Genomic DNA, 72,089 nt, shown 5'->3' with positions numbered 1-72,089 from the left:
AACATTAATATTCTCTCAATTGTGATTATAAATTCAATTTTTTCACTGGACAATTAATTTTATATAATTATTATTTCCTGCAGGTGAGTTATACAGGGTGTCCGGTCATAAGTGTGATTAAAATTATTTGTCAAGCTACATTATAATGGTGATAGAATGACGCCTATTCGAGGATCCCAACTCAAACGGTAGGGAATAAAAGACAAATTACGATTTTTTTAAATAATGGTAGTTTTGGTGGAAACACTTATATTAATATGTGAGAAAGACATGTATTGTTAAAATAAAGGTAATTTTTTAAGTTCCCACAACATTTACAATAAGAATAATTCATAAATATTGGTGTATTGAATTAGATTCTTAAGCTTCATAGTTAAAGTTACAATTTTTAACGTAGACAAAAATTTAATAAATATTAAAATGTTGCGGGGTTGTAAGTTTGTAAATTTGTAAATATGAATACTCATAAGGTTAACATGAAAATCTCCAGAGCCACTGGGGCTGAGCCTAAAAGGATTTTTGAGATAAGAATGTGTCTATCTTAATCGGGAATGTGAGCTATCATCACACCAAATTTCAGCCCAATCCGTTTTAATGTTTTTAAGGGACTGACCTAACCAAATTTTTATCCCTGAACCATCCCCGTCCGAGTAAATAAGCATCTATTATTCACGTATTTGCGCCTATTTCTTGAGATTTTACACAGGACACTATATTTGGAACCTCACAGCACCCAACCTCTAAACGTTTTATTCGAAGAACAATTCTGTTTTTTTGTTATTTTTACGACTAAAAAGCAGATTTTTGATATATTATATTTCGTTTATCATTTTAGCCACACTAATAGTTCTTTTGATTCTCTGCGATCCTATGTGAGATGAATGTGCGAGAGACGTTCCACTAACTGGAGGTGAAGGTTCACATCTGCATCTACTTTACCGTATCATCTACAGCAGTAATCCCATACCTGGCATTGCTGTTGGGTCTGTGTCTAACAGACTGTAACTAACTCAATTATATCATCACCATAGCGAGATACTCCGTATATTATGATAGGTATTACTTTAAGTAGCCTTAAAAAAGTAAAAATATATCTTACTATACTAAACCCATATTTGCCAAGTATTTAGAATAATCTAAATCAACTAAATAAATATCAAAATTACGTTAAAAATCTTGTTTCAGTGAGGAAATATTTTTTGCTTCAATATTATGAACTTTTATTTTTCTCAACAATTACGTTTTGAAACATAATTAAAAAGATGAATGTCTTACAGTTTTATTTGGCCAAGAAAGTTTTAATTAATACTTAATTGCAATTTTAATTATTAAATTGATAGCGTTTGACCACAACGAATCAATAAAAGGTGTTACTAACCATCATTAATAAATTTCCAACAAGAGTTAGTGCATATCCAAACCATAAAACCGCACCAAACAAACGGACCGTCCTGACCACATCATCTGTATGTCTGAACTGTTTTCGCAAAACTCTCAATTGTTGAAACTAAAGTATAAAGGAACTTGCATGATTTGCATTCTGGTTTAAACTTTGAACTTGAATACATAATAGAACATCTCGAACAGTAAGATTATAAATAAAATTTGCATTTCTTGAATGTAATAAATGTAATGTATAAAATATAAGTTTTTGGTGGTTACCAAGTTGCAATAAAGTATAGAGCACTGAGGGGGGACAATTTGTCACAAGTTAACCTAAATGAAAATCATCTGAGCTTAAACAGCATTATCGCATTCCATATCGACACCTAAATGTGTAATAGATAGCTTTCATAAGTTTTTGATCAAACTATCTCAGTACAACCACAGTTTATAATCCATAAACTCTTTTTCTCCAAACTCAACCATCCTTTCTTCTTAATACTATTTCCATCAGCATTTGGGACGAAGATTAATCAAACGCAAATTTGGGCTATTACCTAGTCTCCAACATAAAACCTTATACTATGAATACATTCCGGCAATCTATATTTTCATTGTAACGTTCGGATCTGTTGAAGATGTCTCAATCTGTATACGTTACGCTATATAATTAAGGGGCTAGAACTTACAGGCTACGTTGTTCCTCATTACATGAATATACCTTACACATCAGATTGCTGTCGACTTTTGAACGATAATGTTTAGAGTATAAATTACACAAATATCAATAGTTGCAATTTTCTTAAACCGTGAAAAATGTTACATAAATGTAATCTTTTAACTTGTCCTTATATGTGAGACCAGTTAGACCCAAACTGTGAATTATTTCAGATATGAGGGAAATCAACTTCACATTTTTGACCATATTATTGATAAATCTATCAAAATTTTAATTTATAATCTATCAGGCACTTTATTAGAATATGTTAGTACAATTTTTTAAGTATACTTTAATACTTAACTAGAGGTCGTCCAGTGGTCGAAACTCGACCAAAAATATCTAATGTACCACAGACTTCTCTATTTTCACCCCACGCTGTAAATAAAACATGTGATTGGAGTTTCTTCCATTTTTTTTTATTTTCTGTTTATATTTCGTTGTTATTTCGTCACCAGCATGGCAACCCATAAGATCCATGTTATTTTTTTCAAAACTTTTAAACTAATTGTTTGTGTTTATTTTTGAGCCTATTTAAACTTATATCTTTCCAAAAGTATGGATGGATTTCCCTGCGATGCGCACGAGATGAGAAAAAAGGTTTTAAAAAACATTCTTGCCTATAAATATACCTATATATAGATACTTTTTAGTGAAATGGCGACCATAAGATGAGTGTAGGATGAGTGGCGCGTAGTGCCTAAGGCCGACATATTCCTTAGACGTTCAACGAAAATTTAAACAAATATTAACTCCATCGAAACTACATGACTATGTATTTCTTCCAATTTAATAAGTCGCACCACCTCCTTTCTCTGAATTTCCACTCCGATATCCTGAGCATTGTAAGATCTGTATGAATAAGAATACTAACATTGCACGCCTTTGTTGCTTTAACAATGTTTGACTTTCTTTGTATGAGCTTTTATAATTCTCTTGGTTTGCTTATTGTATATTCTAAAGCTTCTAGCTAAGCCCAATAAGAACATTTTTTCAAAACCTGGTTATACACTAGTTAGTTCTTATACCAAGATATGGATTATTTGATCTTCAGTGATTTATTACCAAAAATTAATTATGACAATACTACTTAATTTAAATACAACTTTTAAATTTAGTATACCTAATCTAAATACAACTTTTGAATGAGTTTTTCAATTTTCCACCATTAAGTAATTTATTTTTAAGAGCAATAGTTGATTCAGCTAATTTTTATGTATTTGTGTAAGTAACTAAATGGTTATGGAAATAAATATAGCTAAACACCTGATAAGAAAAAGAAATTGCATTACTTTCAAGAGCCACAAAGTATACTAAGTGATGTAGTAAGAAGCAGCTGTCAAAAGCTTTCATCTACACTTAGCAAAGTACGATGTTTAACATTACTATTTACGTTACTAATTTAAATAACGTATCATATTTTAGAAAGTTTCTCGTACATTTTCCTTTGTATAAGTAAAACCTGAATTTGAAGCAACAAATTTCATATTATCTTTAGTTCCTATGCAATCATAATTCTTCAATATAGCTGTAATTACAAATCCATAACAGTTCAAAACTACTGATTTTTAACATGTTATTAAAACTTATTATTACTTATTATTAATTGGGTACTAAGTTTTTCAATCGTCTGATTTTTCGCTATGTATATTAGCCTTATTATTCTATTTTTTATAGTTATTAAAACTATATTTTATCTTATAAAAAGAAAAAGTTATTATCTTACAGTTACCTAACAAAGCGCGCTTCTTGTACTGATAATAGCATCTAAAGTAGCTAATTGCTGCATTTATTTATGTTTGCCACACTCTTTTTACTTTTGCCTCACTCATTTTTTTCGTACTCCAGTATTCCAACCAAACAACACAAAACAGAGTGCTTTTATTAGGCACGTAATACGTGTACGCTTGAAAATAAGTTGGCAACACTTATTTTCAGTAACACTGTTACTGAAAGATACTACAACGACGATCAGCTGGTGCAGCGTTTCCCATTTCGTTTACTTGGATTTAACCTAACCTAAAAACTTGTTGTATAGTGTTTAAAAGACTAATGATTTATATTCTTTATAGTAATTCGCTTGCGGCTCGCGCGTAAACATTTCTCTCACGTGCAGCGAGTGCCACTCCGCACACTAGTAAAACACAAATAACTATTGTGTAACTAGTGTGCGAAGTTGCACTTTGCGCTCGCTTTCAAAATCATATTTTTCCTACAATTACTATTAGGCCAGTCAAATCCGACAATAAAATCGCAAAGCGTGATGTATTGCTGCATTTTTAATATGTTGTTGGGACCAGTTAGGGTAACTCAAAACCAAGTTTGCAGCTTCGAGATCCCTGTGCTCCCTGCGTAATAAGTAAAATATTAAAAAATTAATGTAATTTTTTTAGTTTTTGGTCTATAACTTATTAATAGTGCATTTTTTATAATACTACTCAAATGTAACAATTAAAGTACATAAAATTTCCAACAATTTAAGCATAGTTCCATTTTTGAGTGTCGAATAGTTATTAAGCAATGATTTTTTAAATATTACAAATTTTTAAAAGTAATTACCATAATTTACATTTTTCCTGGGTTGGACCCACATAAATTGTGTAGTACCCATATTATGGCAGAACTCTTAAAAACTGCTTTTGTAGTAAATTTTATTGGCTTTTGTTTTATCACAAAGCCAAGTCTGTACCTTCTACACTTTTCTGAAAACTATACATATAATAATTTATTAATATTACGATTTTTTTTTATTTAATGAGTTGAAATAATATCCCCCAACCATTAGGTGATAAAACGAAATGAGGAAAAACATATTTAAGGTTATATTTGAAGATAAATTATGACAAAACATTATATAGTTAGTATTTTGGCTTTTTGGACACTGAAGGCAAGGTATTAGAAATGTTTCCTGATTCAAACTCATCGGGTAAAGACATATTATCGTCAGGGTCATCTTCATCCTCTTCAATATGGTAGACTCCCCCTTATCCGCACACGTTTTAACCGGACATCAGTTTAACCGGACTTCACTCGGCGGAAATGACATCTATTTTTTTATCCCCACCGCAGAAAATGATCAAATATATCGGTATCGGCACTAAGCCTTACCGTACCACCTATGGTAATAGCAACTTCCTATCAGTAAGTAAAAAAGAAGAATATATGTTATTTAGGGTTTTATTTATATTAGACTTGTTTTCTTTATGTTAATTTTTAGATATAGTTTTTGACGCCATATCAACTGATTGCTGATGTACTTTTCCCGCAGCATCTTTTCCGAGAGCCTGAAAGACAACCTCCTTTTGTTGTGTCAACCTTGTTCACTGGTTACAAGGACAAGGACGTCACTTGCAGGATTTTGATTAAAACAAATGGAAAAATTACTTTGTTAAGTTAAAATGGCAAAAGATAAGCTGCATTTTTGATCTGCTACTTATATATATATATATAGGGTGAATATTGTTGATTTTGTACTGTATTGAAATCGGTCCCGGGCCCAGGTCTTACCATGAGTACTACGGTAATAGCTTATTCCCTATATCGAAAATTCGCTAAAACCTTATAATTTTGTTTATTTAGATGTCGAAAAAATATCATTATTTATACACAGCCGGGACTGACTTATATTTTTGACATGTAAATGTGTGTGTATGTCCATCAGCACATTAAATAGAGTAAAATAGAGTATGATCGTACTAAAGGGAACAGGTTTTATGGGATTAAAATAGGTTTCCCCATTCTCACCCAAAAAATTCCTCCTAGGAAGCTGGAGAAAAGTGCCTAATTGCTTTGCATGGTGGCAACACATTCCACAATGAATTATAAAACCTTCGATTCCGCCTGTTTGTAAAGGCAGCAGCCAGCGCTAAGGTAAACTTATAACGCTTGCCCACCACCTAAGATGCAGCTTCCTTCCACTCATTTCGAGCATACCACCAAGTGCAAAAATGGTTAGGGATTGAAAAGGATCCCACAGAGTGGGGTTGGTCAAATAGCACAGCAGGATTGGTTCCAGTGACAACCTCATGCAGTCAAGCTCCATCCAACCTTCTGAAACTAATTTCATGTAGGTGCAAAAAGGGATGCACGAGTGCTTGCACATGTCGGAAGGCCGGGCTAAGGGTTCACCATTACGTACTCCTTGCTCTGCTAAGAATTGCCAAAATGTCATTACCATTACAGTATTGAAGAGGATGAAGATGATCCTGACGATAATATGTCTTTACCCGATGAGTTTGAATCAGGAAACATTTCTAATACCTTGCCTTCAGTGTCCAAAAAGCCAAAATACTAACTATAGAATGTTTTGTCATAATTTATCTTAAAATATAACCTTAAATATGTTTTTCCTCATTTCGTTTTATCACCTAATGGTTGGGGGATATTATTTCAACTCATTAAATAAAAAAATCGTGATATTAATAAATTATTTTTTGTATAGTTTTCAGAAAAGTGTTTGAAGGTACAGACTTGGCTTTGTGATAAAACAAAAGCCAAAAAAATTTACCACAAAAGCAGTTTTTATGAGTTCTGCCATAATATGGGTATTACCCAATTTGTGTGGGTCCAACCCAGAAAAAATATAAATTATGGTAATTACTTTAAAACAATTTTAATATTTAAAAAATCATTGCTCAAAAACTATTCGACACTCAAAAATGGAACTATGCTTAAATTGTTGGAAATTTTATGTACTTTAATTGTTACATTTGAGTAGTATTATAAAAAATGCACTACTAATAAGTTATAGACCAAAAACTAAAAAAAATTACATACATTTTTTTATATTTTACTTATTACGCAGGGAGCACAGGGATCTCGAAGCTGCAAACTTGGTTTTGAGTTACCCTAACTGGTCCCAACAACATATTAAAAATGCATCACGCTTTGCGATTTTAGTCTCTTTTAATGTACGATTTGACTGGCCTATATAAAGCGTATAAATAATTAATCTTTCTTCACTATACAAAACGTTTTTAGTTTAGTTTAAATCCAAGCGTTGAACGAAATGGGAAACGCTAAACCAGTCGTAATATCTAATCGTAGTCGTATTATAGTATATTTCGTACCTAGGGCCGAAAATGAGGTTTTGCCGGCTCGAGATAGTTTTTAAGTTCGAGACGAAGTCGAGAACTTAAATCGATCAAGAGCTGCAAAACCATTTCGGTCCGTGGTACGAACGCTATTTTTCACCATACTATACTCCATTACCACTATTCACCACCATAATAATGCACACTGATAGTCAACACAACTACAACTTTAAGGTTATGTGAAGAAATAATTTGAGGAATCAACAAAAATAAAAATTAATAGTTGCTAGGCAACGGTGAGAATAACACAATTCTATTGCTATGCTATGGATTTTGATTGTGTATTTAAAATGCATTCATGTTTTAAGTAAGTAAGCGGACAGCTGATTTTGCGGCCCCGGCCTGTAAAAACCTGCTCTGTCCCCAAATTACCACTACAGCTGGCATGGCCAGCAAAACGTAACTTTCAGCCACCAATTAACGTATGTAATACAGCCAAAAACATCATAGTGTGGTGAAAAATTATTTTCAAGCGTACTCTTCTTACGTGCCTAATAAAATTATTCTGTTTTGTCTTGTCTGGCTGGAATACTGGAGATCAGTAAAAGTAAGTAAATGCAACAATTAGCTATTTTGTGTGCTATATTCAGTGCAAGAAAGCCCAATTTGTCAGGTAACTGTAGGAAAATTATATTTGTTTGCTTTATGATGGATGTTACTTTATCGATTTTTTTGCTTAAAATATACAGTATACTGCAGTAAATTAAATTTAAGGTATAACAATAATTTAAAATTTAAATTTTAGTGTAGTTTATTGAAGAGATGTGTTATATATGTAATATATGTGTCCGACAACCAATGCTAGCATAAAATAGCACTAGTTTCTATTTGTATTTGTATATCGGTTTGTTACGGATGAATGCATAACATACTGAACAAACAACCGTTAACAAACATAACAAATGAACTGAGCTGAAATTCACAAAGGTAGAACATGAATCCGGCCAACACATAAACATTCTGGTCTATTAACGCTCGGGCTACGCTCTGTAGACTTCTAAAGTAAGAAAAACAGTAAACCTTTTACATTCACACTATTATATAAACAACCGATGGCATCCGTGTTACTGAATTGCGTTAAAACTTCCAAACCGACGAAAGCTTATAAAAATATAGCTACCATAATCATGAATATTTTGAAAATATACACGCTTCAATACCAATCGAGGGCTCATCACCATTGACTTTCACATTTCTGTGGTGGAACTTTAAAAAGTAAATAGTTATTGTTTTCCATGGCTTAAATGAAAAAAGTCACAATAAATACGTTTGCTTTGACATTCTATGTAAACAAGCAGAGCTGACAAATGCATGCACTGTCAATTTCACGGAGCTGAAATCACATAAAATATAGCATTTTTCACAACCATGTGGTAGGTTCATTTATTTTAGAGATTAATTATAAGACATAGGTAAAGTGTTATAACCGTTGCTAAACCAACCTAAGTTCTGTCCCAAAGTTTTCAATGTTTAGCTTTTGTAAAGTAATTTTCCAATATTTTTTTGAAAAAGTATTTAAATTATAATCTTTACATTTTTTTTAGAGTTTTTTTTACAATTTTAAACTACTTAATGCTACAGCTTTAATGTGTTTTGATTGGGTATTAAAATAGAGATGTTTGCCAAAAAAAGAGCTTGATATAAATTTCAAAGTAAACAATTAATACGATTGCGATTTGCCACTATATGAGACATACTGTAAAAGTAGATTTAAAAACACAAAAATCACTCTGGCCCCATTGCGGAGCACGGGCAAAGCAACTAGTTTTCATTAAGTTGTTAATTTTTGCCCTGTCATGCAGCTGATAGAACCAAACAAAAGATAATGTGATCAAAGCATGTGGCAAAATGAAGCCCACTCAAGCATTCATGACCTGAATTGGCGTAGTTATAACAATCATACACCGTGACGTAGATGACTATGACGTAGTCTTATCAGTAGGATTACCTAAGTATTACGCCAGTAGGCTATGTAAATATGAAACAGTCTATGTTAATAATGTATTTTTGTATATTTCTACTTACAAAAACGGGATTGGAGTGTATTTTAAAATATATTTTAAACGTACTCAACCACTAAATGGAAAAGTAACATTTTTATAACAAAAGGCTGACATCTATGATTCGCTCTTATATCCGGTTAAGACTAGCCAACCGAATAAAAAGCCGGACCAAATACAATAGAACCGTGATGTGACGTCATTTATATAAGATATTGCTTCACATTGTATGAAATACTTGAGAAAGGCCACTGTTATTGTTCAAATAGTTCTGATTATAAGAGAAATATTTTATTGTTGTCCTCCATAGAAAGATGGAAATTATGTTAAACGTTAATCGAAACAATATTGTAACAATGTCTTTGAAAACATAAAAAATGCTTATGTAACAAATAATGATACTCTCTTTTTAGTCTATAAAATATGTGTGTGGTAAATCTTTCTCTAAATGCACCCTGTATCATATTGCATCATTGCATTATTGTATTATATATCACGCCGACTAACATATTAATACAGTACTATATAACATATTAATATTATATATTTTAACATACTCGTTTATACATAATATGTGATTGTAATGAAAATTTGTATGTTTCTGACCACTTAATACAGAGATAGTTTTATTGTTGATTAGTTATATAATATTTTTGCCAACAATCATTTTCTAATATAACACTAGATTTGATATCTATTGTCCTTTAGCGTTATAACATGAGAGCAAAGTATAGCTTATAAAACATACTCTGGGAGGAAATAAGGGAATATTTTTTAAGTAAAATGTTTAGGGCGCTAGAAAGTCACCAACTTGTAATATTTACAGTACTAGTATTAAATGACTATGCACTATTCAGTTAATAATGTTAAGGAATGAACACAGTTTCTGTAATGGGAAACTTTAACAATTTACAATACACTGAAACACCTAATCAATAGTAGTAAATACTTAAAGGAAATTATTTAATGCATGTGTTATTCTTGTCTTATTGTCTTATTATAGATCGCAAACTTACATTATCAGTTACCATGTATTACCAAAAATGTAAATGTGAGGTCTGTATGATGTTTTCATGTCATTAAACCGATGGATCAATGCCAATACATCTATGTAGTATAGTCGTAGAGATCTAGGTGTTGCCAACATAGCCATGGAAATTAGTAATGCGTAAACAACTTATATGCATATAAAAGTGTTGTGTATCCATGTCGTTGAACAGATGGATCGTTGTCATTAACCATCTAACAAGATTAATTTTGCGATTACAATTTTCAATTAGAATTTATTTGCTTTAAATATGACAAACTGCATGGAAAATGTTTGAAAATAAACTAAAATTAATAGTTATCACTTCTTTTGAACTAACATAATTTTATAATTGTATTCTATGATAAAACTATGTTATGATTCTTTAGTTTTTTTTTGCCGATAAAATATTGATATATGCCGCAGTGGCGTTCATCGTTCTTAGAATTGTTTAATTTTTACCTTTCACTGTTGTAACTAGAAAATATATTCATAATTGTATTTCAATATTAAAATTATCTCAATTAAATCATCTAAAATAGCTTGTACTTGAATATACATTCAGTATTAATTTATAGGTATATGACGATTGGTTCTCCAACCATTGTCAAATCGTGGCCCGGGTGAAAATCTGACGGGGATCGGACCATCCAAAGCGAAATAGGTTACGAACCCAGATGTCGTTGACATTAGGTTACCGGCTAATTTAAGGTGTTAGTTTTTTTCCTTTACAGAAAACACTGTCATTTTAAATATAAGTACTTGGCTAATTTGAAATTTACGTATGTGAAATTCATTCAAGATAACTACGAAAGTTTGCAAATAGGTGTGACTTATGTTGTACGAAGGATAAAACTATTTTACGTTGAGTTGAATTGAAATCTAATATTGTATACAATGACAAGAATTGCAATTCTCATCGCTTCATCTGAACATAAACTATCAGTCAACTGTATAGCTCCTACAACATATCATATATATCATACATGATATTGTAGGTACATATCATACCTACAATATCGTATTACCTTGCTCATATCGTATTAGTACATTCCTAGGCATTGTTGCAGTGCTTATGCATTAGCGTTATTAAATTCCATTCCGAAATGTATTAAGGACCATTTTAACCTCTTTGAAAAGTGTAAATAGATTTATAATGTTGAGTGGCGAGCTTGAAATAGATGAAACTATGCTTTATTTACATATCTTTTGTATAAGTATTACAACATTTCCAGATTTTAAACCAGTCCATATTTCTCAAAACAAGCTCACATTTTCCAACTTGGTCTAGAATTTAAAAAATGGGGGGGCTTAATACAGTTCCATTCAAGAAGATAAAAATGAATATATCTAAGAAGATAAAATTGTCGTCCAACATCTCGCATTTAATGTATTTTCTTTTACTCGCTATTAATGGGTGGCCTGTTTCATATAGTTATTTTTATCATCCGTTTTATATTCGTAAAAGTTTGAGTTTCTTTTTTTAAAATCCCAATCTCATTCAAAGCTCCCAAATCTCAATTCCCAAAGCTCCAAAATTTGACCTTCGAGGTAAAAGACTACGATTAAGGGCAACAGTTACAGTCTTCCACCATCTTGTTTGTTACAGTCGTTAAAATATCTTGGTTTACAGTCTGGTTTCCAAAATATTTAGTATGCCAAGTTTCACCTCTTTTTTACATCTTTGGATAAATTTATGTTTAAACTATATACATTACATTCACCTATATATATATATTTTAAGTGTTGTAAGTCCCCGCCTTAATGCAAGCCTGTAGCTTAACTATAAGCACTATGCTAGTGTCAAGTTCGTGCATATTGCCTTTCTTGATGTCACTTACGATCAAAAGAACGGAAAGACTGCGAGTTCGAACCTGAGAAAAGCGAGTGACTTTTCTTAGTTCAAAACTACAGGTGCTCTTTATCATTTTGCTTTAACAATGATCCTGACTAAGGAAACAGCTGATCAATCAGTAACAAAGCTACACAGATCATCACACTCTGCTCCGCATAAACTACATCATTCAGCTTTAAATACGAAAAGTGATCAGTTTAGCAGGTAAATGAGTGGTAACTATTAAACTTTATGAATCTGGATACTAGTAGGCATTATTCCTATGTAGTATACGATATTCTTGGGTTTTTATTTTTTGTTTATTTATTCAACAAACCGTAACACTCAATACAGTGAATGTAGATTGTAAACAAATTATGTTACAGGCCTGAAAGTATTATTTGTTTATTGCTTGTAAAGAACTGTCCAAAACGTTAGTGTTATTAGTATAGGATTCGGGACAGTTACGTAATTTATTCGAGATATGGATTTATTAATAAATCTCTTTTCTTCGAACTTTCCGGCTGAATGTATAACCATTGAAAAATAGTAATATATCAACGAATCTCTTTCTTTACTTCAGTGAATTAAAGGCCAAATTTGGATTCTTGTTATACTCACTTGAACATTTTCTCAGAAATCGTCTCTTGGAAAGCAGATACATCTTGAAGAAATCAGATCTGCTTTTATAACAATCCCTCATTGTTTGAGAACATATTGATATTTGTGATAGCGTTTTTAGTGGAGCTTACAACTTTTCCAACTCAGGTAAAACAACGTCTCAAAAGTGTTTTTTATTTTAAAATGCTGTTTTCGAAATATTTAGTATAGGTAAAAATGTGAAAGATTTTCTGTCCATAGGAACAAAATTTGAACTTAAAGGGATTTTTAGTTGTAACCCTTTCGTAAAATCAACATGAATGATATTTTATAATCCAATTGTTTTTAAATTTAATAGTGAGTATTGCATACTAAATTTCAGGCCTCAGCTAGTCTCGAAGTTGGAGAACTACGCAAACAAAGTTAAACAAATAACTTTGTGGATTAAGCATATTCTGTACAATACGTATAATGTGGTCCAGATTAGGAAAGTTTACTCTTTCCATTCCATACGAAATGTATTTCAAAATAGACAGCAAAACGTTAATTTGATTATAAAAGGTATAATGTTACCTGGATCTGCCAGAGTAATCCAAAGGCTGTCTGTGGAGACTACGCGTTTCGAAGCATTAATAGCTTCATCATCAGTTCTTCAAGAACACTTCAAGAACACACAGGTCTTGAAGACCTGATGATGAAGCTATTAATGCTTCGAAACGCGTAGTCTCCACAGACAGCCTTTGGATTACTCTGGCAGATCCAGGTAACATTATACCTTTTATAATCTAAAAACAGTAATCCTGAGACAAGAAACAACATGAAACGTTAATTATTTAATTTTTTTATTTTAATCTTGTATTTATTCCAATTTAGTAATAGCACGACAAGATTAATTCTTTTATTTCAAGTTATTAAGTTATTAAAAATCATTCAGAACCTGAATCACGTTTTATAATAACAAAATTATTTGACTCTACCATTATACACGTATTTAAAAAAAATTATGTTTTCGGCGGGTTACTTTGCATATTTCCTGCAGTATGTATCCCATACATTATCCATTGTTGTTTGAAATTTTAACAAAATAAGTTGAGCTTATTTATTTGTTATTTAATTCATTATGCATCTAAATAACGTTAACGCCTATAGCCTACAGGATAATTTCGGGAGCTAATTTACAAATATGTTCTCATATGTGTTACTTAGCTTAAAGAATGGTGCATTATGACGAGAAATTAAATTCATTATACAAACTACAAGTGTCTTAGCGATGTTCACTCAAATCTCGACCTTAGCTTCTCCTTAGTCCTTATACTCGAGATTGTGGCGAAGCGAAAATAGTTACTTTAGGTTTTATACCATCTAAATAAAAAACTAATTGTAACTGCTCCATATGATCATGATCCCTATGTCTGTATCCAAAATTCACACGATTCTATGCGATTAAAAATGGCTATACAATAAGTGTTGTATGTAAATGATATGTATGATGATGTTGGTGATTTCAATCTATGGTACTTAAAAATGCTGCATAACAGTCTGCAACAATTAACTAGGTGGCGTTCGCAGATGCATCCACAAAATTGAGCGGAGTCATCAGGGGTTCATATTATATTGTTTTTCTCATACTGTAGTAAAAACAGTCGTCATTGATGCATGCGTTCCGGGTCTAAAGTAGCATTTTTACTCTCAGGGAAATAAAATTCATATTTAACCTCTATGGAGTAAAACTCAGCTGTTGTCAACTCAGTTGTAAATTTATATTGTAAAGGATTGAATATGTATCGAAATATGTAACGATTCGTGCTTCATAATCATTTTAACCAGTCTCTTCCCATAGCATTTTAGGATTGCAGATACATTGTAATTGCCAAAGACAGTTCCCACACTCTGCACTGCAAGCCTTACTACTTCCTTCACCATCTCCTACGTCATAGACCTGTTTACTTCCCTTCCCATAGCATTTAAGTATTAGATACATTTATCTAACTGCCCAAACGGTTCCCTCACTCTGCACTGCCAGCCGTTACTACTTCCTTCACCACTTCCTACGTCGTAAGGCCTGCTTCCTTCCCTTCTCATAGCATTTTAAGATTGAAGATACATTAATCTAACTGCCACAGACGGTTCTCACAATATGTCCATACTTCATTACTTCCTAAGCCACTTCCTACATCGTGGACCTGTTTTCATCACTTTCCATAGCATTTTGGTATTTTAGATACGTTAATCTAATTGTCACAAACATTGCCCACACTCCGCACTGCTAGCCTTTACTACTTCTTTCACCATTCTCTATGTCGTGGGCATGCTTCCATCCCTTCTCATAGCATTTCAGCATTGCAGATACATTAATCTAACTGCTACAAACTGTTTCCAGTTCCCACACTCCACACTGCTCACCGTACTACTTCCTTCATCTCTTCTTACGTCGCAGACCTTTTTCCCTCTCTTCCCATAGAATTTTAAGATTGTAGATACCAGGATACCTTAATCTAATCGTCATAAATTGTTCCCACACTCCGGACAACTCGCCTTTACTACTTCCCTCACCACTTTCTACGTCACGGACCTGTTTCCCTCCCTTTCTATAGCATGCAAGGATTGCAGATACCTTAATCTAATCGTCATAAACAGTTCCCACAATCCGAAAAACTCGCCTTTACTGCTTCCTTCATCACTTCCTACGTCACGGACCTGTTTACCTCCCTTCCCATAGCATTTTAGGATTGCAAATACCTTAATCTAATGGTCATAAACAGATCCCATACCCCGAACATCTCGCATTTACTACTTCCTTCCCCACTTCGCACATCGCGGACCTGTTTTCCTCCCTTTCAATAGCATTTTAGGATTGTAGATACCATAATCTAATAGTCATAAACAGTTTCCACACTCCGGACAGCTCGCCTTGACTATTTCCTTCACCACCTCCTACGTCACGGACCCGTTTTCCTTTCTTCCCATAGAATTTTAGGAATGAATATACCTAAATCTAATCGTCATAAACAGTTTCCACACTCCGGACAGCTCACCTTGACTACTTCCTTCACCACTTCCTACGTCGTGGACCCGTTTTCCTCCCTGCCCATAGAATTTTAGGAATGCAGATACCATAATCTAATCGTCATAAACAGTTTCCACACTCCGGACAGCTCACCTTGACTACTTCCTTCACCACTTCCTACGTCGTGGACCCGTTTTCCTCCCTGCCCATAGAATTTTAGGAATGCAGATACCATAATCTAATCGTCATAAACAGTTCCCACACTGCGGACAGCTCGCCTTGACTACTTCCTTCACCACTTCCTACGTCACGGACCTCAAGCTAGTGTCGTCATTTGATTATATATTTATGATACATACCACCGTTTATGTTCTAATGTCTGTGGAATAATGCTATCAGCTATTTATTTATCTACTGCATTCAAAAGTCAACAGCTGATCATATGTCTTTGTTTATGTGTCAAATACTGCTTCCATAAGGATTACATTGAAACTTTGAGACCCAGTGGGGCGGATTCCTGACAGACTTTTTTAACGCCATATAGATGTTGGCACACACCGGTATGGTCTTTATCACCATGCAAAATTTGAAAACGATTGATTCAGCCGTCTAGGAGGAGTTTGCGTATTACGAAATGCATAAAAGTCGACGTATAAGAAAAATGGTTTTGAAAGTCAATAAACTAGGAGGAGTTTGCGTATTACGAAATGCATAAAAGTCGACGTATAAGAAAAATGGTTTTGAAAGTCAATAAATAAATTGCTGATGAATCATTTGTGCCTGCATCAGCTGGGAGAAACAAATTGTTGTATTTGTCCCTTTAACGACCGTCCTTTCCAAGTCTGCTGAGTTTGGCATTTGTTCAACCACAAAAGATGGAGGTATAAAATTGTCTCTTGCATTATATTTCCTTATGATCCCTTTAAATTTTAAATGGGCCTATACATGTTTCACTTTTAATAAAACCGTAATTAAACACTTTTACATTGGAGACCTACTATTTGAATAATAGCCTATGAATTGTATTGGATAATCCATCACTTATAAGACTCACTCGTTATTAAAAACACGATTAATTAGTTCTCACAATAAAGTGGTTAATATTGTCATCAACCACTGCCTGTGCAGCTATTGAATTTTGGTTTAAGTCTTGTATTCATTAAGCCAACTTTATATTGAGATTATTCAAACTCGTGAAAATTGAAGAGTACATTTTTAAGTCACCATTAGTACCCGTTCTTCCTTATACGTTAAAAGTATTATTACTGCATTTGAACCCGGAGTTTTTGGTAATCTAATACAGAACCAGTCCCATAGTTGTGGGATTATTGGAATTAAATTGTATTAATAAACTAATCAAAATGTTAAAAAATAATTCTCCGCTGTTTTTCAGAACTAACTACGTAACATGGTATAAACAACAAAAAGCAATAAACAAAACAATAATATTATAATACCCCCGCCGCAGCAAACCTGCAGACTAAGCGAATTTCCATTGACCTGATTGGATTTACACTAAAATGCCTCCATAAAATTAGCACATTTATTTCCTATTTAAATAGAATTAGTTTAACAAGTACCTTAGGTTTGCTGCAACAGGGAGGGTAAAAAAGATTTTTTTATAAAATGATAATAGTTTAGTAAGAAATAAAAGTATTTTCCAAAATCGATCAAAATATGTTCATAAACAAGCAAACTGCAACAGTCGACTTATTCTCCATAAGAATAACATGGGAATTTTAAAATTACAATTTTTTTGAATTTTCTCCGTAACAATTAGGCGCATAATAACGCTTCAATATACTAAATTATTTGTTTTTTTAAGCTCTACAAAATGGTTTAAAAAGAAATTGTGAAATTTTGTGTTTTTAGGGGCAAAAATGGGAAAAACCTATTTTTACCCCATAAAACCCCCCATAAAACCCCGTTCCCATAGTCCGATCATGCTGGTTCGCGAACTCATTCAAGTTTATCCCGCCTTACACCTTCAAACCAAATTTTATCAAAATCGGACAAAGATTACTCAACTTATCGTTTGGATGGACACACACATATCTATATATATAATAGGCTAAGCCGTTTTTTGTTAATCAAACTCCTCCGTTATTATTCGCCCGATTTTGACGTTTGAGGTCTCAAAATAAAGGTTAAAACGTGTAGTTGTGCCCAACGGTATTAGATTTTTGATAAAGTCGTTGGTAAGGGCGTCAGAGACCCTTAAAGTCAGTTTTTTCTCCATAAGGATAACATGGGAGATATTTTTAATTTATAAAACATATGTTTTTAGTTGAAAATAGTCAAAGTCTACTACATAAAAAATTAGTGTTTATTATGACTGTTAATGTATATTAAATTTTATCACGTTTGGTAACCAATGTATATTAAAGTATACTAATAATGGACTTTATTTTAAAGCTGGGAATAGTAAAATTTAGTTGAGAAAAAGTTACCATGATTTACAAAACCGTAGGCTACTGTAATATTTAAAATCACAAATCTTTTACATTCATTAATTTGACACGAAACAGCTGATCTACCAGACAATTTATTTATAAATCAAAACAAAACAAATCCTATACTACTAATTCATGTTTGTTGCTATACAATTTTTTTTTAAATTATTTGTTGTGTACCTATCCTAAAAATGGGACCCCAGAAGATTTGGCTGCACATTGTTCAGGTCTTGATACAATAGCCTATCCCTTGCTTTTCCCTTGTGGAGGGATCGACTCGACAACTACACACCGGAGGCCCACAGGCTATCTGTTAGGCTTCAGTATTCTGCTGTGGTGGTAAGGTTAAACTTCAATATATAGTTGAAATTTTTACCAGAATTGAAGGTGAACGTCTCGGTTTCATTCATAGGGAACAGTCAAAACGAGCAGAGCTATATATGAAACTTCATGACGTAATAAGTGCACGAGCAGGAAATTAAAGAGTTCAAATAGGCTAAAGCTGATAGGAAGCTGATGGATTCCCTATTTTGCCAGCAAAAATGCTTGGAGTTGGATGCACTGTTGATTTCATCCACCCAAACGTCGTTGAAAGTACAGTATACAAAATGGTCAAAATGAAAGACAAAGCCATAGCTCCAAAAACAGTGACTGTGATTTGATCAACAACAAAGTCTTGAAACAATTTCCAGGTGAGCCCAAGGTGTACGAAATCATTTATAGTTTGCTTGGAGATAATTTAAACGCCCATCTAGAATGCCCAGCAGAGTTTTTAAACAATATGGAGGTCGGTGGATTGCCAAGACACAGATTGATTTAAAAAACGGGGCAGTGGTTTTATTGATGAGGAATATCAATACACCAAAGGGCCTCATTAATGGAACAAGACTCCAAATGGCCAAAATGGTTAACAATTTAATAGAATGTAAAAGTCCTAACTGGAACAAGTGAGAGGGGACATATTTTGATTCCGAGGATAAAAATGTGCCCGTTGGAAACAAACTTACCATTTAAAATGGAAAGCTGCCAATTTCTGTTAGCTTTATCATTTGCAATGATAATCAATAAAGCACAAGGCAATCACTTAAAAGAGTAGCACTGCTCTTACCCAGACCAGTTTTCAGTCATGGGCTTTATGTTGCTTTAAGTAGGGCTACATATTTTGATGGTATACTCATATTCATCAGGGAAAATTCTGACCAGGGTAATTTTCCTGAAGGTGATTTCACAACTAAAAACTTAGTAAGTTATTCAAGGAAGTACTTTTGTAAATAAAATAGGATAGAAAATGGATTCTCTACTTTCCATCTAAGGTTTCATTCATTACTGTATTTTATTTTCGACTTAGAATCAATATATAACACGACGGATTTGTTTTCTAAATTGATATGTTGTTTTGCGGCGCGATGAGCCGCACGGGTTCACTAGTATATATATATAGATATATAAAAATTTGAACGAATGGTGTTTTTGGCCTCTGGGGACATCAAAATGAAAAAGTAAATAGGTCCCGGGCTTAGGTCTTACCATGAGACCTACGGTAATAGCTACTTCCCTATAGGGAAATTCGCTAAAACAACATTCCTTTCGTCTTAGACTGCAACTATTTGTTTAGCATTTAAATTTATCTAAGAAAATTTTACTTCTCAGTAGATAATAAAACAATATGTCCCTAAAATAAAATAAATTATCTATCTATATATTAATAGGCAAGCATGTTTCTTTAAAACCTTTTTTCTCAGCTCGTGTGCATCGTAGGGAAAATCTACGCATACCGTTGGAAAGCTATTTTCCTGTAGGTGTGCAGAATCCCTTTATAAATTTAAATAGGCTCAAAGATAAGCACAAAAAATGAGTTTAAAAATTTGAAAAAATTAACATGGATCTTATGCGTTGCTATGCTGGTTACGAAATAACAACGAAATATAAACAGAAAATCAAAACAAATGGAGGAAACTCCAATCACATGTTTTATTTACAGTGTGGGGTGAAAATAGATAAGTGAGTACATTACATATTTTTGGTCGAGTTTCGACCACTGGACGACCTCTCGTATTCTTTAATAGACGAAATACCAATTAGTTGATCAATCGAATTTTTTTTCTGAGCTGACTAATTGAACCAAAATCGCATTGAGTGTTTTTTAAAGAAACGCCAATTAGAATACATTTTTAACACTTTGCAAATTGCAATGTTGAAATGATCAATCAGGTACTTACTTACTACTTTTGAAATACTTGAGGTCTTCATCCTTGACCGACAATGTCGGATAGATTGCGTCAACTCATATGAGTTTGTCAATAAAAAGCATATATTTACACTATTTACAATATATACATTATTTACATTTTACTGTGGCATGGCGGATATATTTTAGCTAGGATCTAAAGAGTGGTTCCTCAACGAGTTCTCCCAGCGAATACAGTGGCCTATCCACTAGGGCTCCATGAACAACCTTTTTAAATTTCGGCAGTTCCAATTTACGCACTCGAACTGGCAGAGTATTGAAAACCTTTATTGCAGAGCGGGGATAACTTTTTAGGCCTCTTTTATGCACGGCGTTTTCCGTCGGGCGGAATCTATCAGAATCTATCGGGCTTTCCGTCGGTGAGTGTTTTAACATGGGATCAAATGGGACCCTTTTATGCACGACGGAATCTCCGTCGCGTTTTAGAATTCCGTCGGAGGCCGACGGAGGACTTAGACTCCGCCGAGTTTCGGCGTTTCGTGGAGCGTGTTTTTACATAGGTTCAAATGGAACCCTTTTATGCAACTGCGTTTTCCGTCGGGCGGAATTTAGTGCTTCCAACCTACCCCACGCTCTGTCATCCACAGTATTGAAATCACCTACGGTAATCATTGTAAATAGAATATCATTATTCATTGTAATTGATTGAAGAGTACAAATAAAGTGATGTATTTAGGGGAAAAATTACTGCATGAGAATTAATTACATTTTTGTTTAAATCCGCGGAATAATACAAACTTACTGTTTCGTAGGAACTTCTCAAACTTTTCCCCATCATTTTGCAGCAACCCATATAGGTTTGTGAAAGCCCCATCCACCCTACGACTTTCATTAACCGGGTGTACGTACAGCCCACCTCCTTCGCCGTCGTCTATTTCTCTTCATGTACAAATAAGTACCTATACACCAATACACAAGGATCCATCTTGGGTCACTGACGATGGCAAAATGAACGAAGTTGGTAGCACTGACCACCCCCACCACGGGCATCAGCGGATTCCGCTCGGCGGAGAAACTGCATAAAAGGGACATCGATTCCGCCCGACGATTTCGCCCGACCGAAAACGCCGTGCATAAAAGAGGCCTTAGAGTGCGACTCAAGCGACAGCGTGGCATATCCAGGTCTTGTGCTCTTCTTGTGTTGTAGCTGTGCTGATATTCCCTTTTAGAATATTCTCCTTCACGTTCTTTAAGGAGGATAAGTATGTCATAAATGTATTGACTGTAGATGGTAAGTATCTGCTGATCTTTGAAAATAGGCCGGCAATGCTCAGTGTATTCCGAGGATGTTATAATTCTGAGTGCCTTTTTTTGGAGCAGCAGTACATCATGGGCTGCAGGAGCGTGTCCCCACAATACCAGTCCATACATTATATGGCTGTGGAAGAGGGAATGATACACAGTCTTTAAGTAAGGCTGCGTTATGATTGACCTAAGTTTCCTAAATAGGTACAAGACTCTGGAGAGCTTAACGCAGACTTTTTCAATATGGTAACTCCAGCTGCATTTAGAGTCAATCCAAAAACCAAGTAGCTTCACAGGTTCATCTTGATCTTCCTCCTCTCTAGTTTTGAGAGTGCATATCAGCGATTGCGTCTTGTCCTCATTTATCTTCAGTTTGTTAGAGATAAACCATTCCTTGGCTCGCGTCAGCAGTTGTTCGGACTCCGCTTTGAGTTCTGGTAGATCTCGGCCTCGAGAGAACAAGGTGGTATCATCTGCAAACAGCAGTGTGTGGCCGTTTAGCGACAAGTCATTGACCATGACTGTGAACAGTAATGGGCCAAGGACCGATCCCTGCGGCACTCCGTGCAGCAGTACACCAACTCTAGAGGAGGCCCCACTCAGTGATACAATCTGTTTCCGGTCTTCAAGGTAGCCCGCCAGTGTTTTAAGTACCATCCCACTGATTCCATACTTGCTTAGTTTAGCCACTAGAATGTCATGCGAGACCACATCAAATGCCTTGCTGAGGTCACATAAGTCGAGTTGGACGGACTCACTGTTTTCGAACGCATCAGTTATTATCTCAGCAAGGTTTAAAAGGGCTGTGGTAGTTGATCTCCCGCTTCTAAAACCATGCTGGGCATTGTTAAGCAGGTCGTGGGTTTCGAGCCACTCGACAAGCTGTTTCTTCATTATGGTCTCAAATACTTTAGAGAAAATCGGTAAGATGGAGATAGGTCGGAAATTCGCCAAGATTTTTGGGTCCCCCTTCTTATAAATAGGTATGGTCCTAGCAGTTTTAAGGCTATCAGGAAATATACCCTTTGAGAGGCAGGCATTCACTAACTTGGTGAGAGGTACCACAATGGTGTCAATCACTGCCTTTAATACAGAGCTAGACATCCCATGAATATCCTGGCTTTTTGAGTCTTTAAATCTTTTAACTATGTTTAAAACTTCAGCAGGACTCACTTCTCTCCATTTTGCAAATTTGCGAGCTGGCGAACGGTCTATCATAGCCTCTGTAGGGTCAGTAGGCAAGACAGGTAAATCGGCAATTACACTCTCTGCCACTTGAACAAAATAGTCGTTCAGTTCATCAGGTGTTGCCTGTATCTTAGGCCCTGGGCTTGGCTTACGGTGTTCATTTACTATTTCCCAGGCTGCTTTGCACGTGTTATGGGACTTTCTGATTTGTTCAACATTACTTAGTTTTTTGGCTTCTTTTACACTAGCACTGTAATCTCTTTTTGCCCTACAGTATAGGGAGAAGAACCTTTCTTTCCTATCCACATCTATGGCAGCTTTGTAGTGATCATGAAACAGGAGCGTAAGGGCTCGCATTTTAGCAAGTTCCGGAGTGTACCATTCCTTAATACTAGGCCTACCTTTTTTAGGGACATTTCTCTGTCTAAGCTTTGTATTTGGCTTGAAGACTCTAACAGGAAAAACTTCGTCAAACTTATCTTTAAAAGTACTAAAGAAAGCATGGAACGCTCCTTCTGGATCAGAGTGAAGGTTTGGAAAATCCCAGCCAGTATGTTCCAGCTCACCATAAAACAAATGGAAATCATCCTTACTAACTAGTCTCTTTTCTATTACAAAACTAGCTAACCAATCATGTTGTTCACTCACCCTTTCAGTTGTCAGCCTCAATACCACTGCATCTTGGTCAGCCACAAGTGAGTTTTTGACTTCCACCTCACAGTCCCATGAGTCGATGTTGGTAGCAGCAGCATCCAAGCAGGCCTCGCCACGGGTAGGGAGTCTTGAGGTTATATATAGACCATGGCTACGTAGAAGATTAGCAAAAGTGGCCTCCTCTCTCGATGGACGCTCCAGATGGATGTTGAAGTCCCCGCAGATTACTATTTTACCAGCCTCAAATCTAAGAAGGTGTTGTAGACAATTATCCAATTGTTGAAAAAAAGTTTCCAGATCACCGTCAGGGGAACGGTAGACTGCCACAATAATAGTTGATATTTCAAGTACCTCCACAGCAGCAAGTTCAAGTGAAAGCTCAACACAAAAGATGTCCAAATTTATTTGTTTACAATTATATTTCGTTGATGCAAAGATGGCTACTCCACCGTTTTTATGTACATTTCTACAGAATATGTTCACTATGTGAAGGCCAGACAAGGATTTATAGAAGTCCCATTCATCCGCAGAAAGCCAATGTTCCGAAACACACAAAAAATCACAATCAACCTCCTCTGTAAAAAGGGAAACTAGGTTAAATTTAGTTCTCAGGCATTGGACGTTAAGAATCACAATTTTGACTTCACAGTTTGTGCCTAGGCCTGCCTCAGCTTCCTTATTTGGCCCATTTTGTCCATGTCTTAATCGTGGCCTAGGCCTAGTGGTTGCGTCACTTGTTAAGTTTATGTTGTTTGAGTCCTGTACACTGTGCGCCCTAAAAAAGAATTGGGCTTTGTCACTGCTCTTACACCACGTTTGGAGGGAATGAAATTTCGAACTAAAACCCCAGTAGGCCAAAAGTTTGGATTTAGAATCTCGGTTGAATATTTTTCTGGCAAACCAATTTTGAAAGATTTGTAGGTCTTGAATTTAAATTTGGTGCTTAGTTCTTCACAGTCAATTTGAGTTAGGCCTAGTCCTATGCCTTTTCCTATTAGGTAGTTTTGTACTTCTTCACTAGAAACGTCAGGTGATATTCTCGAAACAAAGAACAACGCTTGTTTGCAGGCTGATTTGAGATTTGTCGTCACTCTGTTTGTTCCGATGATAACATCGTTTTTCTTCTGCTGAACAACCTGTGAATAGTTTTTCTTGTTTTCCGTATCTACTTCACACCTCTGCGTTGATTTCACGGTGTTTGCATAGGAAATACGAGTAGCTTTCGAGGAAACTTCCACGTCTTTGAGCGAGCTTAAACTATTTCGACTATCACGCACGTCGTCATCATTACAATAAGTTTGGTTATGATGATTTAAATTTTCATTTTCCTTATGTTTCATTTCTTGATCCATCACCATGTTCGTCAGTTTCGTTCCATTTCCATTCCGCCGTTCCTCTGTCACCAGTAGAGTAGTGTCTTTGTTTCTTTCCGAGGTTTGCTTTTTTTGGTTTCCATGTACCTCTACTGCCACTTGAATGTTGTCGCTGTTTATTTCGACGAATGGGGAATTAGATACTTGGTCTTCAATCCGAGTCGCTGTTCCTGACGCAATCGTGACGTCACCTTCATTCAAAAACAAGCTGGTATTGTTTGTCTGATCATGTTCCTTAACCTCATATTTATGGATATTTAGTAATTGGTTTAATCCTACCTTTGTTTTGATACTCTGAGTCAATAAAACATTTAGTTTCTTTTCTAGGACCTCACCTAATTTTTGAAATGATCTAACACAATTCTTCATTTCACTCAGTTCTTCCAACAGACCAGTTTTTGCCTGTGCGACATGGTTTTTCAACTTTGTATCACACCCTGGACAAAACCATCGAACTAGGTCTTCAATTTTACGAATTTCATTAAACTTTTTAGCATTTATGTTCAAACACTTGGCATGGTGCCACGAACCACAATATCCATCGCATAATAGACTTTTTTCCTCATCAGCACATAAAATCTTACATACCGGGCACACCAACACGTCCACCTTATCCGCCATTGCCACTGCCACTGCCAAGGTTAGGTACTCCAATGGTGGGTTACCAAAAATATAATTCTGATTTATCATTCTAATTTATCGGTATAACTCACTTAATAATAATTCCTTTACTGGTTTTAATGGTAGAAAATGTTTGTAATGCTTCGTGTAGGCATTAAATATTTTTCTCATTAAGTATGATGAGAAAATATTTTATATTTCTGTTTTAATAACACTAGAAACACCCAAGTTTACTAAGCCCCCGTATGTTCTGATGATGATCGGTGCAGCTAGTCCTATTCCATCACCGTTGTAACATATTTTCCATGTTATACATGTACTTTCGAGGTAGATATAAGAAACGTAAAAAGATGTATTATATTACATATGTATAGTACTTTATTTATCATGGTCATTTATTATATCTATATTAAAGTTTGAGCCATTAACAACAGCAACAGTTATAATAAAAAATAATAATAACTAATAAAAAAAATAACAGTTTACTTATTCTCCATAAGAATAACATGGAAATTTTAAATTTAAAATATTTTGTAATTTTCGCCGTAACTATTAGGCGCATAACAACGCTTCAATATACTACATTATTTGTTTTTTTGAGCTCTACAAAATGCTTTGGAAAGAAATTGGGAAAAAGTAAATCGGTCCCGGGTCAAGGTTACTACGGTAATAGTACTACGGTAATAACCCATGAGTACTACGGTAATAGCTTATTCCCTATATGGGAAATTTGCTAAAATCAAACTAAAATCAATCATGATAAATGCAAAGGAAACATATTTTAAATGTTTCATTTATTATAGTGACTGGAAAAAAATAATATTATATTTTGTAATATCTAGTTCTTTGAAAGAGACAAATATGCACATATAGTATTTAACTAGTTCCGTTACGTTAAGAAGAGATTACTTGATGATCCGTAAATGAATATTAGAAGCAAGTCTAGATGAAAAATATTTCAATTACGGTTATTCCGGCGTAGCAGTAATCCCATTTACAGTAATGGAACCGGCGAGAAAGTTTCAAATGTTGGAGTTTATTTTAGTGTATATTATTTTTTCCCATTAACATTATATTCAGGAAACATCTTGTTAGACCAAATTTACTGAAATGTTACTGCAAAAGTGATTGACGAAATTAATATTTTAAAAGTTATGTTTAAACAATTTATTTTTTTATTTTAGACGAATAATATAGTTTATTACACAGGCAAAAAGTGTCTTTTCAACAATAGCTCATTTTCCATGAAACATGACCTCGGGTTGAAAAGAGTCACTTTAGGTGATGAAATAAATTGTATTATTAAACACTTCAATTTCATCTTCAATAAAACCTTACACTCTTCTATATGTCATGCAGCTCTTTATAATATGTTTCTTCTTATGTCGTGCTGTCCAAAATCAAAGAACATACGAGAAAATTGAATACAAGAACTATTACTGTATTCAATATGTTCTTACAATAAGTATTTTTTTTTTCAATATGTCGGTTAATAATAGAGACATAATGGACTGTTAAATAACTGTGAAGACAATTACCAATGAATATTTTTTGTATTTTTATTGACACAATGTGCCGTTGTAGAAATGTATTGGAAGAGGATATTTGACGAGTCTATGGATGTGGAGAAAGTAATTACGAACACAATGAAACTACAAACATAGTTACCACCACAAAGAGTGCGATACAGTACCTGTTTACATTACGACTCCATGATACAAAGCTAAATGGAACCAAAACGCCAACTTCAAACTTTTATCTATACTTAACTCATGTTTAATTAACTGCGGAATGAATACTAATATGAAAATGTAACCGGAGAGTTATATTCTATAGTAATAGTCAATGATTAAAGAAATTCCCTTAAGATTGGCTATTTTGATGATTTTGATGATTGGCTAGCTGAAGACAATTTTAAGTATGTCAATTTATACTTGTAAATGTGATACTGTAAATCAAACATTGTTAAAAGATGGAATAAAAATTATATACGTAGCATTAGCAACAATTAATGTTGGACTTTCCAATTATTATAGCTTATTTATTGTTTTGCCACATTTTGTTTTGCCCTACTATAAAAAAAACGACGTTTTCAAACACAATTTCTTGCCTGTCACCTGCCATTATTACCGTAAAACAATATCTTGCATATGAGTTCTTGGCCCTTTTAAATATCTTGCATATGAGTTCTAGGCCTTTTTAATATCTAGTTCTTAGAAATTGTTACGAATTGTGTCACTCATCCTACACTCATCTCCATTCATACTTGGCTTAAAATACCTACTTTGTATGGTCGCCATTTCATTGAAAAGTAATAAAGTACGATGGATTTAAAAGTATTTTTCATAGATAATGCAAATAACACGACAAACGTGAAAGGCTTTGATTGAAACCGATAAAACTATTTCATAAAACAAAACCTGATTCTTTCACATTTAAAAAACGTATAAAAACTACAACATGATTGTCTATGACAACATGACAATTGTTATTGGGCCATTCTCGAAGAAACATAGTGAGAAACGTGTTGGTTTGTGAAGACTAGCAAGATTCTGGAGAAGGCATTGTTAACAGGGGAAGTCCCCGTGGAATCGCACACAATGCACGCCTTAGGGCAAACTCCTTCTACCTATATCTTAACACGTTCCGACTCTTGGGGATTGTAATACAAGATATTTTCTTAGTTTACTATTTATATATTAAAACATCTTTTGCTTATAACATGGAAATAGTGTATAGTTGGTTATTTAGGATATTTAATTTAGGATATAAATATATATATTTAAGATATTATATTTAGTTGAATTAATTAGGATATTTATGTATGTAGAGGGTGTTTGTTTGTTTACTATCAGTTTCTTGCTATTTAACCTAATTTTTACTTGATTAACTGAATCTAACCTTCATGTAGGCCTACCATCATTCTTCTTTATATAAAAAAGTGAAGCATACATTTTAAATGTACTCGTACCGTTAATATATATTCGTTTACGTAAAATGCTTGAAAACGAAATATCATTCAAAGGTTTTTGCATAATGGCGAGAAAACTGCATTATCCAAAGTCAATGGGTTCATTAGCTGTGTGAGTTACGTTAGTTTTATAGAACCCACGAGTCAGTTATTTTAAGAACGTCAAAAAATATTATGGAAGCTCGAAATATATTCCTTTAAAACTTTCTGGCTGTTTTAAAATATCATTTACCAAATTTATAACATAATATGTTATGCACCATATTATGCACCTATACATTTTAATAAAAGAAAACCATGCAACAGTATTATTAGTGTTAAACAGTAAGTTGTAGTGTTCCCAGGATAGAATTGCTCTTGAAAATAGCGAAACGTGTGATTTTATTATATAGCCAGTAAACCTAACCTAAAAAACAAAATTTAAGTATAACTTTTGAAAAACTTTTCAAATAATGAATTCGTCTGATAGTGCTTTGTAGACTGATTTTGTACGTTCTAATGGGTTTAGCGGAAGAATTTAATAAAAGCAATATTCGTTCTTGTCGGCGTTGTACAGGAATTCCATAACGTTGGTTACCACAGCACACCCCGGTAGGATGGGTGTTTTGTGATGTATTGGGAATCATAATGGTGATAAACAATGGATTAATAAAATTAAAACAAAATCAGATAAGGTTATGAAACGAAAACTTATGTAAACTATATCTTAGGCAAACTATCCTTTAGTTTTATTATCTATTCGCCTTTTAGCGAATTTCCCTATACGGAAGTAGCTATTACCGTAGGTGGCACGGTAAGACTTGGGCCCGGGACCGATTTCCTTTTTCATTTTGATGTCTGAAGAGGCCAAAAACACCATTCGTTCAAATGGTGATATATGTGTTTATATATTGTCCGATATTGATGAAATTTGTTTTAAAGGTGTAAGGCGGGATAAACTTGAATGTGTTCGCGAACCAGCATGATCGGACCATGGGAACGGTGTTTTACGGGAGGTTTTATGGGTAAAAAAATGGGTTTTCTCATTTTTGACCATGAAACCCAAAATCTACCAACTTTTCTCTAGACCTATTTACAGAGCTTAAACAAAAAATAATTTAGTATATGAAAGTGTTTTTGTAGGGTTATTGGTAACGGAAAAAATTCAAAAATTTTAAATTTAAAATTCCCTATTCTTAAGGAGAATATTGTAAACTGATGTACTTCGCTTGTTTAGGGATATATGTTGATCAAACTTGGCAAATTTATTTATTTTATACGAAGCTATTAATATTTTACTAAAAAATGCACTTTATCTTGGAAGTGGACATTCGCTTTATCGGCAGGTTTGCTGCGGCGGGGGTATTCATCTCATTCAAACCGGCAGTATTTATGAAATTCAAAATTATTAGATGAATTGTTATATGAAGTACACTACAGTAAAAACTTAAAGATATATATATTTCGCAAGGTAGAGTAAACAACAAATACGCGAACGGTTGTACCTTCAAATGCCCAACATGTCAATGTATAATACATCAAGATACTTAGTCAGTCTCTTACAGCTTTATTCCACTATTGAAGTGCTGACGTATCAGCTCAAATTATATTATTGATTTTGCGTCAGCCTGCCATATCATCGTAATATGTAGGATGTATTCTATTGATACAGTCAGTCAATACAATATAGACCTAAATCTTCCTTCGAACAGACGTAGTGTTACAGCGTTAGTAACGGATGTTAAAGCCATTTTTTAGTCAGCGAGGCTTTAAGGAAGAATTACAAAAATAAACGTTTCAATCTTTGAAAAACTTTTTTGACCGTCGGTTAAAATTGGTCGAGATCAACGATAACCGCGGGCCACGAAACCCCGTACTCGTGAACCGCCTCTAAGAACAACACAATTGTCTAGATGGTAGTTGTAGTGCTTGCCTTGAAATTTTGTATATCGGTTCGATAGAAAGCGACGGATATTTCCTGGGCATGTCATTTTGTCATTGGGATATCAATTCAATAATGTTATATATCAAAAGGTCAACTTTTAATAGTAACGAAACGTTTAAACTGTTTCCTTGCAAAGAACGTACAAATGCTAATGTCGAAGAAGGCAGTGTTGTTTAGATACCCTTTGAGCACTCGTTTTTGTTTTGTTTTTTTTAACGAAGCACTTACTCAAAAGGCTTAGATAATGTATTTTAAATTTTCAACTACAATCAATAGTTAAATGCTAATACGTATGTAACAATATGTGCAATAAAACAAATTAAATGCGTATATTTTACATTGTAAAGATTTTGGATGGGCTAAGGATGATTTAATTAATTATATTCATATTCATTATTATGCCTTCGTCATTGACCCTGAGCACGGACAACATGCTGCAAGTCAGAAAACAGCTGGTGTCTTCAAATCACACCGATTTTTCATCACCATCTCTACCACCTTGCTAATGACGGTGAGTATAGAAATAGACCTGTAGCTTGAGATAATGGCATGGTCACCTATTTTGTCCCATTTTACTAATTACTAATTACTAAATACTAATTTATATTTTCACCATAAAATCTATAAGTTATTATTTATTTGATTTATGAAGCCCACGGATATCACTTAGTTAATTAACAATACAAGCCCAAAGTCAAGGACAGCTGGGCCCATTTTCAAACTTTAAGAATTCATTAACCTCAAGATTAAACCTCCTATCCAATTACGAGGTGAACTCAATAACACAGCTATGTCATGTAAAAAGTGACAATTGCATGATAACATTGGTTGCAGCCAACACACAAGTATTACATGTTTATGGACTGTTTGTGTGAATACGACAAACATTGAAAAACGTACTACTTTTTATCTACTCTTGCTTATAAAGAACTTTATATATTAGAAACATTACCAGCTAACAATCATCAGCACCATAGGGACATACGGTTCTGCTTAAGTACAGCATGTGCAACTTATTGTGTAGGTAGTCAAGTGCTCACTTTAAATCTTAATATCATTGGTTCGATTCGAAAGATACATTCTAGGGCCTAGCTAGACCATACATAATTTATCACTGGGTTACAAATCAATGGTTTTGTCGTCAAGGTCGACGTTAGACCACGTATACATACCCGAACAGAGGGGTAGGTTATGTACCGTTACCTTAACATAAAATATAAAAAATCTAGTACCGTTAAAAACAAAAACACAAATCATTAACCAATTTCATTCAAAGGTTCTAGGTCCATTTATATACCAAATAATCATTATAACTACGATGTTTAACTTATATTTAACTTAAAAATTATATAAAAGTGCAAAATAGTATAAACTGACCAGTGTGATGTTGTTGTGTGACCGTGGTTATGACCTCTATCATCTAGTCTACACGATACTACTGGGTGAGGTCGATGAAGACACCACCTGTGTCAGAGGCACATTAATAATTCACCCTACCTGCCCGCCATAACGACCGCTAATTGAAATATACATGTGCAACACGATCCTAGCGCTTAGTTTAAAATTCGTTTACAGGAGCGACTAAATATTTGAACGTAATTATAGCTAGCTTTGTAGTTTCAGGAATATTCCGTTTAACGTTGTAAGAAGTTCAAGGTCGACTATTCTTTTATTATCGTCAATCCATTTGTATCTGATTTTCCTTAAAGGAACTGTATACATTGTTTCTAAAGTCGACTTTTCTGTTAAAGAGGATCAATATTTTGTCGAATGTTTTTTGGATGGCATGGTCTAGTATTACTTTATGTCAATGTAAATGCCATTTAGTATGAAAAGTATAATTTGTCCTCATAGTCACAAAAGATAACCCAAGAAATTCCTTCAGTAAAATTTACTTGTGTAAAATTAAACTATTACAGTTGTGGTTCAAACATTGTATGAGCTCTGCCATAAGTGTTTGTAGCGCTCGTTCAAGTTTGGGGATAGCCCAACTCCTCGCGGTGGTCAGATTTTGGTCGAGGAATGGTTTTATCATAGAATTCTTTGGTTTTATGGCCCCAAAAAGGTCCAGTCCAACTCCGCATGGTAGTCACCTTTATAGCCCAAATCCTCCCGAATGCGATATGTGACCTCTACGCAACCCAAAAATATTTTACTTGTACTTGTTAATGTAAAGTAGATGTAAAGTAGATTACAGTTAATGTAAAGTATAATTCAAAAATCAATGTGTTTTATAATAGTGTAATGTATAGACAGATCTTTCTTGAAGACATTGCTGTAAAAAAGAAATTAAAATTTATGAAATTAGAGGGAGTATTCATTTCCTTTAAGGCAATTAAACATAAGATTTAATTAAATATTTAAATATTTTTATTAAATGTTATTTAATAAATCGATTTATTAATTAAATTTTTACATTTATGGTTCTTGAGTTGAAACATTACAGTATAACGATTAAGAAACTTAATGTTAGACGGATGGTGAAATACAGGGAGAAAAATAACAAACCTGTTTGGAAAAATAAAAATAGATTCTCGCATTTACCAGACGTTGTGTAGTGACAAGAATGTCCGTTAGGGTGCAGAGTTGTGAATCTCCAACCGAATAGTGCTGCTCGTACCAGCTGTGGTGAACTCTGGAACTACGTAAAGATCCTTTAACTCAGTGTTTCCCAACCTTTTTCCGTTCAGGGCACACTAACTAGAACAAGTTTGTAGTCACGGCACACTTGTCTACAAAATATCGTTGGTTAAAATTACATTTAGTAAGTGCATAAAAGACTCTTTTTTTCAATTACATCTTACTCCGTAAAACCTATTTTTTACTAGTAAATATATAGCCTATATATATATAAGGTAAAAAATATAAAACTCACATTTGTTATCTAACATGTGTACATTATTTATTGTTTATTAAGTGGAAAGTTTTAAATAATAATAAAACATTGAGCTTGATAAAAATGTCGTATGAATTTACCAATAATGGGTGAGAAATATTTAATAAACCGTGGTTGAGTTCTAGTGGGAAATTTGTGCTCGACGTTTGCTCATTAAAAGTTTCTTTCTTGATCAAAAATTTTTTAACTACTTAAAATTTCGCGGCACACCTACAGAGGCCTCCCGGCACACTGGTTGGGAAACACTGCTTTAACTTTTACAGCCGAATAGCTTAAAAATATTTATTTTAATTACTTTATAAAAAGTGTGACGTACCTAAATAGTACGAATTTAAAGCTGGGTATGAATGCAGGGTGTGTGTAACGTAATAGCACAGACAATAATAGTATATTACGTTACTAGTCCTGAAAATAAGTGTTTACCGGACGAGTGTGGTCGTTCCCGTGCGAGACGAAGTCGTTCCCGTGCGAGACGAAGTCGAGTACGGGATTACCATACGAGTCCGGTACACACATTTTGGACGAGTTACGTACGATAGTTTACGCCATACTACTTAATCCGTACAAATCCTTATATATTTCCACCAACTAAAGGACTAAAAATCACTAGTCATGAGAGGTTATGTTTTTGTTTATAACCACTAATTGCCACGAAAATACAGTATAATCAGCTGATTGGTGTCCGGTAAAACTCATTGCAGAACAGTATTACGCAATGAAACCCCATTTGAATAAGCTGGCGGCAAACAGCTGTTTTCTGGACTAAATCCTTGCGTGGAAAGTTCATCAAAATAATGTAGTGTGGCGTAAAATGATTTTACCTGCGGAACTTTCTTAATTGAGATCAGAAATTGCTTTATGCAGGACCTCTCCAGGACAGTTAGGCCCAGTTTCATACCATAACAAGTATACCTTACTAGCGTACAAAATGCTTAAAATTAAAGATGTAAACATTTAAACAACATTGTAATAACTGTCACTGACAACTCTAGAATCGATTACCTGAATACAAATTGCGTACCTTGTCGTAATTGTCCTCAAAAATACGAGTCGTTTTATTGTTCAGAATCCTCGTTATCGTTTTATTATATATTCCTGAAATTAATAAGGTAATCTTGGCATTGAAATTAACCCAAAACGATAGAGCAAAGATAAACATAATCAAATCTTGATGTTCCTACATCACCTGGCAAAGTGGGCTTCCTTGTACTGATTAGTGATTATAGCACAGATAGTTGTTAATTGCTGCATTTACTTACTTTTACCGCACTCTTTTTAATTTGACCACTCTATTTTTTGCCACACTCCAGTACCTATTGAAACCAAACAACACAAAACAGTTTAATTTTATTAGGCACGTAATACTTGTACTCTTGAAAATAAGTTGGCAGCACTTAAAGATGCTACGACAACGACCAGCTGATGAAGTGTTTCTCATTTCGTTCAACGCTCGGATTTAACCTAACCTAAAAACATTTTTTATAGTGTTTGAAAGACTATTTCTATGCTTTATAGTAACTGTAGGAAAAATATAATGTGTAACACGGGCGCAAATTTCCTTTGCTGCACTCGAGAAACTTTCCACACTCTAGAAACTTTCCACACTCTGACACTCACACATTTATCTCATATGCAGCAAAGTGCCGCTTCGCACACTAGTTACACAAATAACTATTTCGTACCTAAACTATTCGACAAATTTAACAATATCCTTATAAAAATATATCTTGAACCAATACTTAAAATGCCAATGCGAAAACCATCCAAGCTAAAACAATGGTCCACATTGGTATTGTGAATATGAAACAAAGTTATATTGTTGACTTTTGTATCCTTTGCCCTGGATCGGTTCAATGGAGAAACTGCCTGAAAGCAATCGCTGTGAAACTTTTGAACCAAAGAACATGTTTATAACCAACCAGGTTAACGTTTACACATACTTCATGTCTATTTGAAATTTCTGTTATCCAATGCAAGCTATAAAATGTATTTAGTACAGTAGTAATGTAATATACTAACAAACGATACAATTTTTCTTGAAAATGTAATAAAGATCTGTGTTTTTGTGTTTTTTATTCCTCTCCAAACTGAGATGAATTTAGGCCATACACATTCTTAAACACAGCTATACGCATTTTTAGGTGCGTATTTCAAGATGATTGCGAATGAAAATGAGTGTAGAACATGAATTAACAAAGCAAGATTGTCTCTTGGGTGATGCAATTGTTTGAAATGTTAATCAGCTATTTTGATAGCTAGAACCGTTAAAAGATATCAAATTAAAAAGACGACTGGCCAATAAAAGCTGGGTTCAGTTTCAAAACTTAAAAATTTAACTTTTCTCAGAATCAAACCAGCGGTAATTCTGATAGAGAGCACCATTATCACAAAGCTACCCCGCGGTTAAAAAAAAACTTAAATATAGGTTTGTCGTTCTTAACTATCAACAATATCTTTTGAATTTTTTTAAAGTTCTTTAAGTAATACATTTTTAAACTTACCTAAGAGTGAAAATTTTTTTAACTATTGATAGTACATATACAAAGGTCAATGGTTAAAGCTACCTAAATTATGCATAAAATACACCCGCCGCGCCACATCAGACCTGCAAACTAAGCGAATTTCCATTTGTTTCAATTGATTGTCACTAAAATATTACTTACCTTTGGCCTTGCCAAAGAAACTTCTCCACTCTTCTCTATTCTCCACTGCCTCAGGAGTAGTGCCCAACACAGTCACTTCCTTCAGCACTAAAATATAGCGAGTGAAATTTAAATAGCGTAATATGAAATAGGTGAACTTGATCACAGTATAATCTATCTATCTATATATTAATAGGCAAGCATGTTTCTTTAAAACCTTTTTTCTCAGCTCGTGTGCATCGCAGGGAAAATCTACGCATACTGTTGGAAATATATTTTCCTGTAGATGTGCAGAATGCTTTTAAAAATTAAAATAGGCTAACAAATAAGAACAAAAAATGATTTTGAAAACTTCAAAAAATTAACATGGACCATATGGGTTGCCATGATGGTGACGAAATAACAACAAAATGTAAACAGAAAATCAAAACAAATGGAAGAAATTCCAATCACATGTTTTTTTACAGCGTGGGGAGAAAATAGAGAAGTCTGTACATTAATTACTTTTGGTCGAGTTTCGACCACAGGACGACCACTAGTACTTATTTAATACGCAAGCAGGATTTTTGTGACAATTACTCCTCCGAAACTACTAAACCGATTGACATGTTTTTGGTGTCATTGGAAAGAGCGTAACGTGAAGTTGTGCAGGAAACTTTCTTTTTAGGTGAATAATTAGAGAGTGAGGCCCTGGAGCCCTTTAAAGTTTCGTATTTCTCCATAACATTAACATGGGAAACAAAAATTGTTTTGGAACTCCAGCTGTTGTCAGAAATCAAATATTAATAATTGGTCTCCATGGAAGCATGAGAAAATTCACAATGTTTACATTTGCTTTAACATTTAACTGTAAACAACCAGAACTGTCAAATGCATATTTCACAATTTCAGACAGCTGATCCAAAAAAATAAAACAACTATGTATATTATTTAATCTTAAACTTTATGATGGATTATTTATTTCAATGATTATGAAACAGATTTTTCCCGTTGCGAAGCAAAAATTAAAAGTGAGAAGAAGAACATATGTTAATTGTAAACACTCAATGTGTAAATTATCTATGTTGTATTAAAAATATGTATAGTTTTGGATGTTGGTTTTTGTTTAATGATATAAGTTATTAATTATAGAATTTTTATTTTAAGGATTTGGCATATGAGTATGCCTATGATGAATAACACCATTTCAGAGTTCTGCCAGTTTTTGCCTAACCCAGTTCTGTAGCGTTTAAAGTAGCCTACACCTTATTGTCTAAAAATTGGCTAAATAACTTATATCTCAATGTACGGTACATTATAAAAGCTGACTGCCTTTTTACGTTGACTTAAATTGTAAGCTTACCTTTTCCCGTCCATGGGCAGTTTGATAGTTAAAAATTAACCCTTTAAACTGGAATAGGACTGTTATGTAAATTGTGAGTATTTCCATTAGTTAATAATCTTTTAGTTGACTATTTTCAAATCATCGGAAATTATGACTGTTATTAGTTTAACATAATTTTCTCATGCTTCCATGGTGACCAATTATTAATATTTAATTTCTGACAACAGCTGGAGTTTCAAAACAATTTTTGTTTCCCATGTTAAGTTATTTGTTTATAAATAACTCCTGTACTTCTTTGTAATTGCTCGATTTCGAGCAACACGTACACTAGTAATGAGAAAAATAAACTACAACAAACCGTTTGCTTATTCTCCAAGAACAACATGGGAATTTCAGATTTAAGGTCCGATTCCTATCCTACGGCTGTTACGACTCTAGTCGCGTGGCTCCAGTCGTTCGTTAAAAGGTGATTTAAGAGTATTTTCTCATTCAGAGACATCTTCATAAAGTATTGGGGATTCTTGGTGTTGAAAACGTATGGGTGATAACGAACCAGTTCCATCATCTATGAAGGTGCACACCTCAAACTCCGTATGTTAACTATAAATTCGTTACAGCCGCGCGACTGAAGCGACTGAACTGCTCACGAAGCAGTCCAGTCGCGACGGCTCTAGTCGCGCGGCTCCAGTCGCTCTAGTCGCGCGGATGTAGACGCTCGACAGGAATCGGGTGCAATTTGCATTAAATCAGTCATTTATTTCAGCCGCGCGGTTAGAGTCGTAACAGTTTCAGGATAGGAATTGGACCTTTACAGTTTATTTGTAATTTTTTCGTTGACCATAAGCGTAAAACAAATCTTAAATGTACATAAATAATTTATTATACAAATATTTTTAGGAACAAGTTGAGATTTCTTTTGTTTCGAAGGTAAAAATGGGAAATCCCTTTATTACCCAAAAAAAGTCCCATTCTCGCTGTCCGACGGTATCCGATTATGCTGGTTCAATTTAGTAGGTTTAAAAGTTTGTACCAAATTTAATCAAAATCGGTTCTTTTTTCCTCGAGTTACTGCCTTTGTTGTGTGTCAACGGAAAAACACAACAAAAAATTGTTCTTGAGTCTATGGACTTAGAGACCCACGAAAATATAATATTAACAAAAATTAAATAAATATAAATGGTTGAGGGAAATGCGTCTCTTATTCTAACTCACCCTACCAAGTGGAAAGCCCCCCCTTCACCCTTTATTCGTCTGTACTTGAAAATAGCAAACAAGGGAAACCATGGCTTAGGCTGGCAATTGTGATAAAGTTTTGTGGTGAAACGAGGATTTGTTCTCACGGAATTTCTGCTGTGGGTTTGTGGCTTGCAGAGTCATTTAAACGTTTTATATTTCAAACGTCACAAACGATCAGATATAAAAAGACACCGAGAAAAACCAATTTGCTATCATCAATTGGCAAAATAAATATAGCTGTTAATATATTGCTTTCTAGAATAAATAGAACAATATTTTTTAATTTTAAAATAAATGTAAAACCTTGCACACGCTCGATCATTCCTCTATATTATTAAAAAGCCTACGCTACATTAAACTTGTGAACAAAAATCCTTTTTTTATTTAAGACTAGCTGTGTGCCCGTTCTACGCACGGGGATCTTATCATAGTCAGTTAAAACCTTCTTATATAAAGCACAGCAGTTGGTTTGCATACTTTCAGATATGCTGACAAAACTATTCCTTCGCAAATACAGTATCTGACAGTTTCAAGCCAAAACTAATGCTTCGCAATTAAATGTCACCCGGATCTTGTTGGTCCATATGTTATATCCAATGATTAAACTAAATAAACGGTATCAGCATTCTGACACATACTTTCTCCCATAAGTTTGTCAACAACCTTTATCATGTGTAAGCGGTGAGAGTAAATATACGGAAATGGGATTTGTACAATTTTGTTCAGAATTTAAAGGACTATAGCATAATGGGTAAAAGTAGGCCTATTTAAGGTACTACCTCAACCTCTTAATTTAACACTTTATTCGGGTTGACATTTTCATTATCAAGGCGCTCTTGTCCTTTCCGTGAAACATTGAGAAACAAGGACATTAATGCGTTACCATCATACTTACACACAAAAATACCGAACTTAATTAGGGAATCTGCTACGCTTTAAGCATAAAAAGGTACATACAAAATTAGTACTTGAAATCTTTGTTAATGCCATAAAATTTGATCATAACAATTTATATTTGCTTGGACCGGAGATGACTCGAAATTCTGTCGAAATGCTATCTGAATCGGTTTGCTATATGAAATGAAGTACAGTAGGCCTACAATTGACGATTTAGATTGGTAATTTGTAATAAAAATTACCAAAATAGGCCACGAACTATTGATACATAAACAACGTCCAAAGTGTTTGAACAATTCATGATGGTTTGCTGAATAAATGTTTTACTAAAATGCGTTATAGTTTTCTTAGCATAACATTTTAGGATCCAGACAGAAAAAGCAAAAATTATACAGTTAAGACATCAATTAAATTGAATAGGCCTACGCCTGTAATAAATAAGGTGCAACACCAACGATAACTAATTTGTAAATTACTGTGATGTGTTGGTACGTAAAAATGATTCTTGCTGCTACTAAAGGTTAAAAGAAAAAGAACCAGTAGCCTACCGTACCAAAAACCAACGTTTACAGTTAAGAACTGTAGTACAGCCGACCAATTATATGCGTTAATCAAGGTTATTGATCTCTTGGTTTTGGATTTTCTCGTAAAAAGTTATCGGCAATCAAAGTTATTTCCCATTAATTGCTTTATTTGTACACAACTCTTAATGTAAACTTATCGGTGTCAGTTTGAAAAAAAACCTTATACAACATAACTTTCTGTTATTTAATAGATTACGAAACAATGGTTGCTGGTATATATATTAACATTATAAGGAAATGTGACAAAAATCACACAACGTTGGGTTTTTGGACGTTTATAATTTTATTTCTTAAGTACCTAGGTAGGCCGTGTATTCTATGGAAAAGTACCGGTATCAAGGATCGTTGTCGAAAGGGTTGTTATAAATAATTGGGTAAGCATACGTACCACACGTACCCAAGAGAAGGGCTATGGGCCTATTGGCTGTATGGTCCAGCGATTGCATCACACGGTGAGTAGGAACTATTGACTTTATATAGTCAATGGTAGGAACAGAAAGTGACACATTGGAAAATCGAGTTCAGCATCATCCGTAAACCTCTGTTACAATCACCCACTGAAGTTGTAATTTTTTGCTTTACACTTTACACAACCGCTATTGAAGAGCCGTCAATGAGTGGAACATTGTTTCTAAGCTATTGGCGACGGTCATTAGTAAATTTAAGTTTCCCAGCCGTATACAACACTGATTCAATCTTGATTCAATGTCTTCTTTCTGTTTATCAAAACTCCAAAACAATTTTATACACATATTTCTGGTTCCTGACCTGGATGATGCCTACTTATTTAATTTACGGTTACACTATATTATTCCACTTGCGATTAATTAAATCCTTTATGTAATAAAAACGTTTTTAATCTCACTTGGATGGGATTTGCCTTCAAAACGTGATCGGAAATGGTTGTGGTGTTTGTAAACAACATTTGTAAACATTTCAGTGACAGCTAGAAAAAATAATCTTGATCCGAACAGCTGTTCGTTGTTTCATAGATGATTATGTGATACAAATTGGAAGAAAACTTGACAAAAATCGCACAAAACTGCTTTTTTGAACGGCCGTAATTTTAATTACAAAGTAGTGAGACTATATTTTAATGGCTAAAGACACTCTCGCCAATCCAGTGAATACATTAAAATGACTTGGGTCTTGATAGGTACTCTCGTTTTCCTGGAGAAGATTGCGTAAAATGCCATCTTGAGTGTGTCAGACAGACAGACAGACAGAAATTTAGATGAGACTTGTTTCGGCTTCTTTAATGTATAAAACGTAAAAATAACCTAAAAATGTATGATTCTGAGCAATGTACAGACAAAACTCTAATTTTATTTATATAGAAGATTTAACCCCACATATTATATACTGACCTTATATTTTTGAAAAAGATCCTTGGGCTCTGCCCCAGAGTGGCTTTTTAAGTTCCCATGTTATCCTTATCAAGAACATATTTGTTTACATTATGATCTGCTGGATAATTTTATTGCTGTTAATATTTTAGTTACAATTTAAGGAAACGTGTGTTGCAAACATTTACTGACTTGGTTGAAATGAAATGTTTACTGTTTGAATTTGGGTTGGCGTAAATATTACAATGGGAAAAAGACGAGAAAGCCTGCACAATTTTATATACTAAAAAGAAAATTGAATTAACACTGTACTGCATTTCATGAGCAATCATTGAAAGAGCCGATTTGCGAGAATTAATGTTTTTTTAGAATTTAAAATTGTTATTATGGACAACCTAATGCAGCTATGAGTGGGAAATATTTGTAGAACACACTAAAAACTAGATCAGCTTTTAAAGATTATAAGATATTTACAAGAAATTTTGATTATATCGATCTGTTGTGTACATCGTGAGTATTTCCATAATCTTTGAGTCGACTAGCTGGTTAGGTTATTATCATCTATCATATTTTCAGCATAAAGCTAAAGCTTTTCAATTCCTTAAAGCCACAAGCACTTCTAAGTTCTCTTTGTAAAGCTAATATTACCCCAAGTGTAATGCTTATAGCCCAATGAGGGCTATCTTTGTTTGAAGTTTCATTTGTGAGTCTCCAATTGTCAAGCACAAAAGATCTAAGTAATTACCGCCGCTTTTAATGACTTGGCTCAGGGTTGATCTTTTACTCTGAATTATAAGACAAATATCAAACTTTATTTCCCAAACCATTTCATAATATCAATCTATGAATAATATTGGGATTAATAATATGAATACTTTTATTACTAATATACTGTATGCATTTGTGATTGTAATAATGTTTATGCAGAATACAGAATATGAGTACTGCCTTTTTAAAAACACCAAGCTACAAATACAAATAAATCATAGATTTAATTTTTTTTATTAGGCTACATTGTTTCTGGGATTTTATTTTATATTTGAAACGAGCTGTTGGCCCGTCCTACGTACGGGAATCGAGTAGTCAATTAAAACTGTAGGCCTATATGATTCAGAACAGCTAGTTTACAACTTGGTAGCCGATTCACACACACTGGCTTTGAGTACAGTAGCTTTATACCACCTTCCACTGCATAGGCCTACTATCACTTACCGTACCTTATTTTACCACCTTGGCCACTGAAACCTCTAAAATGATCCTGGCCTCCCGTTCTCTTCTATCCCCTGCTATATCTTGATGACAGGAAGACAGGAAGATACCAGTCTGAAGATGTCTTTCATTACTTGGTCTTCCAAGTGGTCGTTGGAATACACTTTTAAAATTTGAAGTATCTTCTCTCCGCCATGCAAAGCCTGCCCAGCCCATCCGAGATCCGAGCCTTTTGGTCTACTTTTGGAATGTACGTCTTTATCAAGTTTCTGAATCATACAGTACTACTGGGATAGTTATGATATGGTATGAATCGATTTTGGTTTCTACTGACACCCTGCAGCTTACTGGTCAGTTTTTTGGAGACCTACTACACCGGTTGACATTTTCATTACGAATAAAATGTGTACTGTATGCAGTCATACTTATATTCAAACATCTAGAAAAAGATGTATCAACACGTAAACCACTTATATCTTAAAGGATTAAGCACTTACCGGTATACTTAGACGGATTGCATTTATGCCAAAACTTGATTATACGTTTAAAATACCCCCGCCGCAGCAAACCTGCCGACTAAGCGAATTTCCATTTGTCTGAATTGATTTTCAGTTAAATATATTTTAATAACATTAGGTTTAACGAGTACCTAGGTTTGCTGCTACAAGGAAACTAACAAAGTGTGTTTTTTAATAAATATTGATAGCTTAGTACAAAATAAATAAATTTGCCAAATTTGATCAAAATATATCCATAAACAAGCAAACTACAACATTTGACAATATTCTCCATAAGAATAACATAGGAATTTTAAATTTACAATTTTTTTAATTTTCTCCGTTACTAACAATCGAACAAAAATACTTTTATATACTAAATTATTTGTTTTTTTAATCTCTTTAAAAAGGTCTAAAGAGAAATCGGGAAATTTTGTGTTTTGAGGGTCAAAAGTGAGAAAAACAAATTTTTACCCCATAAAACCCCCTGTAAAGCCCCGTTCCCATGGTCCGATTGTGCTGGTTCGCGAACTCATTCAAGTTTATCCCGCTTTACACCTTTAAACAAAATTTCATCAAAATCGGACAAAAATTACTCAAGTTATCGCGTTCACGGACGTATATATATATATATATATATATATGTCTATATAATATATATATATATACATATATAAAAATTTGAACGAATGGTGTTTTTGGCCTCTGGGGACATCAAAATGAAAAAGTAAATCGGTCCCGGGTCTAGGTCTTACCGTGCCACCTACGGTAATAGCTACTTCCCTATAGGGAAATTCGCTAATATTAAGTTCAAAATTACACAATCTCCTGATAACATAGATCTTTTACGGTAGAAAATAAACTGCACTTTAAAGTAAAATAGTGTGTAGGAAAACTCTGACGATAAATATTTTTGTATACGAACAACTTGTAACATAAACATTTCAATGACAGTTAGAAACCAGCTGTTAGTTAAACCACCACTAAAACGACTTTAACTCGTCGGTCGGCTGCTAGACTTTTTGAAATTTAAAACTTAATTTCTAAAAAACTGAAACCCTAGACTAAAATTATGGCTTCAACATTCCCTAGCTCTCAAAATTATCTTTCTTTCAACACAAAAATCATAAAAATCCGTCAAGTGGTTGATTCAGAATCGTGAAATAAAAAACCCCTGTTTCGTTTTAATATATAGGATGTTGGATATAATTCCTTCCTTAACAGGAAGTTAAATTATATTCTTGAACACTAAAAGTGATTAATATCCTCACTTTATTTTATATTATTGGTTTTGTTTGATTTTTTATTGTTTCACAAAAACATGTGAAACACAGGCCTGAATGCCTACTTTAAATTCATGTCTGATACATATTCTTATTAATAGTAGTTATTCTACACTTACCTGTACAAAAATGTATGGTTACATGATCTCCTATAATCTACCCAGTATGGGTACTACATCTATATAGGTATAATATTGGGAATGTTAGGTAAAGTTTCACCTGAAATAATATTGTCTAGTCTGATATGTATATGTTATATGTCATATGTATGGTCCTCTGAATAAACATGAGTAAACCCCACCTCACCCATCGCCTCCCTATGACATACATACCAAGTATCGATTCAAATAATACAGTCTTATACATTTTTCGATCTGCTAATATACAGACTGTCCCAAAAGTCCCGGACCGGTTTAATATTTTCTAAACGACAACAGATAAATCAATTAGATTTGGTACATCAACGCCACACCTAAAAATCTACTTTTTTAAGGAATTGTCAATTTTCTGTCACATCATGGGGACGTCCCGCAAAGAGTCTAAAGGAAATCTTAAATAGAAGCATAGGTTGACATGTACATCAAATTAAAGTTCTTTACTAGCAGAATGTAATGCCGAAAATTTGAACTCAAACGGACAACCCAGTCAAGAATGACAAAGGTTCAAAGATTCATTTAATTTGCATTGCTATTATACGCTTACTCCTAAGGGGCACAGCCCTAGGAATCAGAAGAAACTTGTTAACGTAAGCATAGGTCGATATGCACATCAAATTAAAGGTCTTCACTAGTAGATTACAATGCCGTAAATTCAAGCTCAAAAGAACGCCTGAGTAAAAAATGTCAGTCGTTCAAAGATTCAAAATGGCAGATTCAAGAAATCTTTGAACGCCTGCCATTTTTTACTCATTTATCCGTATGAGTTCAAATTTGCGGCATTGTATTCTGTAAGTAAAGGTCTTTAATTTGATGTACATGTCAACCTTTGCTTCTATTTAAGATTTCCTTCTGACTCCTTGCGGGACGTCCCCATGATATGACGGAAATTAATAGTTACTAAAAAAAGTAGATTTTTAGGTGTAGTGTTGATGTGCAAAGTCTTATTGATTTTTCTGTTGTCGTTTAGAAAATATTAAACCGGTTCGGGAGTTTTGGGACAGTCTGTATGATAAACTATAGGCTTGGCTAAAACACTATTAATTAATGTATGTTGAAATGAATGAAATGAAATGAAATGAAATGAAATGAAATGAAATGACTGAAATGAAATGAAATGAAATGAAATGACTGAAATGAAATGAAATGAAATTAAATGACTGAAATGAAATGAAATGAAAATGCTTTTTTATTGAGGCGAACTTAGGACCACATGGTCCTTTCTTACAGTTAACCTCTATGTACCTATGTTGACTCTATGTACCTATGTTAACTATTTATGTTGGTATGATGTATCACATAACCGACATAATTAACATTTTATCAATGAAATGAAATGAAATGAAAATGATTTATTTAGTCAGGCAAAGTTAGGGCCACATGGCCCTCTCTTACACTTAACCTGTTTATACAAATCTAAACATACAAATAAAACAAAACAATGTACAATACAAATAAAATACTATAATCTATTTACAATATTTAATGTAAAAAGAAACAATACACTTTTAAAACATACCACCTTACATAAACACCCACACACACACACACCTACACACGTACACGCACACACAGAACACACACTCGCAAGAACTAGCACACACACACGCACACCTGTCAGTGATCAACCGAGCGCACGCCTAGGACATACCAACCATGGCCATACGTCCAGAAAACAGATTTTTTAGCAATCAATGAAGCATTCATAGTAGTCCTGCGATAAACAATACGTGATTCAACATTTTACACCAATTGTCGGAAATTATAAAGAAATCAAATCCAAAATGTTAATTTTAAGCCTTTTAATGTCCACTTTTCCCAATTTCATTGCTTTGGTACCAGAAATAAAATTTGGTTTTACAATCTCATCCTTTTGTAAAGTTTTAGTAACATTCTAAGAGTCTCTGTGAAATGAATAATTGAATAACTTCTTGATCAAGAAAGAATATATTCAAGTTTAAAAAGAATTTATACAAGAAAGTTCAAGTTTTTAAATGACTCTTACTACTACTGTTAAATTAAAGAATTTAATATAAACAAGCAACGTGGGAATTGAAAATTATTTTCATTGTTGTACTAGAAATATTTTTATAAGTATTTTCAACTTAAAAATATTAGGGCCCGGTACCTTATTTGTGTAGCCCGTATATTGTCCATTGAGAGGAATATTTTTCGAATACTCCTCTATCTGGCATTATATCAGTAGTTTAAGGAAATATCAATTTTCTGTCACATCATGGGGACGTCCCGCTGTATCTATATCTGTAGTTCTATACCTACTTGTAAAATACTAATGACATTTCCAACCATTTGGTACCCAGGAAGAGAGTTGTTAAACCTGGTCTACTCTATTAGTTTTAAGTATGTACTGAACTAGATGCATACTGAAGATTGCAATTGGAACCTCCTGTATTTTGTTTGCGCGCCATTTGGATCTTTACATTGTTTGTATAGGGACGGTCCAGCAGTTGAAATCGTTACCATGTGATGTTAACATTTTGTTATATAGCAATATTAATTGATAGCCCAATTGCAAATATCATCAGAATTCATATTTGACTTCGTTTAAAATCAAACCAGTAAACATCATACTTAAAGGCAATAGCTATAGCTCGTCTCTTCAGACGTAAGATGTATTAATCTTTAACTGTTCTAAACTAAAACTACTTATGTATCCATCCATTTTTAGCGAATTTCCCTTATAGGGAATAAGCTATTACCGTAGTACTCATGGTAAGACCTGGACCCGGGACCGATTTACCTTTTTGTTTTGAGGTCCCTAGAGACTAAAAACACCATCCGTTCAAATTCATATATATATACTCGTATATATATATATATATATATATATTTATTTATATATGTGTCCGTTAGCGCGATAACTCGATCATAAATCATCCGATTTTGATGAAATTTTGTACAAACGTGTAAACCTACGTTTATTTGAACGAGTTCGCGAGCCAGCATGATCGGACTATGGGAACCAGGGTTAATGGGGGTCTTATGGGGTAAAAATTGGTTTTTCCCATTTTTGACCCTAAAAACTTAAAAATTTAGCAATTTCTTTCCAAACCATTTTGTAGACCTTAAAAAAACAAATAATTTAGTATATTGAAGCGTTATTATGCACCTAATGGTTACGGAGAAAATTACAAAAATCTGTAAATTTAAAATTCACATGTTATTCTTATGGAGAATAAGTAAACTGTTGTAGTTTGCTTGTTTATGAACATATTTTGATCAAATTTGTAAAATGCATTATTTTTATACTGAACTATTACATTTTACAAAAAAGTCCTTTTTACCCTCCCTATTGCAGCAAACCTAAGTACTCGTTAAACTTATGTTATTTAAATAGGGAATAAATGTGATATTTTTTAGGAGACATTTTAGTGTAAATCCAGTCAGACAAATGGAAATTCGCTTAGTCTGCAGGTTTGCTGCGGCGGGGGTATTATACATACAATTTTTTTTTACCGCAGTAAAATTTGCTGAAAACAAATTTTGTAAAAATTAATGTAATAAGCCACATTTTTTATCGTGTAATATTTTTCCCAACATAAATCAAATCGAACGCCAATAAAGATTCATAAGAACGTAATTTAACTAACACAAAGGGGGTTTTCAATCACTATTTCGTTGATATAGTTTAAATATTTTAAATATAAATTACAAAACGAATGCAATAAACTCTGCCAATTGTTGTGAAGAATCTTTGTTATTAACATCTGTAAGACCAAAGCCTCTTAACCGAGGTTCAAGATTAATCTTCCTTTGGAAAGTAGAATTGCGTTTCTTTCTAAGAAACAATCTTGCCGAGTTTTAATCCCGAATCGGAGTTAAGTTTTCTGCGGCTGTTCGTTGGCTATTTTAGTTTAAGAAATTGTTTTCCTGAATTTTTATTTTCACTTTTAGCAACGGAAAACAGAAAATACGGTTGTAGGCTAGTTGTTTACGCAACGAATGTGTAACACTATTTACGCGATTTGCGTACACTACTTTACTTACGACAGTGTTAATTACTAAAAATCTTAATCTCTTCATTGCCACTGACAGTGATGCAACGAAACATTGTGCCAAACACTAATTGCACCACTCAACAATTACATTGGCTGAACAGCTGATAATTTGAAATTTAATTACTGTATTGCAATTTTACTTCTTTTTCCTCAATCCCTGAACCTTGCTGGTCCGTTAGCCGTGTTGTTATGAGTAAAACTGTCCTGTTATGTGAAACTTTACAATTCTAAGACTGAACTGAAACGGCTACTTAAAACGGTCGTAGGTAAGGATACTGTCAGTCCTTTGATCACATAACAAATATACATGCATTTGTAGTCTCGTTCCCGGACCTTTTGTGACCATGAATAATCTCACGTACAATACGTAATTTTAACACATTCGCTACAAACTAGATTTCACCCTAAGATGCATGGATGCTTTGTTTGAACCGTTATTCATTGAGTAATATTTGGAATGATTCAAAATTTTAATCTATAATGACTGGGTTCTTTCTGTGAAATCCTTTGTAGTATCTGCAACTGCACCATTTAGTATGAACAACTACGGTCGCAACATACATTATTGTTTTGTAAATATGGGATAAAAACCCTGTCCCTCTCACACTCAAATAACCCCCCCCCCCCTCAAGATGTCCCTCTCATGATGCCACTAAACCAACAGCAAAGCGATTTATAAAACAATAAAGTTCTTGTAGAGTATTTTTTATGTATACATGAGTATTTATTACAGTAAAAAATATTGGTTTCGACCCCATCTCACAATAATGATATGGAACATAGCAATAGTATTTAGCTTTAGGTCTAATTTGCATTTAAAATCATGTTAAAGTTTACTTTGCAATTAAAACCATGTTTAAAAATTCAAAGCTGATTAAAAATTGCAATAGAATATCCGACAGAATAGTCCGAGGATATTGTAGATGCAGATTTGCAGCGTTGTACGTCGTTGGCATTGGCCCCCGAGGTGCAGTATACTACTGTATGCAGACGTGCAATGTTTGTAGTCTCATAACTTGTATTAGCTTTGAAATGCAAAATATTTTGCAACAAAAAATGCTTGGTTATGTTTCTTTACATCAAGTTATAGTTTCTAATTTACAATTAAAAAGTAATGGTAATTTTTTGAAAACTGTAGTCAAAAAAGTTAATACAATTCAGACTGTTTGTTGTTTGAAACAGTGCTTATATATTCAAAATTATAAGCTATGACCTAATGTTATCAATTAAAGTTAGCCCCAACTTAAAACTGAAAAAATATCATCTTAAATTATTGTTAAATGATGATTATTTATTACCTTTGCCTCCGTGGTTTACACTTCTTGTATTATTATAACGGGATGAAAAAAATCAAATTTATATCGAATTCTCGTGGATTGAGAGAGAGTTTCTTTTATACAGTACTCCTTTTCCTCACTTAAGGGCCTCATTCTCCTTCGTTTCTCATATAGCATGTATTCTCCAGGTTAGCATGAATACGTAACTAACATTTTCAAATTTGTATAAGCTAAAGGTGATATTTTATCCAATAGTATAGCGACTAGACTGGGGAGAGAGCTGGTCTAGTGGTTAGAGCGTGGGACTCCGGTCCCTGAGGTCCCGGGTTCAATTCCCCACTACCAATGCACTACCAATGGCACTACCACTGGATACTATCTAAGTGATAGTGCCGCATCCCCTAGGTCTAGCTCTGAGAGTAGACCAGGCGCACACAGGCGATTTTAATGTGCAAAACAATCCCGGACAAAAAATAGCGAGACCAACTGCTTTTAGAGATGTCATATTGAACCATTAGTGGAGAACAATAAGCAGTGCTTCAAAACACCGAAATTAATTTTTGCCGGGGAGCGCTATAGAGTGAAACATAAGCATTCACCATATTTGAAAACATTGTCGTCTTCAGACAGGATTTACCAGTTCACAGAAGTATTGCATGATAAAAATTACTATTGTATGGCTCTTGGTGCAGTTGTGCAGGATTTGATCCAGTTCTCTAAAAAATTTAACTCTTCTTTGCCTTAGAGACAATTTTGTTCTGTATTGTAGATATTTGAATCTACAGCCCTAGATTGATTACCAGTTAATAACAAACCATTGGATAGGATTTGAACCTGGGACTTTAGAACTAAATGTCTTCACTAAATCACTAGACCATTCTCGTCATGCACCAAATTTAAATCAATGTATACACATTTATACACACATTGTAGGTTTTATTTGGCCTATGAACAACTTCAGTATCAGTATTTCAGTATTTCAGTATCAGTATATTCGATAGTCAATGGTATAATCCCACTTGTCCAGCACTATCCCAGAGTAGTAATGCCGGGTTTAATGTTAATGTTGAACTTAGAGTTTACGCGGTCAGCCGTTAATCACTATGGCGATATTTCACGCCGCGTTGTGGTGTTAAGCTTTCAACAGCTCCGCTTACGTAGATGAAGCACGTACTGTTTGTTGGTTGGTAAACTACACTTTGTCTCATTTCATATTCCTGTTCATCAGTTAGTAGCTAAACTCTTTCGGTATTTTCTACATTTCATTGCTTTAGTACCTGGGGACCGAGCTTTAATCGGGGAAACATTATTACTGTACATTATTACTGCAAATGAGTCTTAACGGTCGGAGTTTCAACTAGAAAACTACAGTTTGTGTTCAATTATAACATAATGATCCCTTACATTAGTTCTTCAGTTTTTTCAACATTTTTTAGTAATTGGTGACCGAACTTTGCTGGAGGAAATAATACCAGTGTAGTTTAAGTATATACTCAGTTCATAAAATTTAGAGGGTTTTATGGGGAGAAATCTATCATGTACACTTTTCCTACCTTTACAACAATAGCTCAACAGCTGAGGTTTGGCGAACATCAATCAGCTGCATTACATTAAGCAAAAAGGTAGTAGGGGAACTTCCCCTCAAACCACCAACATTTTGAGAATGGACTTTAGTACTAAAATATAAGTGTCTTTGCATGTTTTCCTTTGTGGATCTTTACGCGCCAATGCAAATTTTTTTAGGACTAGTCCAAAAGACGATCTCCTATCTAAGGTCCACCCTTTTTATGTAGTATAATAAATTATCATGACAAATGGCTCCTTGGTCCAGACTAAAACATGAATTAAATCCATCCATCTGAGATCTATTGATTTAATAAATAAATGTATATTTTGAAAATAAACTTTACATATTAATAGAAATACAGGAGTTAGTTTAAACTAATTTGGAAAAGAGATCAAGTGGCTTCGTTGGGTAATTGAAGTATCCATTCTGTATGTAAATGGTTGCTGGCGACGGGACTATGATTTCCATACAAACGACATCGTCAATGTGGGCTACCAGTATTATCATACGGCTCGTTGTTTCAATGAACATTTGGCTCAATGTTCACAAAATGTTCCAATGTTGAGTTGGGTAAATAATTTTTTTCCTGTCAACCTATCGAGATAGTATTTAGCATATAGTTTATGGTATAATTATTGAATGACTCGATTAATCTACTTAGGCCCCTGTTGGTGGATGTCTCATCCTTTTGTAAAATTTTGGAGTATTTTTCGTGCCAGATAATGTTTGCATGTGCTGATGTTTACACATTGCATTCCCTCATTGTTGTGTTTGTTTTTACAGTATGCACCTAACACTTTTGCTGTGCTATCACAATAGCAACAACACAAAACAACAAACGTAAGCAAAAATCAAGCATTATTTTGGATGTCAATAATTGTATCTAGTTAAATAGTTTTAAATTTAAAACGATATTTTATAAACTAGTTGGAAACTTTGGGGTTTTTAGTCAATTTCTACTTACGTCCACAAAGAAAACGTATTTCAATACCATTTATTTAACATAATTAAGTGACGGAACAAAAATTTAAATGACTAACGGAATAATTTATTATTCTAATACCAAAAGCCGTTTTCAGCTTTTTATTTATGTGGAATAAAAATCGTATTAATGTAGCTAGCGTTGCATGTACCTCAATAACATCTGTTTTTCCTGTTTGGATTTTCAAATTAGTAGAATACTCTATGTACAATCTTGTTGGGTGATTATTATTGTTTGTTTTTCTTTCTCCTATGTAGTATTAATATTCTAGTAAAAGGATAATTAATTCGATGAAGTATTTTATTCAACAGTTTTTAACTGTATTAACATAAATCTCTTTTGACTACATGTTAGAAAATAATGGTATTTTAGTGAGCTACTTAAATTATTTCATCAACGATTACAAATTTAGACATACACAAAATAGGGATATTTAAAAGCTAATACAGTATTAGGAATTAAATAAAGAGAAGACATCAACGGTCTTAGCGTGCTTCAGTTGACCAACAGGATGACAATCTATAAGGGAGTAAGTTTAATGATTAGTTAGACACTTACGACGGTTGCATGTACAGTGAGTTAAATAGTAATGAGACTTTGGCTGCAGATTATAAGATCAATATGTCTATCAACTCCGCCAACCCCCGTGCCACTGTGAGCAGAGGTAAGTTCTTGATTTAAAAAACACTACCGTTAAATGCACGCTCGATTATGAATTTGTAGCTGATTGTAGAAGAAACTAGTGGCTTTCCTCATGCAATGCAATGGGGGAAGAACGTGGAAAAGAGAATGTGATTTTAAATATAGGCCTACTAACATAGGAATCCCGATTTGATCCTGAGTTTCGATCCGGACACCGCTGTCTTTAATCATTGAGCTTTCAGTAAATTACCTTCTTCGCTTTAAACAGCTGGTCTTATAACTATTGTTCGGCCGTTTAGAAAACGACCTGCGCGCTAATGCTAAAACAATGCTGGAGGAGGTCGCTTTCTAAGCGGCCGAACTATAGACGGCCTATTGCTCTTTGAATGCTAAAGAATACACCCCATATGGTTAACATGTATCCTTTTTGAATTCAAAAAGAACATTGTTAAATCTCACTCAAAGTTTTTTTTTCTGATATTCTATTTACTCCCTCAAACTTTGTTACTGTGACAGTCTGTGGCATAAAAGGTGGTTGGTAAGCTTGCGTATTCGACAGAAATCTGCAATTTACACCAGCGCATTCTGGCTGTGGCTCAGTTCAACTGTGTTTATTTTCATTCTAAAACAGGATACAACTTAGCAACAATAAAATGAGCAACTCAGTCCATGTCATAGCCTTAGTCAGTAACAATGCTACAATGCATCTCCTCCCTCCATTCTACTCGCATCCTTCTCTTTTTTGCGTTGTAATAACCAATTTGCCTATCTTCGTTGGTAACACAAATGATACTATGGAACAGTTAAACAACTACCATTTTTTTAACTGTTTACATGTCCACACACATTATTTTATTAAATATTCCAAATTGCAACTCTTGAATGCATTACTTTTCATTGTTTGAGTTGTGTGGCTTAACTTTACCAAACCACACTATTATCTTCTGCGTGCTGTGAAGTATAGTAAAACCACCCCCGCGAATTACAAAAGTACAGAAAACTCATATCAGTTTAAAAACCTCATTTAAATTGTCGAAGATTTTAATGATATAAATGAGAGTGTAAAATTAATAACTCTTAAAACACTTATAAAACCCATCAGTGTATTTCAGTATTGAAGTATACCTTCAAACAGTAAAAGGGTTACATCGTTAAAAATCACACTAATAATAAAATTGCAAATGGAATGCAATTCAAAAATAAAACACATAACCTGGTCATGAAGTACTTCGTACACAAAACAACCGTAAACTTATCCTGCTATGTAGGTCGGGCCAATGCAAGTACAACAGTTTAGTACTACTTCTTTCTGGAGCTATATTTACAACCAACACTCAAACGGAATTGCAAACATGCTCTGAAATAGTTTATTTAGATTTATAAACTTCCCTTTTGACTTTAGCCTGATTCAGATTTACCTGTGACTGATTCAAGGTAGAAAGATAGCTAGTATAACTTGAACAAAATTCTATTAAATTCAGTTTGTTAACTATTCAAATTTGCGTTTCGGGCATTTTAGTGAACTGTGTAAAAGTGTTTTGCTTATTGTGTGTATCACTGCAAATACAACCAGAATGCTTGTTTTAGAGAAGTAAAAGTAATATAACAGAATCTTTAAATCTATTCCAGAATTTAAAAACTAAAAAACATGTTTTTATACCAAAAAATGCAAACAACTTGTTTATGTTTCAGAATCGTTTTCAAAACGAAGGTTTCTGCTGTTGTTGTAATAGCTATTTACCTTACAAGTGTAGTAAGAGCGTTTTTACATCACGCAGGTGAAGGTTGCATAATTTACCTAAGTGATGTAAACACGCTCTTGCTTAACGTGTAACGTACAAGATTTTACCTGACCCGACAATATACAGGAGGTTACGAACAATATTAATCATTATCCATTTCACTCATCTTCTAACAGTAACGTTCATTTACAAACAAAAGCTAGGTTAGGAAAATTCTTCAAAACATAACAATAAAATTCAAGAGCACAGCTGATTTCTGGCGTTGAACGTCGTTGGCTCCATAGAGGTATAATTTTTTACCTCTATGGTCCCACAGGTTTAATGATCCCACAGAGAAATTCCAGACTGCCTTAAAAAACGCAATGAATAAATCACATTTCATTTTAGATGGGAATAAGTGTAATCACCTAAAAATGATGAAGCCTAAAGCACCAGCACTAAAGGGGTTACCTAAAATTCATAAAGAACATATGCCGATGAGACCATTAGTAAATTTTACCACTGCACCATCATACAAAATATCAAAAACACTAGACAGGATACTTCGGAGCAACATAAAATTGAACAACAACCACAGTCTTAAAAATAGCCTAGAGTTAATTGATTTTACTAAAAATATGAAGATAGAAAATAGACACACCCTAGCCTCACTAGACATAGTAAACCTGTACACAAATATCCCAGTTCAGAGAACCCTTGAAATTACAAAACACAACCTGCTAACTTACTCTGAACTTGAAGCCGATGCCATAAATGAGTTGATTAGTTTACTGGAAATAGTTTTGGAACAAAATTACTTTTCCTTCAACGGAAAATTCTATCTACAGAGAGAAGGGTTAGCTATGGGCTCTCCACTGTCTAGTATTCTTTCCGAAATTTACCTCAACAGTTTTGAAAATGAACATATTTTCTCCGAAAATAACAAATTTGCTAATAAAATTAAGTTCTATAAAAGGTATGTTGACGACACTATTGTTGTATTCAATGGAAATGTGAGACAATTAAACTTGTTCAATAATTATTTGAACAGTATATATAATAATCTACAATTCACCTTGGAGACTGAACAGAAACGCTCTATCAACTTCCTTGATCTATCATTAACCAAAAACAACAATAAACTTACATACAGAATTTACAGGAAACCCACAACCACCGACCATACTATTCACGCCACTTCAAATCATCCACAATCCCATAAAATGGCCGCATATAATAGCTTTGTGAATAGACTCTTAAAGGTGCCAATGACCCAAGAAGATTACAACATTGAGTACACAATTCTAAAATACATAGCAGTAAATAATGGTTACTCAAGCAGCATTATAGATAAGATAATTAATAAACAGAAGAACAAAAAGTCTCCAGATGAACCTAATTCTAAATTTGTATCCATTGAGTTTGGCAATAATCTACATTTCACCTTGAAAAATGAATTGAAAAAACAAAACATCATTCTGGCATGTAAGACTACCAATAAACTAGAACAACAATTGAACACATCCCCTCCTGATAATAGTAACAGCCTTGAAACATCTGGCGTGTACAGATTATCATGCAACGATTGTCCCAAGGTATATATAGGTCAATCAGGTCGTTCATTTCGTAAAAGGTATGTAGAACATCTCCCCAAGCCTAAATTGCAAACACAAAAATCTAAGTTTGCAGAACACCTAATGAACGAAAATCACAATGTCAACAGTTGCATAGATAATTTAGAGATATTACACAAATGTAATAAAGGTAACAAAATGAACGTTCTTGAAACCTTTGAAATTTACAAGGCAATCAAAAATTCCCCAAATGATGTTTTGAACGAGAAGTTAAATTTTGGATCAAACATTTTATTTGACAGAGTGACAAAACTACAGAACAATAGACGAGATAAACAGCTGATTCCCCTCCCCCAAGGTCAACACCATCAAGTAGGCATCGGCTAACCTACACTCTTATCAAACCCCGCAGTCTGGTTTTGTCCTTGGCCGGCCACACGCGCATGTACATGTCTTTGTATTGTATTATAAACGTTTTCGTATGTGTTATGTTTATGTGTGAAATAACTTTGACGACGGCTTGTGCAAGAAGATATGTTTGACATATGACGACTGAAAGAGAAGATTTGAAAATGGGGTTTTAGCCCCGAAACTAGTCATCAACGACAATATATAGGACTGATTGACGACAGGTTAGTAACCTCATTTTAAGTCATTAAATCAATCCTGGAGGCAAATTATGTATAAAATGTATAAATAATTTTTTAGTTAATCACTCAATGTTATTTAAATGGGTTTCATTACATCACCGAGTGAGTTTTTGATACTTTACATCACTCGAGAAGTAAGGAAGTTGTATACATCACGCTTGGGATAGGGAAGTTTAACATGGCGTGTTAGGTAAAGTATGTTTACAAAATTACAATGAATTGAATTTTTACCTTTTAACATGTGTTTTATTTCTATTTAATTCCAGCATGTGTTCAAATTGTTATAACGGTTACTTGTTTAGTTGTTTATATTTTTACCTACTACCTATTTATATTTTCTCTTACAAAACATGTAATATTATTTGTTAAATTTGTGAAATCAACACTCCCAAAGTTAAATCTGTACCTCATTGTACTGATTCACTATTTTCTTCTGTCTCCTTCGAATGTGGTAAAATATAGTACACGTTAGGACGTGTTTAACTTTTTTTGGGGCATTGCACTATTAATAGGTTTTTAATTTTTCCTTGTATTATATTGAAATTTTTTAGAAAAAAATAAAACCCCGTAATAACATAAAGTGTCCAGCTGTAAAAAATATGTTTTCACCACACTCTAATGTTTTTGGCTGTATTACATACGTTAATTGGTGGCTGAAAGTTACGTTTTGCTGGCCATGCCAGCTGTCATCGTAATTTGGGGACCGAGCAGGTTTTTACAGCCCGGGGCCGCAAAATCAGCTGTCCACTTACTTAAAACATGAATGCATTTTAAATACACAATCAAAATCCATAGCATTGCAATAGAATTGTGTTATTGTCACCGTTGCCTAGCAACTGTTTATTTTTATTTTTGCTGATTCCTCAAATTATTTCTTCACATAACCTTAAAGTTGTAGTTGTGTTGACTATCAGTGTGCATTATTATAGTGGTGAATAGTGGTAATAGGGTATAGTGTGGTGAAAAATAGCGTTCATACCACGGACCGAAATGGTTTTGCAGCTCTCGATCGAAAAACTATCTCGAGCCGGCAAAACCTCATTTTCGGCCCTAGGTACGAAATATACTATTGATTTTGTGTAGATGAAAAGTAGAGGCCTATTCTTTGAAATGTTGAACTATGATTCGACACGGAAGTTACTGAACGAGATATTATACGTATCTAATAAACAGACGTGAAAAAATACAATAAAAATATACAGGATACAATATAACAATTGATACAAAGCCAACTTTAGTTCTATCTAGGTCCCAATATGTCAGCTAAACCGTCGAAGCCTTGGTTATCGTTTGTTTGTTCTCGATAGTTCATGAAGAAAAGTTACAATCCTTTTTAACCTTTTAATCTGAAAAGAATAGTGCAAATCTGAGGTAAATTCAGCACCTAAACAAATATTTTTCGGACAAAATATCATATTTTCTGAAACAAATTAATTAAACATCGTACAGCTTTGAGCGACTTTTATTAAGAATTTTGGACAATTCAGAATATGTAAGGAAAATAATAAAGTTCAGAGTAAGAACATGTAAAATGTACAGTAATTAGTTATTCGTTTAACAAAAAAATATATACATTTCTATAATAAATCCCTACTTCTTTTTGAGCAAATTAAGATTACCTTTTAAATTTAGCCTTTATTTTAGTATCTAATTGCCCATTTTAGGACTTATTTCTATGATACATTTTGTCATGTTGGGATAGGATTAAGGATTACTCTAAAAGATACTTTCTAATTCATCAACTCTTTTCTTTTACCTCCAGATGTATATGAGGTGATCTCTAGTCCCAGGATACAGACGAAATAAACTGAAAAACTGTGCCTTGTCCTACCAAAGTTTTGCAAATCTTTACTCACTACTTTTTCTATGAATGAATTATTGATTTCTCATTGGTCATGGTTTTCTTCGTCATTGAAGCTTTAATTACCACCATTAGCTTGTAATTACCACCATAAACTACCCTTACTAACGAATATTCAATTTTAAAATTGATAACCGTAAAAAATTACAGTAAAGCTATGTTAAACGATTGAAAGAAATTTAAGTCATTACACATTCAAAACCCAAAGTTTGCTTCATTTAAAAGTTTGTAGGCTAAAGAGCTATTTATGGTTTACGGTTACCTTGTATCAATTAGGGTATTCACATACAGCATTGGGCATTGCAGTAAGTGAGAATAGTCCAAATATTTAGATCATAATTTCTAGTTTCAACCTAACTCTACTCAAAAACTAATACAAATTTATATTAGTTAAGTACCTAAGACTATAGCATGAACTCAATTGAGCTTTTGAGGAGTATCTTTTAACCCTAACAACTGTAAGTGTGAACGTTATTGTATCAAGTACATTAGTAGTTGATATAATCGTTACTGTGCAATACAAATGTTTCCGTCAGTCTGGGGTACCTCACTCACCATCTTCAACTCCAGCGTGTCCAATAGTCGTTAAACCCCAATTTCGGTGAGTGGTCATTCATAAAATCATCCATTCATTTTCATTTTTTGATATTTGTCCGCTTAAGTGACTTTCCGAGTTTGAAGTAGTGTTAAAGTAGTCTTCGTCTTTAAACACGGATTTTGAAATAATCTACACTCAGCTTATTAGTTCATGTAATTTTTTTTATTAAACTTAAGTACTCTTATTAGTATAAGGCAATAAAGTAAAATGTTAAATTGTGTTATGTGGGTTTCAGGTTGGGAACGTAAATTCTAATAAGCGTAAATGGAAGAAAACACATTAGGCTATAAAGCATGAATTCAGTTGATATTTTTAGACATCTCTGTGTTTATTATTGAGGTATTTAAAGGAGTCATGAATTGGGCCAAAAAATATTAAATTACAATGTTTGGCTACACTTAATATAACTGATATACTGTCACTACATCATTCTTAGTAACTGTTCAGTTCGTCCCCTTAGATTGTATACAACACGTCTGAGTCATGGAATCATGTTGACATCCTTCTTCTGATCTTACTTGTATGCCTTCGTCAATGGTCAATTACAGTACTAAAATGTTATTGCGGTGACGTTTATGAAAAAAGTTGTGAGAGTTAACTTCCTTTAACAAAACAACTTTTTTATATAGTTTTCCCTTCAGGTTTATGGGATTGTTTTTGAAATCATTAAATTTCTCATTCAAAACTTGTACCCACCATAGTTAACAGCTCCATAGCAAACTGCTTGCTGGTGTATTAAATATTATCGCTTTCCCTCTGTTGATGAATCACACGGTTCTGTGGAAAGACCAGAGAAAAGTCTACTAAAATCCTCCAAACAACTTTTGTAATCTCCAGTAGCCTCAGAAAAGTAAGCAGTAGGCTGTTGATTGGAATAAGCTCCAGCAAAATTGAGATGTGCCATCGGTTCTAAGTGGCCTGAAAGAATAGAAGGGGTCTCACTTGGAAATATTTCTTCAGAACTCAACTCGTTGCTTACTCCTTGTATCTGATTGTTTTCTGGTGATATACTTGTCACGGTGGATGAAGAGACTGTGGTTATTGATGCTGTGGTTGTTGATGCTGTGGTTGTTGATGCTGTGGTTGTTGATGCTGTGGTTGTTGATGCTGTGGTTGTTGATGCTGTGTTCGACATATCAAGACACGTTTGTTGGTCAGCCTTAAAGTTGCCTAATAAGTTTTCAATTAACTGAGGCTCATGGGAAAACACAGCAGGAGGAGGAGGACTAAACTTTACAGCCTGGAGATCGTCCGGTGATTCTGTTTGTTGCAAAATGTTCAAACTCTCCGCATTTTTCGAATAGTCTACCTCTTTGGGGTGGTTATTATCATGATATGGAATAGTGGTTTCGTAAACTTCTCCAAAATCATAACCCGAATCAGCAACTTGCATGTGTGGGTAGGCAACAGATTCTGCTTTTGAAGAGATGATTCCATCACTAGCTGAAGAATACAATTGTGTACTATAGGTAAGAGATTTTGAATCTTCTCCGGAGTGACCTGAATCATTTGACTCTATTGATGATGACTTAGATGGATAAATATCCGTTGGGTAGTTGTTCGTTACTGGAGCCCTAATTCCAGGTAGCGTACTGCTTGATATCTGTCCACTAGTAATTTTTGTGTTCCCCTCATCTTGAGATGTGCTCACTCTTATAGAGTTTTGTGGGCCATTATTTTGAGAGGTCAGAAATTCTGTTTGTGTATTAGAAAGCATTACGTTGTTTCCTTGCGTTGTGTATAGGGTATGTGAAGTTACATTAGACGCAATCTGATGGGAATCACCCGTTTGTATCAAAACAGTTGATACTTTACTTGAACTTGATATGTTGTTAAGATTTGGCCCAGAATTTGTAGGAGTAGAATTATTTGAATTCAAAGGTTCTGCAGGCACAATTGTTGAATATATTGTGATTTCCGGTTGATCAAATCGTGGCCCTTTGGGACTTACAGTTGACATTGTCTTTTCACTAATATTTTTAATAGTCAAATCCGTAGTTAAGTATGCAATTTTGCTTGAAGTAGCCTCATCTCCGGGGGTTGACGTTGTGTTTATTGTTCCAGCTGAAATTTCGCATGTACCATTAATATTAACAGTGGTTAAAGGATTTTCAGTTGACAATGTCTTTTCACTAATATTTTGGAGAGTTGAATCCGTAGTTAAAAGTGCAGTTTTGCTTGAAGTAGTTGCATCTTCAGCGGTTGACGTTGTGTGTTTTGTTTCAACCAGAATTTCACTTTCGGCATTAACAGCAGTTGAGGGATTTACATTTGACAATATCTTTTCACTAATGTTTTTAAGAGTTGAATCCGCATTTAAAAGTTCACTTTTGCTTAAAAAAGCTGTAACTCCAGGCATTAAAGTTGTGTTACTTGTTTCGGCAGTAATTTTACTTGTATTATTAGCATTAACAGTATAACCAGTGATAAAGCTACTTAATTTATAATTTGATGTGGGAAATGATGTCTCATATACATTTGGATTAGTAGCATTTTTCATAAAATTAATCTTTTGCGACTCTGGTGTAGTCTTGCTACCCACTGACGAATCTAAGAACGGCGGCGGTTCAAACTTTGTTATCTGGGATGGTTCACACATTTTCTTTGTGGGGGCTTTATTATTCTGATACGGCTTAACAGCTTTTGATTTTGCATCCTTAATCCCTTTAGATGTAGTTTTTTCAGTACCTCCACTTTTTATCTTCATGAGACTTTTCATGCCTGTAGTTTCTTTCCTACTGCTTGGATGACCAGTTGCTGGGAGTTTTGTAGAAGCTTTTGGAAAACATTTATTCCTATCATCTGTAATATACTTTTTTGTAAACTTACTATTTGTCATATTAGGCCTATATTGTGATTTTGGCTTCAACGTATTTAAATTAATAAGGCTGAAAATCAATGACACTGATGACTCTTCGAGATCAGATTCCCATAGAATATTTGGTGTAGGCCTACCATGTTTTTCAGCAACTATCGGGTGACAGTTGTTACGTCCGTATAGTAGATTATCTGGTTTATACTTTGAAATCAATGAATTTTCATAGTCCTTGTTCATTTCTGCGTAACTCTCATCACTTAAGTTTTCCAAAGGCACTTCACCGATTGTTTTAGTATCACTAAGGGGTCTAAGTGGTCTAACATATTTTTTTGGTGAATTCACGGATGGCTTATTTAGTCTTTTGTTAATTACTGTTGGGTATGATGAGGTTATGAGTTGCAACAATTTACTTTTATTTCCTCTTCTATGGAAAAGATTTTCCGGAAAACTCTCCAGTCTTAAATTAACATAATTTTTCTTCACTATGTCTTCAACAGGAGAATGATTTAGTGAACCTCTAACATCAGAGTTGTCTAATTCTTGCGGTTGTTGGGGTATTCTAACGTGGTTAGCTTCGCTGATTTTTGAAACCACATTAAAATTATTAATCTGTCGCCTTTGGCCTTTGGTAACCACCCGAGGTGTATTTTGTAATACTGGGTCTGTGAAATATAACCTTTGCTTATCATCAACATGAGTATATTCCTTAGCACTTTGTTTTAAGTATGGTTCTCTTCTTTTCATAATTTTCATCTCATAACTACTCTCAATTTCAGTTCTTATTTTTACAACTAGTAAAGACACAAGTAGGAATTTTAACATAATGTTTAGAATGAAAATGTAAACAAATACAGAAATGATTTGACATCTCATTTATTTTAAGAAAACATATGATCCATATCATTTAATTAAAGCTGTTGACTTTTATTTTATACACCAGATTTAATGATTCTGACTTATAGCATTGACTATTGGATTCAAAGATTATAGGGTGAGTTATTGTAACATGTAGCATATAATATCATAATCAGATAATGATTAAGGTCATTAACGAAAGAGAAAATAGTACCTCAGAAGTAGCACACTCTATAAAAGGGCAATAATTCAACCATGTTCCTTTTTTAGCAAAGAAACTGGCTACATCAGGTCAAGATGGGATATCTACTTTTACTTCAGTGTCCAAAATCAATGCCACTAACCCAGTGAATTTGTATTACACAGTTTTCGTTAGTTAATTATGTTTGATAGTTTAGACTAGGTACCTGCTATCACAAAACTTTGTTGCTTTGTGCATGGTTTTAATACACTTGATTCATCATAATAGAACAACCGAAACTTAATAGATTAAATTCGGTTTCATTCGGTTTATGTGTAGTGTGTTTTATGTGTATTTTACCAAGCACTAACTAAGACGATGAGTTTATAAAACAATTTCTTGGCTCAGTTTGGATAGCGAAATATAAACTTTACCCTTCTAAAATGTATTTAATTTGTTAAATGCAATTCAACTTTACCAACATGAAGCATGTATCAAAACAGGCTTATGATTTGAAAGAAGACTGAGAATTCTACTTGTGCTACTTTAAGTCAATAAATGTCTGGACTTACCTTTGGAACTTGGTGTGCAAAGTATATTGTTAAAGCTCCATACCAAGAAAGGTTAATAATTTAGATTGATTTCTATTACTTGGAAAATTTTCACTACCCGTAACCCGGTATTAAAACACTGTAGAAAACTTTATAACATAAGACTTAACTTTATTCATACGCAGACAAATACAGGCATTAAAGTTGTGTTACTTGTTTCGGCAGTAATTTTACTTGTATTATTAGCATTAACAGTATAACCAGTGATAAAGCTACTTAATTTATAATTTAATGTGGGAAATGTTGTCTCATATACAGTTGGATTAGTGGCATTTTTCATAGAATGAATCTTTTGCGACTCTGTTGCAGTCTTGCTACCCACTGACGAATTTAAGAACGGCGGCGGTTCAAACTTTGTTATCTGGGTTGGTTCACACATTTTCTTTGTGGGGGCTTTATTATTCTGATACGGCTTAACAGCTTTTGATTTTGCATCCTTAAGCCCTTTAGATGTAGTTTTTTCAGTAGGCCTACCTCCACTTTTTATCTTCATGAGACTTTTCATGCCTGTAGTTTCTTTCCTACTGCTTGGATGACCAGTTGCTGGGAGTTTTGTAGAAGCTTTGGGAAAACATTTATTCCTATAATCTGTAATATACTTTTTTGTAAACTTACTATTTGTCATATTATATTGTGATTTTGGCTTCAACGTATTTAAATTGATGAGGCTGAAAATCAATGAAACTGATGACTCTTCGAAATCAGATTCCCATAGAATATTTGGTGTAGGCCTACCATGTTTTTCAGCAACTATCGGGTGACAGTTGTTACGTCCGTATAGAAGATTATCTGGTTTATACTTTGAAATCAATGAACTTTCATAGTCCTTGTTTATTTCTACGTAACTCTCATCACTTAAGTTTTCCAAAGGCACTTCACCGATTGTTTTAGTATCACTAAGGGGTCTAAGTGGTCTAAAATATTTTTTTTGTGAATTCTCGGATGGCTTATTTAGTCTTTTGTTAATTTTTGTTGGGTATGATGAGGTTATGAGTTGCAACAATTTACTTTTATTTCCTCTTCTATGGAAAAGATTTTCCGGAAAACTCTCCAGTCTTAAATTAACATAATTTTTCTTCACTATCTCTTCAACAGGAGAATTATTTAGTGAACCTCTAACATCAGAGTTTTCTAATTCTTGCGGTTGTTGGTGTATTCTAACGTGGTTAACTTCACTGGTTTTTGAAACCACATTAAAATTATTAATCTGTCGCCTTTGGCCTTTGGTAACCACCCGAGGTGTATTTTGTAATACTGGGTTTGTGAAATATAACCTTTGCTTATCACCAACATGAGTATATTCCTTAGCACTTTGTTTTAAGTATGGTTCTCTTCTTTTCATAATCTTCATCTCATAACTACTCTCAATTTCAGTTCTTATTTTTACAACTAGTAAAGACACAAGTAGGAATTTTAACATAATGTTTTGAATAAAAATGTAAACAAACGCAGAAATTATTTGACATCTAATTTATTTTAAGAAAACATATGATCCATATAATTTAATTAAAGTTGTTGACTTTTATTTTATACACCAGATTTAATGATGCCAGACTTATAGCATTGACTATTGGAGTCAAAGATTATAGGTTTATCGTAACATATAGCATATAATATCATAATCACATAATGATTAAGCTCATTAACGAAAGAGAAAATAGTACCTCAGAAGTAGCACACTCTATAAAAGGTCAATAATTCAAATATGTTCTTTTTTTAGTAAAGAAACTGTCTACATCAGGTCAAGATGGGATATCTACTTTTACTTCAGTGTCCAAAATCAATGCCACTAACCCAGTGAATTTGGATTTCACAGTTTTTGTTAGTTAATTATGTTTGATAGTTTAAACTACCGTCTCACACAAAACTTTGTAGCTTTGTGCATGGATTTAATACACTTGATTCATTATAATTATGGAACAACTGAAACTTAATAGATAAAGTTCGGTTTCGTTCGGTTTATGTGTAGTGTGTTTTATGTGTACTTTTTATTTCGTGTTATTTTACCAACATTAAAGCACTAACTAAAACGATGAGTTTATAAAACAATTGCTTGGCTCAGTTTGGATAGCGAAATATAAACTTCACCCTTCTAAAAGTTATTTAATTTGTTAAACGCAATTCAAGTTTACAAACATGAAGCATGTATCAAAACAGGCTTAATATTTTTTAGAATACTGAGAATTCTACTTGTGCTACTCCGCACACCAAGTTCGAGCGACATCAATAAATGTCTGGACCCTGGACTTACCTCTCGAACTTGGTGTGCGGAGTATATTTTTAAAGTTCCATACAAAGAAAGGTTAATAATTTAAATTGCTTTCTATTCCATGGAAAATGTCCATTACCCGTAACCCGGTATTAAAACAATGTAGAAAACGTTATAACAAAAGACTTAGCCTAACCTTATTCATACGCAGACAAATACATGACTACAACTTTAGCAGGGGAATGGAATGTCTAGATCTGCCAATATTGAAAGATTTGTGTCCACTGAACACAACAATATTACTCAATTAGTTTTACCTACGACCGTTTTCTTTAAGTAGCCGTTTCAGTTCAGTTGTTAGAATTGAAAAGTTTCACATAACAGCATTGTTTACTTTCATAACAGCACATAACAACACGGGTAACGGACCAACGAGGTTCAAGGATTGAGAGAGAGGTAAAAGTAAAAGTAAGTAAAATGTAATGATTCGAACTTCAACTAATCAGCTGTTCAGGTCAATTATTTAATACTGTAATTGTTGAGTAGTGCAATAGTGTTTGGTACAATGTTTCGTTGCATTACTGTCAGTGGCAATGAGAGGTTATTGTTGAGCGGAGCGAGCGAAGCTCTTATACGTCGACTTTTATGCATTTCGAAATACGCAAACTCCTCCTAGACGGCTGAATCAATCGTTTTCAAATTTTGGATGGTGATAAAGACCATATTGGTGAGTGCCAACATCTATATGGCGTTAAAAATAACTCTCAGGAATCCGCCCCACTGGGTCTCAAAGTTTCAATGTAATCCTTATGGAAGCAGTATTTGACACATAAACAAAGACATATGATCAGCTGTTGACTTTTGAATACAGTAGATAAAGAAATAGCTGATAGCATTATTCCACAGATATTAGAACAGAGACGGTAAGCATAAATATAATCAAATGATGACACTAGCTTGAGGTCCGTGACGTAGGAAGTGCTAAAGGAAGTACTAAAGGTGAGCTGTCCGGAGTGTGGGATCTGTTTATGACGATTAGATTAAGGTATCTACAATCTTAAAATTCTATGGAAAGATAGGGAAACATGTCCGCGACGTAAGAAGAGGTGAAGGAAGTAGTAAGGTGAGCAGTGTGGAGTGTGGGAACTGGAAACCGTTTGTAGCAGTTAGATTAATGTTTATGCAATGCTGAAATGCTATAAGAAGGGATGGAAGCATCCCCCCGACATAGAAAATGGTGAAAGAAGTAGTAAAGGCTAGCAGTGCGGAGTGTGGGGAATGTTTGTGGCAATTAGATTCACGTAATTTAAAATACTAAATTGCTATGGAAAGTGATGAAAACACATCCACGATGTAGGAAATGGCTTAGAAAGTATTAAAGTATGAGCATAGTGTGAAAACCGTCTGTGGCAGTTAGATTGATGTATCTTTAATCCAAAAATGCTATGAGAAGGGAAGGAAACAAGTCTATGACGTAGGGAATTGTGAAGGAAGTAGTAAGGCTTGCAGTGCAGAGTGTGGGAACTGTCTTTGGCAATTACATTAATGTATCTGCAATCCTAAAATGCTATGGGAAGAGAGGGAAATAGGTCCACGACGTAGGGGGTGATGAAGTAGTAAATGTGAGCGTGTTGAGTGTGAGAATGGATTAATGTATCTGCAATGCTAAAACGCTATGGGAAGACTGTAGACTGTAGGTTAAAATAATTACGAAGCACGAATCGATACATATTTCGATACATGCTATCGTTTAAAATAGAAATTTACAACTCGAGTTGACAACAGCTGATTTTTACTCCATAGAGGATAAAAACTATTTTTACTTCCTAAAGAGTAAAAATGCTACTTTAGACCCGCAAGGCATGCATTAAAAACGACTGGTATTACTGCAGTATGACCAAAACAATATAATATAAACCCTTGATGGCTCCGCTCAATTTTGTGGATGCCTCTGCGAACGCCACCTAGTAAACTAAAACATAACCTCTCTTAGAATGAGTAGTGATTTTTAGTAAATAAAACACCGTCGTTGGTAAAGTAATGTACGCAACTCGCGTAAATAAAGTCTCGTACCTTAAATTTTCTACTCGTGTCGTTGACACTATCTTTACGCAACGTTTGCATAAACTACTATAACGATAAATTAGCGGTTATTTTTTAAAACTAAATTCATCCCAACTGTCACAAGCGGGTTGACTTAACTAGTTTCTATTTGGTATATTATTACATTATGTCGCTGAGTCTGTATGTCACTGCTATATGAGGCCACCCCAAGCCAGCTACATTAACTAACTAGGCTCCATGATGAAGGGGGTGAGAACGACGCCACAGGCATCCCCTACTGATGAAACCTAAACATAAACACACTCTAATAACGTACCTCGTGTGTTGGCAGAGTAAACCAATAATTATATTGAACTAATAAATTATCAATAAACTGTAAACACTCATTGATCTGAACTAATTGGTCTTACAACTCGTCCGAATTAATGAATGGTCGGAATAAATTAAATAATCTTAGTACTCAATGAAAAAACAGCGGTATTCCATAACCATTTTTGTGTATCCCATAATGAAACGTATATAAAAATATGAATAATGTTTTCCAAATTTAAAAAAATAGGTCAATATCTACAGGTTTGTGATAAAAACTATAAAAAGTAGTTGTATAATTGACAGTGGTGCATTTATAACTAAGTTACTGTAAGTAACTGTTTACAATTTCTGCCAAACTGAGTTCCAGAATTAATTGCCAAAGTTGGTCTTAAAGGGCCCAGTTCAATGAGAATTTATTGATATTTACATTTTGGAATGATTTGTACCCATGGTCTTCCTTAGAGACAGAGCTACAAAGCTATCTTGTGATTTTATTTTGACACCTCATTCGTAGATTCCTTACTTGCGTATCATATAAAAGAGCAATTATATCAACTAGGTGAAACCCGTCGAAATCGACGGTTACTTTCAAGGCTTGCAACTGATATAACTGCGACAAATTGAGTGAAATTATACATATTTTGAGCATTTAGCATTGTTTAAAGAGTAATAAGTGTAAAAACAATAATGATATTAATTGCGTTAGTTGCCAAATATGGTTGATCATTCAATGAATAAAATATTTCCCATACTGTACATCATCGGAGTTATTATTAGTATGTTAACTGGTACATCTTCTTTTAGAAGAACCTTTAAATAGTATTAAAATCATATTGGTGGATCTTTTGTAGTTAAAACTTCCGCGATTTCATCTGTCTAATAAAGATTAATCTATGATTTTATTTGAGAAAAATATCTGTTTATTGAAAAGACACGTTCTGACTTTAAAAGGGAGGTCCATCCGTTGCAGTGCAAGTTTGATTTTTCCTTCGTCACGTCACGTCAGTTCATATCGTACTTCTGTGCCAATAAATAACCCTCAAGCATAGTTTTGGGAAATTGGTTGGGGGGATGTTGAAGCTAATAAGACACTTCTGCACTTGTATTATTTTGCATTTTATTACACAATCGAAGATTTTTCCAATGATTTAAAACATGTATGGCAATAATCTTATAGTATGATAAAATATAGCCAAAAGTGGTGAAAAAGACAGACACCAACCCGTACAATAGATATAAGATAGTTCAATAAGAAATAATTGTTAAATAACAGTTACTGTGATAAAAGGATTTTCCACTGATTTCGTAATGGAACGTTATATTGCAAAATATGACATGATACAGAAGAAAATCAATTTTAAAATCAGAAAATAACATTGCAAATACTTCTTTTGGACAATTCAGTAACTCCCAATAAATGTGTGTTGTTTAAAATACAATTTTAAATTAACAGCTGTTTCATTAAAAAGTATTATCCACATGGACAAAATGTAAACAAATCTGTGGAGGGATCTTTAAGGGCTTCTGGGGCAGACCCCTAACGGGATTCACTTAGTTTTTATTTTGGTAACTCATCTAGGGACCAAGACCTTTCTTTGGACACCTCTACCAAGTTTCTACGCCCAGTCGTTCTCTCAAATTCATGGAGACAAAGTTTCCAATTAAATATTTAGATTCCCCCATGTTAATCTTATGGGAGAAAATCCAACTTTGGTGGAGGATCCTGCCCAAACTAATAAAGATTTCAAAAAACGAAAAAGACTTTGCAAAACTACAGATCAGGGCCATTCATTTGACACTTTAATCATCAAAATCGGTCCAAAAATGAGGGAGGAGTTCTGTTTACAAAAATCGGCTTAGCGTATTATATATATAGATAGATTATGTCAATTGTTTAAGATGGGGACGCCATTATGTGCGTATTTTAATCCAAATATGAGTGAAGGATGAGTGTAGGATGAGTGCCGCAATCTTGTAGTCTTAGTTACTAGTTCCTTAGACACAGCTGTTAATTAATAGCCCATACTGCCGTTGGCAACTAAGGGACCTACAGTTTATAGTGGAATCCGAACCACGTTTGTTTTCCTTGTAATTAACGAATTGGTCTAATTATCAGGATAGTACCGCGGATAGTACTCACTAGTGCAAACGTTAATCCACACCAGGGAGCATCGCATCCACAGTGCATGCCTATGAATATCCACAATACGTGACTGGATTACAGGACAACGCCACCGTCCAGTCAGGTGCAGATAGAGACTTAGAGAAAAACTACCTAAGAGTATTAATGCGTGTAGTGGTAATAACTTGTTGTTTGACTGTGTATTGCAATTATTTCACTAAAGATACTGTTCTCAATTTTGTTATAGAGGTTTACCTCACAACCATTAGTCCCTAAATAAGTTGTTTGTAAGATTTACTAATTTTGTATGAATAGTGTGAAATAATAAAACTTTTTATCTATTTGGTATAGTATTTGATTTTCCATTTAAATTAAATGTATTATCATTATAAACTGAAATTACTAGTTAACCTAAAAGTGGTATATTAAAAAAGCTTAGCGCCTTCAAACATGGTTAGGCTTTACACATTGCTGGTGTGTGCTTGCGCTTTCACATTATGTGAAGGCGTAAGTTGATTGTGATTGCACTATTCTTTCAGTTTCGTTTATCTGATGTGTTCCTAGATATCAAAATTCAGTTTTTGAAGTCAATGCGTTACAGCTAGACTATTTTAGCGTTTTTTTATTTTTTAAGGTTTGAGCTACGATTAGAATTTGAAGTACTAAACAACCTGATGTTTTAGGGGCCGAGGATGTCGTTAAACGTGTGAAAACTCGAGGCGTAAAGCATTGTACCTACAAAAGTATCAATTGACTAAGCCGTAGTGGAAATAACTATTTTCCTTATCAACAAAATGTGTTGTCTTCTGTCATATAAATGCCATTGACGTGTTTACGTACAGTATTACAATATAGAATCATACGGTTAGCTCTCCACTGAGTTTAGCTGTAATTAACACAATGTTTCTAAGTTGTTACACCTTGTCTTACACTGATTGCACAATGTTTACAATAGTTAGTCTGTGTTATCAATAGAAACTTTGTTATTTTCGTTGTAAGTATGCTATCTTTGGTAAGGCTTTTCACTAACTCGGCCAATGTTATTGAGGAAACCTACGACATTAAACCCATTAACCAATGACATAGGGACGCAAATATTCGTTCGTGCTAAAATAGTATTATTTCGTAACTAGGGCGTAAAGTGAATATTTTCGACAGAGTTCGAGTTTCACACGAGTAAGGGATTTTTAAAACACACCTTTTACCCGTGTGATGAACTAGTCTATATTTTTCGGCATATTTCAATGTTTTAACATACTAAAGATAGAAAACGAAAATACTTTTATGTAAAGATAACCTCTCTAATGATTTACACTTTGTTTTCAATTATGCTAATGCAAATAAGCAGCTGTTAAGTAAGTGATTTAATCATTTCGTCAATTATACTACGGTACTGTATCGTCGATATGTCGAACTTTTGACAAGAGGACAGAAAACTACAACCGATGAAATCAATCGATAAACATGTGATTGCTTATCGAAGTTTACAACTGAGTTTACTCTGTCCTCTGTCTTTTAGCATTGACTATTCTTTTACCTTTGTACAACTACCGTGTTAAGTTGTCGACAGTTTTTTGTTTTTATCATAGTTGATGTGGGCCACCAACAGATTGTGTTG

The 72,089-nt window shown here is 34.0% G+C and overlaps 1 protein-coding gene across 1 annotated transcript; it reads right to left on the bottom strand.

Moving 5' to 3' along the window:
* Positions 1-21,194: 21,194 nt before the first annotated feature.
* On the bottom strand, positions 21,195-56,641 carry LOC129004771 (uncharacterized). The gene is made up of 5 exons (XM_054433398.1): positions 56,596-56,641; positions 35,899-35,985; positions 25,103-25,260; positions 24,461-24,586; positions 21,195-23,828 (listed from the first exon to the last, which is right to left on the bottom strand). The coding sequence occupies exons 1-5, from the start codon at positions 56,639-56,641 to the stop codon at positions 21,195-21,197; spliced, it is 3,051 nt and encodes a 1,016-aa protein (XP_054289373.1).
* Positions 56,642-72,089: the final 15,448 nt, after the last annotated feature.

The sequence above is a fragment of the Macrosteles quadrilineatus genome, unplaced genomic scaffold (assembly GCF_028750875.1).
Source record: "Macrosteles quadrilineatus isolate MER2022 unplaced genomic scaffold, UCM_ALF_1.0 Scaffold_11__1_contigs__length_5352618, whole genome shotgun sequence".
Taxonomy (NCBI): domain Eukaryota; kingdom Metazoa; phylum Arthropoda; class Insecta; order Hemiptera; family Cicadellidae; genus Macrosteles; species Macrosteles quadrilineatus.
The sequence above is the reverse complement of the archived record's forward strand: the minus strand, read 5'-3'. Positions and strand labels throughout refer to the sequence as shown.

What these genes read in the sequence shown, in the direction of transcription:
- LOC129004771 (XM_054433398.1), bottom strand. Translation starts at nt 56,641, where the DNA reads ATGTACATGCGCGTGTGGCCGGCCAAGGACAAAACCAGACTGCGGG. An exon ending in TTTCTTTGGCAAGGCCAAAG is followed by an intron (nt 25,261 to 35,898) that starts GTAAGTAATATT and finishes GGTTTTGTCCAG; the next exon opens with GGTGTGATACAAAGTTGAAA. An exon ending in CTGACGTTTCTAGTGAAGAA is followed by an intron (nt 23,829 to 24,460) that starts GTACAAAACTAC and finishes TTTTGTGTTGAG; the next exon opens with CTTTCACTTGAACTTGCTGC.